We start from the raw sequence: 72,089 nt of genomic DNA on the forward strand, positions 1-72,089 counted from the left end.
GTGTGGTCTTGCACGGTTAGGTGGCTCTGTTCCATGATGCCATCCAGTGGGACCTGGTTTCCTTGTACCTTGTGGCTCCGTGTCCTTTGTGTATTGTCCTCATGTTCATGGAGGAAAGTGATCCGATTCATGGATGCAAGACCCACAAAGTTGTTCACGTCCCATGGATCAAAACCTAAGGACCTAATTATCCCGCTGTATCGAGCTACAAATCAGACCGGAAAAAGTCGTCTTTATCCTGGGGGGGGCGGGGGCATGTGTCTATAGAGCTGAAAGGATGCTGTGGGACCATCAGTAATGTGTGATGTGCAGGGATTCATAGCTCGTGCCCTCAATCCTAAAGCCTTCATCTCTAACCCTTCACAGGAGGGGCAGCGATCTGCCCGATAATATACTTATGCATCTTATCAGCCGTTTGGGGTCCCGTTACTGTGTATATTGATGTGAATTTGGATTGTTTTTCTATCTCTGTGAAATGTAAACAACTCCTGAGCCGTGGATTCTGTTGCTCCACAAACTTTTATTTATTTTATTTTTTTTATTTTTGCGGTGCGCAGGCCTCTCACCGCTGCGGCCTCTCCCGTTGCAGAGCACAGGCTCCGGATGCGCGGGCCCAGCGGCCATGGCTCACGGGCCCAGCCGCTCCGCGGCATGTGAGATCCTCCCAGACCGGGGCACGAACCCGTGTCCCCTGCATCGGCAGGCGGACCCTCAACCACTGCGCCACCAGGGAAGCCCCACACAAACTGCTATTTTTAAAGTTTTATTTATTTTTAAATTTTTTAGGCAAACTTTATTCTGTGATCACTAAAAATCATATTCACAAAAAAATATATAACATATTAAATATAAACATTTAACCATTAGGGAAATGATCACCATGCATAACCCACGGTGTACTCCAAATCGGCTCCCTAGGTTTTTAGAATTTATGCATACTTTTAAACGTGGGAAGAAGAACCCTGAGAAAGTGAATAGGAAGAAAACTGACAGCAAATGATATTCAGAGTCAATCTTAGACCCAAGTGAGCCCGAGTCCGAGGAGGCTGTGCTGACAGTTTTCTGCAAGGCACAGCCCCCGAACGTCGGCTGCCACAAACACTGTAAGTTGTTCCTAATGAGCTCTGGGGATACAATTTAACATCCAATTTGGAATCGCTGTTACAAATGGAGAAACACCTTTAGCTCCCGTACCAGTCTGGCAGATTTCTAATAGTCTCTTGGGATTATCACCATCCTCATGTTTTATATTATTGAGAATCCTAGGTAACCCTCCCCTCCTTTCCCCTCTGGTAACCATAAGTGTGTTTTCTATTTCAGTGAGTATGTTTCTGTTTTGTAAATAAGTTCATTTGTATCTTTTTTTAGATTCCACACACAAGTGATATCATAGGATATTTGTCTTTCTCTGTCTGACTTCCTTCACTTAGCATGATGATCTCTAGGTCCTCAATTTGGGTTTTCAGTTCCATTTTGTAGGTATCACATTAAAGAAATCACAAACCTAATTAATTTATTTTCCTGCAGCCTTAGGAAGATAAGCCGATTATTATTTAGGGGATTGTTAGCTGCAAGTGACACTGTTAGTCAAGGTGGCTTTGTAAGAGCTAAAAGGTCTGCATGCAGAAAGCTACAAGATTTTGATAAAAAGAAATTGAAGAAGACAAGAACAAATTGAAAGGTATTCCATGTTCATGAATCATTAGAATTAATGTTTTTAAAATTCCATACTACCAAAACCCATCTACAGATTCAGTGCAATCCCTATCAAATTTCCAATGACTTTTTTTCACAGAAATAGTAAAAACAATCCTAACTTCCATTTGGAACCACAAAAGAGTCCAGAATCGCCAAAGCAATCAGGAGGAAGACGAATAAAGCAGGACATAGCACACTTCCTGATGTCAAACTATCTTACAAAGCTATTATTAAAGTGACTTAATTGAAGTCGGTGACTTAACAGTGACTGAATTAAAGTTATTTAATTGTCTCACATCATAAAAAACTCTGGAGACCATTTAGGGTTCTTTTGGCCACTCAGTGATGACAGGGCCCTGGGTCAGCATCTCTGAATTCTCTAGGACTTTTCCTCATGGTGGCAAGATAGCTGCCACTACTCCATAACCACTCCTCACATGATAGCATCTGAAGAGGAAAGAGCTATCTTTTACCCTCACTACTTTCGAATTAGAGCGTAAAGCTTGAGCAACAACTCTAAAATCTGTAGCTGACTTCCCCTTATATATCTTTGGTTAGAATTGTGTCACATGGTCCCCTAGCTACAAGGGAGGGAAGGAAAGTGAGTATCTGGCAAAGGAGGGTGATATTGCTATGAGTGTTTTAGAACAACTATGATTCACTCCCTGAGGCCCTGGCACATTTGAATCAAAGCAGCACCCTGGAAGACAAAAGGGAGGATGGCTTTTGGGAAGATAACCAACAATTTCGGCCACAGTAAATACTCCAGATAAGCAAAGGCAAAGGGAAAGGATGTGTTGAGCATGTTCATTACAAGACCCCCTTCTATTTCTCTTTATTATGAACAAATTTTATTGTAAATATTCAAGTATACTGAAAGTTAAGATTATAATCAACAACCATTTACCTATCACCTAGATCCAGTAGTTAGCATTTTGTTATGTTTATTTTCTGTGTGTACCTAATAGCCATTGGGCCGTAAGTTGCAGACATCATGACACTTGAACCCTATATACTTTAGCACTTATCCCCAAAACATGAAGTCGTGCAACTGGTAAGCATAACACATTTGTTACCCTTAACAAAAATTTAAAATCTTCAGTATAATCTAAAACTCAGTCTATGTATGTCTCAAATTACTTTTGTAGCTGTTTTTAACTGAACCAAGTTCAAGTTTCAAGTGGCGATCACGTGCAATTCCCTTTCCTTTGGCCTTTTTGTTGTTTCTCTCCCTCCCTCCCCTCTGCTCTTAGTTCAAACTCCTTTCAAACTGCAGCCCAATTAGTCTTTAAAAGTTTCTATTCAGATTCTTCTCCTTGTTCCGAAACCTCTACACTTTCCCGCTGTCAAAAAAATTAAGTGTCTCCCACTAGCTTTCAAGAACCCAGCTTAGGTTCTTCCCTGGTGGCGCAGTGGTTGAGAGTCCGCCTGCCGATGCAGGGGACACGGGTTCGTGCCCCGGTCCGGGAAGATCCCACATGCCGCGGAGCGGCTGGGCCCGTGAGCCGTGGCCGCTGAGCCTGCGCGTCCGGAGCCTGTGCTCCGCAATGGGAGAGGCCACAGCAGTGAGAGGCCCGCGTACCGCAAAAAAAAAAAAAAAAAAAAGAACCCAGCTTAGCCTTGCGGGTCGTCCATACACATGCTGCAGGGAGTCTGGCTGTAGGTGTTGACCTCCTCCGTGCTTTCCTGGTGCCATGTTGTTCCTGCTGCATGGACTGTTTATCCCCACCTGATACCTCAAACACAGTTAAACCCATCTTCAGGTCTAGCTCAGATGCTGTCTTCCCAGTAGAGCTGATCCCACAGGTAGCCCTCCTCACTGCTACACCGGAGGTTTTACTGGTGCACTGCCACCTGCAGGTAATTGGCTGGGAAGATGTTCCCAGAAGAAACAGGACGGAGGGAGCAGGAAGCGGGAGGCCGAGAAAAGCCAATGTGACGGTGCATTTTCAACGTTGCTGCTCTACACAGTGGAGGCTCCGCCCTGCCGGGCCCTCTGAGAGGCAGTGAATGGGCCCATGAGAATGATAGGAAGGCGGAGTGTTTATCCAACCAAGCCCTGCTGGAGGAGGTTGCTCCTGGGGGTAGGAATTCTCCATTCTTCCAGGCTGCACTCTGCCCTGGCAGATGTGCTCCTGGGGCTTTGAGGAAGGCTCAGCTGACTCATGGAAGCGTGAGCTTGCGTGGAAGCGTCCCTCACAGTGGCACCTGAAATCGGAATTGTGCCGAGGAGACGTGTTTGTGCTTTTTTAGCTCTGTGTCTGTACGCATCAGTTTGGCTTCTCCTAAACGCACACTTACTGCATCTTTAAAAAAATTCCACTGTAGTCAGCGTCCTGAGTACAAAACCTGATGGCCTGGTGAGGGCGTACAACGTATCCTTCAGGGTAATTGCTAGACTCTTACGTTTGCAAATAACACAGACTAACTCTTAGTGGCTTAAGCAAACGCTGGAAATTGGTTGCTTCTTGTGACGCTGTGGTGATCGCTGGATGCAGACAGGGCTGGAGAAAAAGGCGCAAGGTCTTCGGGACTTGGACTTTAGCTGGTGGTTCTCCCCGGGGTAGCTTCTTTGGGCTCCGTGTCACAGCAAGATTCTTCCCAAGTTCAAGTCCTAGGAACATCTGATTTTCACCCCTAACAGTAGCAGCAAAAGATGAGAGATTGGCCCTCCTTGGTTCCGTCTGGTCCTGTATCACTAGAAGTGGGCCGTCCTATGTGCTTAGTCTGGGGAGCATAGTCAGTTTTCTTTGCTTGGCTCTGAGTTGTAAGCAAAGGCAAAAATAGGGAAGCTGGCGGTTGCGGACCAAGTTCTGAATGTTCTGGGCTGACTGTAGCTGCAGAGGTGCGGGTTTGGCCTCCTGGCCTGGTTGCCACGGAGGTGGTGGCTCAGAGCTCTGTTGTCATCTCTGATCTGGTCATTGTGTTTGTATATTCAGTCCCTCCAAGGTAACACCTATCCGCTCTGGGTGCTCACCTGAATACAGTGGGAAGAATACAATTTCCTTCTGGAAATTAAGTATGTAGTGTGTACTAGGTGCTCTGGATATGAATTTTGCTTTGTCCCCTTTCCAACGGTTGTCCTGTCTGCCCTGAGCGGGTCCTTTAGTTGGTTGCATGCTTCATGACCGAGTATCCCAGCCTCCCCCATGTGCTCTTAACCAGAAAGCTTCCACTTGCTCAGGCAAACGGATACCTACCTCCCATCAGCTTGCCTTGGACAAACAGTATGGTCCAGGAGCCAACGTGGAGCTGTTATGTGCTTGTGATCAGGAAAACATGGGCCAGTTCAGTATGAGTGAGTCCCAGAGGACTGGAGGGCAGTGTTAACCGGAGCCCTGGGACACCCAGTTCCTGTTCCCATAGGAGGGACCATTTTCCACAAACCTACCTGACTTGGGGCCAGGCCTGCCAGGGGGCAGCCACATATTCAGCACACGAGTTTTGACCTGATGTGACTCCCACCTGGGCCAGTCCAGCCCCCCTTAGGCAACCTGCTGGACTCTGCTCCTAGGATGCTGACCTTACAGAGAACACCCCACCAGCACAGCACCCGCAGCCCCAAACTCCTGGACTCAGGGGTCCTCCTGCGTAATCAGGCCTGCAGGCACACCCCAGACTTCCCGGCACGGCCACCTGAATGAGACCCATAGCTCTGCAGCGTGTTTCTCTTCTGCAACCATTTGTACGCGTTCACCTCCAAAGACACGGTCACTCAGAAGTGAGCCGCTGCCGTAGCGTACGTTGGCAAGTTGTTTCTGAAGCAGCAGAAACCCCTTCAATGCTGTCTGCTTCCCTCCTCTCTCCCTCCCACCCACACTTTAATTTTAAAGTACTTGCTTCCATCCCAGCCAGGTTTCTGGGCCAAGGAAGGCAGCTCCATTTGGGGGCCGCTGAGAGCCCTGTAAGATAGAGCAGGGGAGGCCAGAGGAAAGACCTGAGGGTCTCATGTTTGCTGAGAGGAGACTCACAGCCTCTGGAAAACTTTTAACTACTTACATCATCTATTTGAACAGAGAGTTCAGGAGACCATGCGGCAGAATGTAGGGCTGCACGCGACTCCCTAATAAAACTTCTAGGAGCAATGCGTGTGGCAAATAAAGCCCTCTGGGCAATCGCTCTCAAGCGCCATCACAAATGTCATCATTCCCAGCAGCAGTTTCCCTCCAGCTTTTACAAGTGAGGTGATTTTCTTGTGTTTGATCAAAATAAATTGAAATGTGGTTTCCAATGAAGGCATCACACGTGCGGAAAAGGGGCTTGCAGGCAAGACCTGGGCACGGGTTCCTTCTGAGACATCCTCTCGAGATCGTCTCATAGGACAGAACCAGGCTAATGAGGGCTGGGCCTTGGGAATGTAATAGGGAAGAACAAATCTGACTCCATGTTGGATCTGTTTCTTTTACTTTAACCTTTGTATTCTATTGCTTTTGCTTCAGGTTAAGAATGTTGCCTGTAGCCTGAAATATACAGGATAGCCTGTTCTAAAGGCTCTGACCTTTATGAGTGTAACAATTTTCCATTCATATAGAGATAAAAAGTTGCAGAACAGAGAATAACATTTGTCATGTTGGAGGTTTGTAGGAACATGGTGACCTGACCTACCGTGCACAGCCACAAGAACAAAGGATTCCTGCACCGAGAAGTTAGCAACGACCAAGCCCACCCCTCCCTCACCTGGCCTTTAAAAATGCTTTGCTGAAACCCTCTGGAGAGTTTGGGGCTTTGGGGGCACAAGTCACCCGTCTCCTTGCATGGCTCTGCAATAAACTTGTCTCTGTTCCAAACTCCCAGGTTTCAATTTGTTTGGCCTCACTGTATGTTGGGCACATGAACTGGTGATCGATGACAGGAATAAGAAACTAAGAGGAAAAAACCTAAATTTTGCAGAGAGGAAAAAAAAAAGCATACAAAAAACCCAGAAAAATAAATGTACAAACAAAAAACATACAAAAAACGAATATACAAGCAAACACACACATTACATAGACCCAGCAGCCAGGAGAGGGATAGAATCTACACCGTATGTGTCCAGCCGGGCTGGGTTTGTAGTCCACGCAGAATCCCTAGCAACAGCGCTCTGCTCGCCCCAACCCACTGCTACATTGGAAAATCTACCAGGAACACCAGGGAGAGCCTTACTTCTCTGTTTTCTCTCTGGCTTTTATTCTGCCACATTCCTGAGCTGAAGAAATAAGGCTGTATTCACTTGGGCCGCTTTCCTGCAACAAGGTGGTTGCAGATAAGGCACACTTCCTCCAGATAGCAACTCTCTGGGGTCAGCCGTCTTTCTGCCTGAAGCAAAGTGCTTTACAATTTATTATTACGCAGCAGTGGATTAAAAACAAATAATTCAGCTAATCTGTATTATGTTTTTCTTTGAGGGGGGGATCTTAAATACAGGTAAAGCTCAAACAATCAAAGAAAACCCAGAGAAATACTGCAGAACTAAGACAAGACTCTTGAACAGAAGGTCATTACATAAGGGGAAGTTTGCAGATAATTCCAGGCAGAGTTGGAGTACTGGCTACTCGGGTTTGCTCCTGTGAAGCTGGTGTCTAGTTTTTACACGTAACATTTAATTGTTTTTCTTTAAGAAAGGATCAACATGTTCTTAGAGTAATATGAAAAAAAAAAAACCCAGAAAAGATTACATCTAAAAATTAAAATGCTCCTTGCGACTTTATACAGAGAAATATCTGTTAGAGAATGTACTTTTAGGAAGGCATCTCTTAAAACTGCTTTCTAAAAGCCCTCACTACCTTATCAGCACTTCATTAGTCTAACATTTATAGGCAATATAACATATTATTTGAAATAGGCAATATTTCAAAATTGTAGAACATAAAATAGGTTCAGGCATCTGACATTTGCATATAAATAGAAAAGACCTCAGATTCATACTAGTAGGGAAAAATGATTTTCCACATTTTTCACATAATTTTCGCTAAATTAGTCCTTAAAAATGTCCTTGTTATGTAACTTGATTTTTTTACTTCCTATTTAAACAATGAAAAAAAGGGTTTTTTTCCCCAAAGAAATAGCTGCATGAGGCAATTGAACTCAACGAAAAGCTTCATTTCTCAACCCTAGACCGGTATAGAGAAGCCCATGGAATGAAGGTTTTCCTGGCCTATACTCACTGATTCACGCCCATCCTCTCTAACAGAGTCTAGTGGTCCAACAGGGACCCCTGCTTCCCCCAGGATAGCTCAGTGCTTTCTGGAAAGTTCCCTGCAGGTCCAGCATCTATGGGTTGAAACAACTTGAAGTCCAAGAAATGTTTCCCAGTTTACCCCATGCTGTCTTGGGAGGATTCAGCCTGCTCTTGGTCAGTTTGTTTGTGTTTTTTTAATTGAAGTACCATTGATTTACAATGTTGTGTTAGTTTCAGGTGTACAGCAAAGTGATTCAGATCTATATCTATATATAGATATATAAATATAGATCTTTTCTTTTCGGATTCTTTACCCTTATAGGTTATTACAAAATATTGAGTACAGCTCCCTGTGCTACACTGTAGGTCCTTGTTGTTTATCTATTTTATATATAGTAGTGTGTCTATGTTAATCCCAAACTCCTAATTTATCCCTCCCTTTGGTAACCATAAGTTTGTTTTTTATGTCTGTGGGTCGGTTTCTGCTTTGTATATGAGTTCATTTGTATCATTTTTTTAGATTCTCACAGATATAGAGAACAGACTTGTGGCTGCCAAGCGGGAGGGGGCTGGAGGAGGGATGGATTGGGAGGGTGGGGTCAGCAGATGTAGGCTATTATATATGGAATGCATAAACAGCGAGAGCCTACTGTATAGTGCAGAGAACTATATTCAATATCCTGTGATAAACCATCATGGAAATGAATATATATAGGTATAACTGAATCACTTTTCTGTACAGGAGAAATTAACGCAACATTGAAAATCAACTCAACTTCAATAAAAAAATTTTAAACAATATCTCGTTCCCTCAGTCAAGTCACCTCAGCACACAGAAATGGATTTCTCTCTTGAAAGTGGTTCTCAAGCACTTTACAGTAATAGGGGAACTTATGACCGCTGCCCTGTCTCCACCCCAGACGTGGTTGAGAATCCGCAGATGGAGCCTGGGGGCTTCAAAAGACGGGAAAGCTTTGCCTGGTGATTCTCAGGGTTTAATAATCAAGTCTTTGTGGCTGTAAATGGCAAAACAGTGAATCTGGATATGGGGTTTAGAGCGATGCTTGCAGGGCAGAAACTGCCTCTGTGCTTTTTAAAAACTAGATTTGATATAATTATTATCAAAGACTGATTTCGTTTAATGATACTAAAGGCCTACGGCTCTTAAAATCAGCTTTATTATGGAAGCTGGAAAAAACCACTTTGCTATTTTGAGAGTAAAACTCCGTATCTTACCTCTGCAGTTGAGCCAGGCTTCTGGATTTTTGCAGCACGAGAACCACAGGAAGAGAGGACCCTGGGCACCCAGCAAGGTAGCAGGGCCCATGCGAAGCCAGGGAGTGTTTTGGCTTTGGGTCCCAGATGACATCAGGGTCTTTGCTAGAGGCCGTCTAGGTTAAGCTGTGAGCCAGGTCACAGCTTTGCTAATGCATCCATCACGTGACTTACTATTCCAAAAACATTACTTTGCTAAACGTGTATGTCCACATATGAAGACAGTGGAGGGTTGGAAGATACCGCGGTGGTTAATGGAATTGTGCACATTGTTTTATATTCATTTTGGGCAGCTTTTTCCAAAATAATACTGTTATGATACTTATTTACATTGAAAAAAATAATTCCTCAAATCAACATTTCAAAGATAGTCTCGTAGTGTAGAAAATGCTTGCGATGCAATTTTGGTGGGAAAAGAAGGATACAGATTCTATTTAAGGCATCCCTCTATATAAATCAACTACTAGCAGAAAATAGGCCATGATTTCCAATTGCGGTTTTCTCTGGGAGACTAAAAGTAAGTATGCTATGTCTCTTTGTTTATTCCTTCCTGGATTCCACTCCCCCCAAACACAACGGATGTGTATCATTTTCTAATTAGAAATCTAGATACAGCCTTCATCTGTTTTTTTTAAAGGTAGAGAACCCCAAGGGTGTCATTCATTTCAGATTTTTTTATTTTCATTTTTTATTTTAATTCTTGTTTTTTTAATTGAAGTACAGTGGATTTACAATGTTGTCTTAGTTTCAGGTGTACAGCAAGGTGATTCAGTTATACATCTATATCTATATCTTTATCTATATCTATTCTTTCTCAGATTGTTTTCCCTCAGAGGTTATTGCATTTCAGGGTGTTACAGGGAGGATGACACTTGGACCTGCAGAAGATCGCCATTCCCTCTGACAGGTGTGTTTCCTTCTCCTACTGAATCCACTCTTCTTTCTCTGCTGAGAGACATGGCTTTCCTATCAGACGGGGAAGAAGAATTAGGAAGGCAAAGATACACCATGGCCCCCCAAACACCAAGTCCTTTTTCCCCTGAAAAAAAAGCCTTAAACACATGCCTGTGTGTCTGTCCAAGTATCATAAATTCAGTTTGCCAAAGCCTCTGGGTTCGGCAGGCTGGACCTCTTAGAAGTACCAGCCGGGGATTTGCTGACACATTTCCGGTGTTGGTGGAAGTCTTCCCAACTTGGGGCCTTGCTGAACATTTGATTTTATTATTTCAGCTTTACTGAGATATGACTGACAGATAAAACTGTACATGCTTTTTTTTAATTGAAGTGTAGTTGATTTACAATGTCATGCCAATCTCTGCTGTACAGCAAAGTGACTCAGTTATACACAAAGAGGCACTCTTTTTGTAATATTCTTTTCCATTATGGCACAAATGAACCTATCTACAAAACAGAACTTGCACATTCTTGAAGTGTACAACGGGATGATCTGAGTTAACGTGTACTTTGGGAAAGGATTACCCCTCGGGTTACTTAACATACCCATCGCATCCTTAGACACTTTTTTGGTTTTGCAAACACTGACTAATTTCACTTAGCGTAATACCCTCGGGACTTCCCTGGTGGCACAGTGGTTAAGAATCCGCCTGCCAGTGCAGGGGACAGGGGTCCGAGCCCTGGTCCGGGAGGATCCCACATGCTGCGGAGCAACTAAGCCCGTGTGCCACAACTACTGAGCCTGCGCTATAGAGCTCGCGAGCCACAACTACTGAGCCTGCACTCTAGAGCCCACGAGCCACAACTACTGAGCCCGAGTGCCACAACTACTGAAGCCCACGTGCCTAGAGCCCGTGCTCCTCAACAAGAGGAGCCACCGCAACGAGAAGCCCTCGCACCGCAACAAAGAGCAGCCCCCGCTCACCGCAACTAGAGAAAGCTGCGCGCAGCAACGAAGACCCAACGCAGCCAAAACTAACTAACTAAATAATACCCTCAAGGTTCATCCATGTTGTTGCATATGGCAGGATCGTCTCATTTTTTTTAAGGCAGAATAATATTCCATTGTATGTATACACTGCACCTTCTTTATCCATTCATCTACTGATGAACCCTTGGGTTGTTTCCACATCTTGGCTATTGTGAATAACTCTGCAATAAATATGGGGGTGCAGATGGGGGCAAGGCAGTAGAAAATGCCTCTTCCGCCATTTTGTTGACCTCACTTGTTAAACATTTGAGTGTTTGAGCTGGTCACGTACACCTAGTGTTCCATTACAAAGACTGTCATTATAGAAAGAAAACAGAAGTTACATTTTTATGCTATGTGTAGCATAGACATTTCAGTACATGGGAAAGCTCCCTAGTTCATTTTTTCTTATCTCTGACCCTGCCAACATCTAACTTTGCTTATGACTCATGAGTAATGATTTATTTCAAAAGATATAAATCAAGACACTCATAAAACAAGAGAAATTCCATCTGAAGACTCAAGAAGACCAAAGTGAAATATTGACTCAAGCTTTCTCGGGCTCTTACACACATCCACACCCCAGCCCCGCCTCCACATGTCTTGTCATATGTGTGTTTAAAGTTGTATTGGAAGGGGATGAACTAAATTAGTTTTTTGTTTAGCCAAATGGCTTCTGGCATGAATTATGCATCATCCATGTAATGTACAAAACCTAAAAGCACAAATGAGTAAATGTCAGTCCTGAGTTTCCCTCAGACAGCACTGATTCCAAGCATACTATGGACACAAACACTGCAACTGTTCTTTTAAATGTCAAAGAATGCAAAATTTATTCTCCGTACATAGAAATTTGTCTCTCTCTGTCTGTCTCTTTCACTCTCTGGGATTTCCATGAAATATTCATGAGGATTAGCATTAGTAAATGAGTTTAGAAAATTCAGTAATTTTTGTCCTATGATGGCTAAATGTAAGTAATCAGTTTGGTGGAGTGACTTATGAACTAAATTATAACGCACCAGCATTGTAGAAAAAGGTAATGTGTTGGGCTTCCCTGGTGGCGCAGTGGTTGGGAGTCCGCCTGCCGATGCAGGGGACACGGGTTCGTGCCCCGGTCCGGGAAGATCCCACATGCCGCGGAGCGGCTGGGCCCGTGAGCCATGGCCGCTGAGCCTGCACGTCCAGAGTCTGTGCTCCGCAACGGGAGAGGCCACAGCAGTGAGAGGCCCACGTACCGCAAAAAAAAAAAAAAAAAAAAAATGTAATGTGTTCACTACTTCTATAAGGATCATCACTATCTAGCAAAATAATTACATTAAACCAGGTTTATATGAGACAGGACTTAAATGGGAACTCTAAGTCCTTGGTTTTGCTGAGAGTACTGAAATGAAAAAAATCCCGACAACTGGGAGATGTTTATTATCATAGGTTTAAGAGTCAAAATGTCAGGCAGTGACTTATTATTTTTTTTCCTTAAGGATTTTGATTGTTCTGAGTTCCATTCCCTTGGGACGGTGATCTCTGAGAAAATGGTATCAACAGGCAAGATAGCTGGTGTATTTAACAGGGCAAATGCATTTTGGAAAACAGGTTCAGTTGCAGTGATGCATATCCCTAGGAAGGAAATCATGATGAGAACCCAGACCAACAAGTGCCCCAGAAACTAGTTATGGACAGAGGCTGGTTTTTTTTGTTTGTTTGTTTGTTTGTTTTGCGGTACGCGAGCCTCTCACTGTTGTGGCCTCTCCCGTTGCGGAGCACAGGCTCCGGACGCGCAGGCTCAGTGGCCATGGCTCACGGGCCCAGCCGCTCCGCGGCATGTGGGATCTTCCCGGACCAGGACACGAACCTGCGTCGCCTACATCGGCAGGCGGACTCTCAACCACTGCGCCACCAGGGAAGCCCTAAGACAGAGGCTGTTTTTAGCAGCAAAGCCTTTTTTAAAGGAATTACGTCCACCTGAACATTTGTAAGGGCAGGGATTAGACCATGCCCTGGGCATGAACCTCAAAAGTCAACATCATCCTTTGCTTTTCCATCCAATGAACTACTGCTCCTTCTTACAAATCAGTTATTGCTCTTGTTTTTTGGCCAAGAAGGGAGTGATGGAGCAAACCGTGTATATGTATGTGTTTGCGGGGAGGGAGGTGTTGGTCCATGTTTTCTGTTTTCTTTTTTTTTTTTTTTTAAGGGGATTGGGAATCAAGGAGCAGGGTTGTTTGTTTGTTTGCTCGTGTTTTTTAGACGCGTGGCTTTCGGGATCTTAGTTCCCTGACCAGGGATTGAACCCGTGCCCTCAGCAGTGAAACACAGAGTCCTAACCACTGCACCGCCAGGGAAGTCCCCAAGTCCATGTTTTCTTAATCCTGTGCTTTTCACACATGACTATCCTAAGTAGCGAAACTCAACAGAGTAAGAATCAGTATGGATCAAATTCTCTTTCTTGCAATGTCCTTTCCTGTTGTTCCTGCCTATGTCCTTGCTCTCAGCATCTTAAGTCCCAGCCCAGCGTTTACACAAGCCCACTCTGATTCCTGGCTCTCCCCTTTCCCCTGAAGTCTTCGAGTACTTTCAGTTTGTACTACATCATTTAGGAATCAAGTACGTGCATTCGCTGGTTCAGTGTGAGTCTTGTTTTCCAGATGCCGTTACGACTGACCTCAGTGAGGGGAACACTTCCTATATTCCTTGACTTCATATCTATCTGGGTAGGTAGGAGACACTGGAAAAATGGTGTTTATTGACTGGTTAGAACTTGATATACTAATCAGACTGACTTGCAACTGGTTTTCATTAGCTGGAAAGGATCTGATAACTCAAATCTACCCAAAGACACACACCTTCAGGACTGTGGCCAGGCTGAAAGCCAAGACACTGAGCTGGGGATGAGTGGTGGGGCATGGACAGAGCCCACAGCCCCTTCTGACTGTGACCCACCAGGACGCTGTGGGTTCTTCGATGAGCAAAGGTGTCCACCTGAGCCAGGGTCTGTGTGGTGGTTATATTATTAGTATTAACAATTCGAAAGGACAGTTAAAAGTCAGAAAATCAATGAGACACATTGTGAGTGTAGGGTCCAGTGTTTCAGTACCTGAAATGGTGACAAATTTAGACATTATTAATGGGATAGAAAATAAAAGCAATCAAAACTCTGCCCATTGGCAGAGATCCGGCAGGGTTACAGAGGCTTGCCAGGGTAGCTCAAGATTCTGGATTCAGGGAAAACAACTTCGAGCATAGCCTTAAGTTTTAGGACGTTGTCTGGTGATGCCAATGATGGTGTTACATCAAGAACCACAAAATGTCGCAGATCATTCTCGTCCTCTGTTAACCCTCGACTCTCTTTTCTCCTCCCTCCCCCTCCCTCCTTTTCTCTCTTCCCCACCCCCTCTCATTCGATAAATACACTATGTTCCTTCTTCTTACTTCTTAATCTTCCCCCCCTTCCTAAAGTCCATCTCCTTATCTCTTTTTTGGAGGTGATATTGAATTTGTTTTTTGTAGTTTTATTTATACTCAGGAAGAGTCACCCTTTTTAGTGCACTCTTCTGAGTTTTGATAAATGTCTATAGTTGTGTAACCACTATCACAATCCAGAAATAGAAAAATTCCATCACTCGCTCCAAATTCCTTTAGATCACTCTGTACTTGACCTCTAACCCTGGCAACCACAGAGGTTTTTGTCCTTTCAGTTGTCCCTTAGTCAGAAAGTCGTATCAATGGAATCCTATAGTATGGAGGCTCGAGTCTAGTTTTTCTCAAACATCAGAAAGCATCTGATCTATGTTTTTACATGTATTCCTTTTTATGGCTGAGTAGTATTCCATTGTCTGCATACAGCATGGTCGGTCCATTTAGTGAATGAAGAACATTTGGGTGGTTTCCAGTCTTGTGTGATGGAGAATAAAGCTGCTACAAATCTGAATCTAGAGGGTTTTGTGTGATCACAGTTTTCATTGCACTTGGGTAAATATCTGAAGTGCGATTTGGGAGCTGTAGGGTATGTGCATGTTTAAATGTATAGGGAAATGCCAAGTTATTCTCCAAAGTGGCTGCACTCTTTTGTGTGCACTTCGTATTGTTATTAAAAACAGCATTCTAATACGTGTGTAGTACTTTTCGCATTTTCTTCCTTCTTTCCTCCCTCCCTCACTCCCTCCCTCTCTTCTTTCTTTCTATTTTTAAAAAAATTTTTTATTGAAGTATAGTTGATTTATAATGTGTTAGTTTCAGGTGTACAGCAAAGTGATTCAGATATATATATATATTTTTTTTTCAGATTCTTTTCCCTTATAGGTTATTACATATTACTGAGTAGAGTTCCCTGTGCTGTACAGTAGGACCTTGCTGTTTATCTATTCTATATACAGTAGTGTGTATACATTAATTCCAAACTGCTTATTTAATTTATCCCTCCCCTTCTTTCCTTTTTGGTAACCGTAAGTTTGTTTTCTATGTCTGTCGGTCTATTTCTGTTTTGTATATAAGTTCATTTGTATCATTTTTTTTTTAGATTCCACATATAATCGATATCATATGATATTTGCCTTTCTCTATCTGGCCTACTTCTCTTAGCTTGATAATTTCTAGGTCCATCCATGTTCTTTCGAATGGCATGATTTCATTCTTTTTTATGGCTGAGTAATATTCCACTGTATATATCTACCACATCGTCTTTATCTGTTCTTCTGTCAATGGACACTTAGGCTGCTTCCATGGCCTGGCTATTGTGAACAGTGCTGCTCTGAACATTGGGGTGCGTGTATCTTTTCGAACTAGAGTTCTGTCTGGATATATGCCCAGAAGTGGGATTACTGGATCATATGGCAACTCTATTTTCAGTTTTTTTAAAGGAACCTCCATACTGTTCTCAATAGTGGCTGCACCAATTTACATTCCCAATAGTGTGTGGTATTATCTCACTGTGCTTTCAGCTTGCTTTTTTCTAATGACTAATAGCGATGAAGACTTTTTTCATGTGCATCTTCTTGATTGGTCTCCAAACATTTTGGTCATTTTTATTAGGCTTTTTTTGCTTTCCTCTGATTAAAATTTGAGAGGGTTTTATTAGAATTTATTTATTTATGGCTGTGTTGGGTCTTCACTGCGGTGCACGGGCTTCTCATTATGGTGCCTTCTCTTGCTGCGGAGCACGGGCTCTAGGCGCATGGACTTCAGTAGTTGTGGTGTGCGGGCTCAGTAGTTGTGGCTCGCAGGCTTTAGAGCACAGGTTCAGTAGTTGTGTCGTGCGGGCTTAGTAGTTGTGGCGCACGGGCTTAGTTGCTCTATGTCATGTGGGATCTTCCTGGACCAGGGCTCGAACCCGTGTCCCCTGCATTGGCAGGTGCATTCTTAACCACTGTGCCCCCAGGGAAACCCCTGGCCTCGTGATTTTTAAAGGGTCCCAGGGACACGTCTGTGCAGCAGGCTGTGGCCCCTCGTTGGCTTACCGAACCCTCCCCACACCTGTCTCCCTTCTACTAACCCCATCCTGAATCGCAACCTCACCCTAACCCTAAAGTAAAATTCACCTCTTTCCCTTTGCAGGGATGGTGACTCCTTTCCCCTCTGCTACTCTGCAGTTCAGCTCACACCACGCCCTGAGCCTTGACCCACAGGATCCAAGTTTGGAAAAACCTTCTTGCAAGTTCTGGTTAAATTCCTAAACAAAAATATGATTTTTCTCCAATCTCTCCCCAGGGTAGGGAGCAGAGATGGTTTTCCTTTTCTTTCTTTCTTTCTTGTTTTTCCCCAAATACATTTGTAAAATGTGCAAAAGAAACAGAAACAAACATCTGACTATTTCCTAAATCGGGGTCAGCAAACTACAGTCCTCGTGTAGAATCCAGTCACCTGATGTTTTGTAAGTCAAGTGTGTTGGACACAGTCACACCCGTTTGCCGATGTGCTGTCTGGGGCTGTTTTCCTGCTGTACCTGCAGAATGAAGTAGTTGTGACAGTCTGGCCTGAAAAGCCTTACATATTTACTCTCTGGTCCTTTCTAGAATAAGTTTGTTGACCCTCCTCTAAACTAGGGATCTCAGGATCTCCTGGGTTGTTGATTCTGGAAGACCAGGGTGTTAGGGCTCATGTAAAACAAAGGATTAACCTACAGGCTGAAATTTACTCCTTGTGAAATTGATTTTGATCAATTCCAGTTTAAATGCTTTCATGTCTTTGACCTATATAGATGCTAAATGTCAACCTCAAGAACTGGATAAACTAGGCAGATCACACTCAAGAATCTCAGGATATTGTTTTGGAAGAGATTCCTCCACCCCCCGGTCCTTAGCTCTCCCCAGGACACATGCAGGCTCACATCATCAACATTAATATTCTTCCACCCACTGATCTTATCCTAACAACTGGCTTAGCAAACAATACTTTTCTTGACGAGCGTCTCACAAATGAACTTGGCTATATCAGCTCTTAGCAGCACATAAAATTGTGCATGTATATTTACTCAAAAATGTGTTCACAATGGCTTTAAAATGATTATTACTACGGCCTCAATCTCAAATGCCACCCTTTTACCTCATTTTACCCTATTTATAACTGCCTGGAAAGATTTTTTTAGAGGACTTGCACGTTTATTGGGCCAGAAAAAAAAAAAACCTGGTACCGCATACATGTCATGTATCACCTTGCGTTTATTTCTGTTGTGAATGCAAATCGTATCAGAGTAATTTAAGCTCCTGCTGCAGTGGTAAAGTCGAAAGAGAGAAATAGGATTGTTGTCTTTTCTGTTCTGCCTGAAGAGATGCAAACACATCTGGTGAAATTTAAGGATACAAATGAGAAAGTACGAGGGAAAGACACAAGAAGATGTAATATTAAATAGCAAAGTAGGTAAGATGAAGAATATGAAAGAGGGTAAACCCAATCAGGGTTCCTAGATGGCCAGGTATGCAAGGCGCTGCAGTAATTCCTGAGCTAGAAAATCCCAGCTGGTCCAGTCTTCAAGGGCAGGATGGTGTGAGCAAGTGGGGGTCACCCGCAACCTGCTTCGGGGGCTCAGGAACAGGGGATGTGGAGGTCCCTGCTTTGACTTCTCTCAACCTCAGAGAACAGAGGAGGATTCTGGCTGTTGGCTACCTTTCCCCCAACATCCAGGTAATGAAACCGACATCACTATGTACTTCCCATTAAATACTCACTCCGAGGAGGTGACACATCAATCCTCATGTTTTCATTTCCAGACACTGAAACCCACAGAGCTGAAAGAACTCACCCAAGATCACAGCACTTGTAAGGGAGCTTGGATTTTAATTTTGGGGAGGGGTAAAAACAAAAAAAGGAGTTTGCCCTAGGGGCTCATCTTTCACTTGTGGGAGCCTGATGGGTGTAGCAAGAACAGGGATCATAGGGGGTCTGTTTGAGGATCATCTCTGCCTCTTCCCAGCCCTGTGATCTTGGGCCAGGTACTTTGTGTGTGTGCCCGTCCCTCATTGGTAACATGGGTGCAGGGGAAGCTTCGTTCCATAGGTGCGTGTGGATTAATTTAAATGAGGTGCTATGCACACAGGTCTGCTTGGTGGTCTCAACCCCTAAATAAAGGGGCTGTGACTCTCCCCTGGATGTAAACGTCACTGCACTCAAGCTTGTATCCCTCCCAGGGCTTGTTAAGTCACGGGTGCCTCTGTACTCCGGGCTCTGCCACGTCACTGATCGTCCCAATACGGTACGTCCCCAAACGTAGTTCGAAGTTGCGAACTTTCAAAGATGTGAACGTGCGTTCCCGTGTCCAATCACGTAAGTTAGTTCACCTGTTGGGTGTATATTGTCACGTGCGTGCATCCTCTACAAGTGGTTGTGCTTTTGTGTACTTTACTGTACAGTACTGTATACAATAGCACAGTATCTTTATTTCCAGCTAGATTTGCAAGAGGATGACTTCATTGAACTCCTTGCTGTGCAACACGAGAAGCTTACTGATGAAGACCTGATGGAATTGGAGGCCCAGAGAAAGGATGAAGAGGGACAAGAGGAAGAAAAAGTAACTGAAGAACTGAAGAGATTCACGACGCAGGAGGTGGCAGGGGATTTTCTTTATCTGAGGAGGCACTGTTAGATTTTGAGACACAGGACCCGAACGTAGAACGGTACACGAAGGTTGCAGCTGCCGTTCAGAATGCAATCCAGTGCTACCGTGTCATCTACAACAAGAAAAAAAGAGCTACTACCCAGATATCACTGGATCGTTTTTTCAAGAGGGTGGATGGACTTGAATCCAGCAAGGAACCAGCACCTGAGCCATCAGCATCAGGCGTGAGTGCAATTGCAGCTCGCCCTCCGTCCCCTATTGCTGACGGTCCTTCAGCTCTACCATCTCCCACCCCCCTCCCTCCTCCAGTCAGTAACTCTTCCTGCCTGTTCACTCGATGCCAGCCCCTGTGTGCCAGCTGTTGTACGGCACTACTGTACTTTTCAAGGGACTGCACTGTAAGATTAAAAATGTTTAATTTTTGTGTTTATTTGGCTTTTATGCAGTATTTGTATGAAAAGTATTATAAACTTATAACAGTGCAGTAGTATAAAGCCAATTGTGTTAGTTGGGTACCTAGGCTAACTGTGTTGGCCTTAAGAACAAACTCTCGGTATGGAACTTGTTCGTATGTAGGGGAATTACTGTAATTCAAGGAGGCAGATGTCATGCGACCCTCTACTGAGAGTGGATGTGAGATGGGGAAGAGGAAACCAGAGGTGAAGATGCTCAGGGCTGTACCTCTGCAGGTAGAGCTGGGGTTGCAACTCAGCCCTTCTGACTCCATGCCCCAAACAAGCTCCCAGCTGCCAGGTCGTAGTGCCTTTTAGACACGGGAAACACATGCACCCAGATGCATGGATACACACACCATGCACACCCGCCACGCACACACATGCCACACACATATACACTCGCAGGAATAGACACATTCACACGTACACATACACCACACACTCCCAAACATACACACACACCCTGCGCCTGCATATACAGCTCACACACACACACGCACATCATATATGCTTGCAGACATACACACACACATGCACAGATTTACACACATAAATACAACATACACTCACGAGCATACTCACTATACATTATACACACACAGAAACTCGTACACACGTGAAACACATACACATAGAGGCACGCACGCGTGCGCACACACACACACACACACACACACTCCTAAAATGGCAATGCACTCCTCTCTGGATATGTGAACATAGCGTCCCATTTTGTACACTGATTCACACCCAGGGTCGAGGGACGGCTCCATCAGGCACGAACATCTCGTGGAATTGATGGGAAACTGAATCGGGGCTTCCTGTCACCACCGTGCCTCTGACCCCTTCTGCACTTCCAAGGGCAAGTAACCCCGTGTCAGCGCCGGTTCCAGCGAAGCCCTGTGACCACAGGACAACGCAGCAGTTCCTCCAACTCTTTTGAGACCTGACAAGGCACCTGCCTGTCACCTCTGTCCAAACCTCCCATGACAACCGTTGGTGATGATGGTGACAGTTCACAGGAAGGCAGCCCACTCTCAGGCACAGGGCGACGTTCCTCACACGTCTTCTTCTCCTCCAGCAGGTATGTGTAGCCCCTGTTTCAGAGGTGAGTACCTTAAGGCTCAGCGTCGTCAAATATTTGGCCCAAATCCGTAGCTGGTCAGCAGCAGATTCCTGATTTGCAAACAGTTCTCGGTCTGCCCCTGAACGTGTGCTCTTCCCTTTCACCTGGCACTTGGGATGCATTTGCATCCCTCCCCGGGGCTCCGGGCTGGCCTCAGGGACTTAGGGACCTCAGAGTGTCGTGCGGGTGACATTCTGGTGCTTCCAACTCTCGGTCCTAAGATATCACTCAGCTTCCACCTCTGGGGCAGCTTGCTCTGTGCTCACTTGCCTGGAGAAATAAGATCTATTTCATCTCCTGAGCGTCGATTGCTTCCTGTCCAAAGGCAGAATAAGCCTCAGTGAGGTAGTGAGCAAACCGCCTCTGGAGGAGAGCAAGGGCAGACCAGAGCCTCAGAAAGTGTGTGATGGGGGAAGAGCTGACAAAGGCCATTTGGCCTGAGTCTCATAATTGCAAAAGACTTCAGATGAAAACATCGGTGATTCAGCAACGTGACACAGACCCTGACATGATTGAAAGATAGAAGTTCTTCAGGCATGTGGCCCATTCCTGGACCTCATCGCGTGCAGAGGCAACATAATCCCACCATATTAAGGCTATTGCAGGCGTATCACTACGTACTTTGTGTGAGGGCGGCCCCATGTCAGCTTGTTAAAAGAAAATACGTAACTATATACTGCATTCTATTAAAACCTGTTTGGGAATTCTTTCCTTAAAGAGAAAAATCATTTTCTTGGAGCTTTACAAAGTCGGGAGGTGATCCGGCAATCACACGCCTTGGTATTTACCGAAAGGAGTGGGTAACTCGTATCCACACAAAAACCTGCGCACAGATGTTGACAGCACCTTTATTCATAATGGCTGTCCTTCAGGAGGTGAATGGGTGGGTAAACTGGGCTCCATCCAGACAATGGAATGGTGTTCGGGGCTACAAAGAACTTGGCTCTCAAGCCATGAAAAGATGTGGAGGAACCTTCTTGCCAAGTGAAAGAAGCCAGTCTGAGAAGACTACGTACTGTATGATTCCAACTCTATGACATTCTGGAAAAGGAAAAGACAATAAAAAGATCAGTGGTGGCCAGGGGTTGGGGGAGGGGTATGAACAGGCAGAGCACAGGGGACTTTTAGGGCAGCGAATCCATGGTTGGAGACCATAGTGACGGCTCCATGTCATTATACGTTTGTCCACACCCACAGGGTGTACCGCGTAAGGGTGAAACCTAATGTAACCCATGCATTTGGAAGCCCCGTGTTTCCTGCAGCCTCTGAGAGGCCACGGGTGGATGACCACATAGTGTGGCAGTGGGGGAGGGGACTTCAGTGTTGAACGAGGGGGTGGGTGGCTCGTGTCCCTTCCTGCTCTCAGCCTCTGTGGCCCCTGGAGATGAACTGATGGTGGAGCCACAGTGATGGTCCAGGTTCTGTCTTCATCAAGGGATGCTTTGCTCCATCACCCAGAGTGACTTTAGGCAGAAGGCGGGCCATACCTCAGCCTGCCTCCAGTGGCCAGCAGCAACTACACTGGTTTTCTCGCTGTGGTCCAGAACAGTCCTTTTATACCTTCCGTTAGAGAGACGCTTAAAACAAGCGTCAACTGAAAAACAATGCACAACCTAAAAGTTGAGAATGATGTTTTACTGGGAGGACTTTCTGAGGACGTCAAGCCCCAGAGGTAGCCTCTCGAATAGCTCTGAACACCTGCTCTGAAGAGGTCAGCAGGGAGCCAGGGTACACAAGGGTTGTTGCAACAAAGACCAGGTAGTGAGGACATCAAAATATTGCTGTTAACTAAAGAAAACCAGACATCGCAAGTTACTGAATTTAGCACTTTTCTATGTTTGGGAAGATGCAAAAGCCTGGGCTCATTGAGACCATTCAAGGCATGGTGGAAATGATTCATTAACACCAAAACTGCATTTACAGCTCAAATTAGAGCCACCTTCAGCTTCCTGATATACAAATACATGAAAAAAAAATCGGGTAAGAGAGAAAAATTAAAGGCAGTTGTGAATACCTGTGTTTGGGTCACTCAGTAACATCTCCTACTTTCCAGTAAAGATGGCTCAAATTCCCGTGACGACCCAGCCTGTCTCCCTCCCAGCCTGTCTGGCAGGGGCATGTGGGATGCTCACCCAACCCCTCTCTTGGCCCCAGAGCTGCTCCTATTTCTCAGGACTTCCCTTCTTGTGCGTTCCCTCTCCTGCTCTCAGCTCTGAGTTTGGGATGAACAGAGTCCTGGGCTTCCTGCTGTACCTGCTGACAAGGAGCAGCTTTCTCCGGGGGCCACTGGGCTGGAAGGCTACAAGCCCAGAGCTTGAGGCTGCCTGAGATTGGAGCCAACCTAGCCAAGGCTTGTTGAGATGTGGGGGCAGAAAGATCTGAGAACAGAGTTTCAGCGTTTCCTGGATCTCCAGGACCCAGAAACCACATGTACCTTTTTCCTCTGACCTTGAGCCCACTTGATTTGGTAATTAGAAGTCATTTATTCACCACATTCTACAATCAGGAACATTGCAAGGCAACGTTACCAACAAAAGAGACTCCAAAGAATATTTTGTAATATTTCTGCGCAAAAGACTTCAGGATATATTTATACTCAGCATTGCCCATCTTGGTTATATGGGTTCTTTAGTTCCCAGAAGCTGCTAAGCAGAAATTAGGACAAGCTGCTGGAGGAGGTCTCAGGGAGAATAAAGAGAAGGCTGGTTAGAAGAAAGCCTTTGAAGAACAATAAAAACAAAGCCAAATGCATGGCAGGCGAGGATGCCGTTCAGTGTAGGGCTGCACCATCTCACACACCTGAAAAGTTCCCCAATGTGTGACTTGCGCACCCACAAACTGAAGTGAAACCATGCAGGACCCTTTGGGGCCCTCCCAGGGACAAAAGCCCCTCTGTGTCCCCTGTTTCTCGTTTGTAGGAAAAAGGCTTCATCTTCCTAGATCTTTCCCGCATACCAAAGGGCAGATTCAAACAGTTGCTAATCAGGGGAGGGAGGGGATGCAGAAACAAAGGAGGACCAGTCAGGAGACAATAGTGCAGCCTTGGGGCAGGTCCTGTTTCCTCCTCAATGGGCCCACAGAACAATATGATACATCTCTGAGTTCTTCTACAGAAACCAAGGCCCCCACCCAGGTGGAGGATGGTAACTTCAGGCTGAGCCTGAATCACGTGGACCCCAGACTGGTTTGAACCAGAAGGCTGATGATTGAGGTTCCCAGAGGACCACCCCATTACCTCCCCACCAACCAGTCAGAGGAAGGGCACACACCCTGCATCCCTGCCCCCAAACTTTGCCTATGAAACTCTTCCTCCAAACCCATCAGAGAGTTCTGGTCTTTCGAGCAGGAGCTACCCATTCCCCTTACTTGGCCCTGGAATAAACCTTTCTCTGCTCCAAACTCCAACGTTTCTGTTTGTTTGGCCTCACTGTGCATGGGGCGCATGAACTTGAGTTCAACAACAGAATGATTAGGGGCTGGAGTAAACAGCCTTCCTGATTCCCTGAGTTTCATGTACCTTTCCTTTTTAGCAGCCCGCTGTATTCACAGCTAGGTCCATACACCTAGTGAGATGCATTTGAGGGGCTCATGAAATATTCACGTTTTAAAAAAGACACTTAATGACTTGTGGTTTTTTTAGAAACCTTAACTCTCTGGAATGCCTTTTCGCTTAGGAACCCCATTCTGTCAGGAAAAGCATTATTTTTTTATTCAAGGGTTTCTCGTAACAAGCATAAGAGATGGTAAGATTCAAGAATCATTCCTTCCACTTTTTGAAATTCCAGGCAATTCTCCTTTGCGTGATGTACAGGAAATCTGACTTTACAGAAACCTTCTTAATTCTACCAGGGCGTGATTCCGTCTCCTACTCCTTATATTAGGGAATATACTAATGTACAGAATTGCATCCGCGGTTCCCTTCTCCGTCTGTATTTTGGCTGTGACTGCTTTGAGCAGCTTGGGGATTAATTATGCAGCTGCACATTTTATTTTATTTTTTGTGCTGTCTTCTGGAGGCATTGCTGGAGGGGACTTGTCTGTGGGGAGTCTGGCTTGCCCTGGGATAAATGACAGAGAGCATTTATAAATGATAAATTTATGATAAATGAATGATCGCAGCCAGCAGTTTCTCCTAAACCAAATGATGTCCCCAAGGAGAGAGCACATGGGTCACCATCCACACACGTGGCAGGTTTGCATTTTCCTCCACTCTGTGCTGCCTGACAGTTGCCACCTCGGGTCCCCTGGTGTTCCTTCCTGAGCAAACTGACCCCCAGCCAATGGCATCTTCCTCTGCACACTGACGAGCCCAGGAGGAGCATCACAGCCCTTGAAACCCACACGATTCTGGGGCTGGGGCAGGGGAACCACGCAAAGTCACTTGAGACACTCATGGTTTCTCTCTGCCTGTAGAGGAGTGTTCCAGTGAGATGGTGAAGCAGAATTGAAAACGGAAATCAAAACCAGCAGATTTCAACTTCCCAGAGTCCATCTCCTTTGGAGGATGGATGTGGCTGTTCCAGCCCCCAGGGTGGTCCCTGCACTCTGTGAGTGCTGGTGGCTGCAGGTGTCCTGAGAGACAGAAAATCCATGAACTGCTGGGAGGAAAAGCCCTGGCATCCATCTATTCCTGGACGAGCATCCCCTGGGAAGGAGGGAGCTCCTTCATGAATTCCTGCCGCAGCGGGTGCCTGATCACCCCGTCTGGAGAAGGGGACACCTCCAGGATGGTTCCTGCCCCCACGGAAGGTACAGACAAAGGATCATCACAGGTGGGGTGTGGGCTCCAAAAGAACATAGGCACAGGGGGCCACAGGGTGCTCAGTGCTCTGTGGAGGGAAGGTTAGCAACAGCGGGGAATCCAAGGGGGCGGGAATGGAGGCGGGGGAGAGGGAGAAAAGGAAGGGAGGAAAGGAAATGGGGAAGGGAGGGAAGACAGGGTGAACACTGAAGAGTTTGGTCTTAATGTGATCCATTTTTTAAAAAATGATTAAGCTTTTTTTTTTATTATTGCGGCAAAATATACATAACAGAAACTGTACAATTTTAATCGTTTTTAAGCACACAGTTCCGTGGCATGAAGCACATTCGCACTGCTGTGCAACCATCCCCAGCATTCCTTTCCAGAACGTTTACATCTTCCCGGACTGCAGCTCTGTCCCCATTAAGAGCCAGCCCCATTCCCCCTCCCCCAGCCCCTGTCCACTCCCCGCTTCTCTTTGTCTCTGAGAATCTGAGTCCTCTAGGGGTAGATAAGGGGGATCATTCAGTATCTGTCCTTCTGTGTCTGGCTTCTGTCACTCAGCATCACGTCGTCGAGGTTCATTCATGTTAGAACACGTGTCAGCTTCCTTTTTAAAACTCACTCCTATCCCAGTGTAGGTATCAACTACAATACACCTTCAGTTTTTAAAATCAATTATAGGTTTACAGAAATATCGAGCAGATAGAAGAGAGTTTTCATATATTCCCCCCCATCCCAGTTTGCCCCTTTAACATCTTGCCCTGGTGTGGTCCATGTTACAATTGATGCACGAACCAATATTTATACAGTATTACTGACTCAAGTCCGTAGGTTACATTAGGGCTCACTCCTTGCGTTGTATATATTATGGATTCTACCAAACGTCACATAACGTCACATGAGGTCACATATCCACTCTTACAGTGTCACCCAGAAGAGTTTCACTGCCCTGAAGATCCCCTGTGCTCCGTCTCTTCATCTATCTTCTCCCTTCCCTCCCCGCCTCTGACAACTACGAGTATTCATCTTTTTTTTTTTTTTTTTTTTTGCGGTACGCGGGCCTCTCACTGCTGTGGCCTCTCCCGTTGCGGAGCAGAGGCTCCGGACGCGCAGGCTCAGCAGCCATGGCTCACGGGCCCAGCCGCTCCGCGGCACGTGGGATCTTCCCGGACCGGGGCACGAACCCGTGTCCCCTGCATCGGCAGGCGGACTCCCAACCACTACGCTACCAGGGAAGCCCAAGCCCAGGTATACTTTGATGATAACGTCCAGGACCAGCTACACAATTTTCCAGACCTCAAGCAAAATGAAAATGCTGGGCCCCATGTTTTATAATGGCGAAGAATTTCAAGACGGCAGCCACAGAGAGTAAAACCCCTTCTTAGTGAGAAGCCCTTTGTGACTGCGCAGGCCACGTGCCCAGGAAGCTGGACCTGGTCCCGGATTGCAGACTATGTGAGAGTAAAAGAGGTCTTGGCCCGATGAATTCCACTGATGGAGTTGGCATTGACTGAGATGCAGAGGCTGGTGGAGCAGATTGGCTGGGGGAATAGCAATGAGGAACAGGGAAAAGGTAGAAAATCTTTTAGTTCTTGAACAATTCAGATCACGGAAAATTAGTCATCCCAGTTACACAGAAATTTTAATTTTAGTGCTTATCAGCAATGTATCCTCACAAATGCCTTTCAAAGTGGAGACAAGATATAAGCGTTGGGCAGAACTGCACGTGAGTGAAAGATGGACACAGAACACTGTCAAAGAAACGTGCTTTGTCATTTTCTGGGCATGACACGAGTTTTAAAAATAATATTGTAGGGCTTCCCTGGTGGCGCAGTGGTTGAGAGTCCGCCTGCCGATGCAGGGGACACGGGTTCGTGCCCCGGTCCGGGAAGATCCCACATGCCGCGGAGCGGCTGGGCCCGTGAGCCATGGCCGCTGAGCCTGCGCGTCCGGAGCCTGTGCTCCACAGCGGGAGAGGCCACGGCAGTGAGAGGCCCGCGTACCGCAAACAAACAAAATATATATATATACTAAAAGCTCTTATTAGGCAAAATACTATAAATTGATAAGAACAATTAGAATTTATAGATTCAAATAATGCCTGAACTTTTGTTCAGGTGATTTTTCTGAAATAAAGTTTATGATTTAGAGTAGGCTTTTATGTAAAAAAAAATTATAAATTCCTTTCCCTATAAAAATGATTTTTAAGGTGAAATAATTGTTTTATAGAAAGCTAATAATTTTTAATTGTTTTATTGTTTTTAATGCTATGTTATAGCAGAATCTCTTGGGTTGTCCTACAAAGAATTATATTGCCGGTAAAGAAGAAAAAGTTTGCTTTCTCTCAGCCAATATTTATGCCTCTTCTTTTGTTTCACAGGAAAGTATAATGGGAAAAACATTCACCATAGCAACAAAAATCCTAAAGTACACATAAATAAATAAGGATAAACTAAATGAGTGCGTGAATTATATGAAGAAAACTGTAGAACTTTAAGGAACCTTGATGCCTAGTACCTTTCCATGGGATGATTCTACATCACAAAGAAATCCTTTCTTCCCACATTAATCTATATATTCAAAACAACTCTTGTAGGATTCTAATACGGATCTATTGAATTTTGACACATCATTTTTTTTTTTTTTTTTTTTGCGGTATGCGGGCCTCTCCCTGTTGTGGCCTCTCCCGTTGCAGAACACAGGCTCCGGACGTGCAGGCTCAGCGGCCATGGCTCACGGGCCCAGCCGCTCCACGGCACGTGGGATCCTCCCAGACCGGGGCACAAACCCGTGTCCCTTGCATCGGCAGGCGGACTCTCAACCACTGCGCCACCAGGGGAGCCCTTGACACATCATTTTAAAAGTTCATTTGGTATGAAATAAAATCCCAGAAAAATTTAAAGAAAACTTATTAGAAGGGTCAGCCTTATTAGCCACTCAAATAGGAAGTAAATTTAAAGTAATTTAAACAGAATTGTACTGATAGAGATAGGGGCAGCTTCATCAAAAAGAGTATAGTCATGATACAACTCCAAGTATACAGTTAACCCATGGATGACACGGGTTTGAAAAGCGAGGGTCTACTTATATGCAGATTTTTACAATAGTAAATACTACAGTCCTGCACAACCTGCACTTGGTTGAATCTGAAGGTGCGAAACCATGGATACAAAGCAACTGCATCTACAGAAGGCCAACTGTAAGTTATACACAAATTTTCGACTTTGGCACCTGTAACCCTCACATGGTTCAAGGGTCAACTGTATGTTGAAAGTGAAACAGGATAGAAATGAAATCACTGGGCAGAAAAGGATTGTTGTTCAACTATCAACTAGGTCGTTAGAGAATTAAAAGCTGGCTTCTTATCCATTTCACCAAGTACAAATCAGGTTGACTAAATTACTATGAATGAAATTGTTAGCATAGAAAAATATTAGAATAAGACTTTTCTGAACAAGACAAGAGAACAAGAATCTTATGGATGAAACAATGGGGAAACAACCCAACTGGAAACCCGATGCTAATGGAGTTCAAGGGTCAGCCTCTGAGAGTGGGAACCCAGCAGAGAAGGGCAGAGGATGGGTCAGGCGGTGGAGAGGGTGGCACAAGAAGAGTGACCAGGCAAGCTTTGCATGTCAGGGGTGGTGGAGTTGGCCTGAAGACCTGCTCACCTGTTCATGCTGCCATTTTCTGGTTGAATATCTATAGTCAATGTGTGAAACCTTTCTGAGTTTGCCTTCCTCACCTGAATCATAGAGGTCATTGTTTTTGCTTTGTCCACCACACCAGTCTTTTCACTATTAAATTGGTAGATGTGAAAACGCTATACAAACTGTAAAGGGCTGTAGGTCCCAAGGACAGGACCCAGTGTCCCCATGGAGAGACCTCCTTCACCCGGATCCAAGGCAGTCACAGAGCTCTACAGCTTGCACCAGATGCTGATGTTACCTCTCTAATTTCTTACATGTGTTTTAATGAATGGATTTAACGTTAACTGGACATTTATATAAATGTATTTGCTCTAAGTAAATATAAACATGAGTATCACACAGCACAGGGGAAGGAAGAGGCTGATGTGGAATCTGGTCTCTGTACCCCAGCACTGAATTAAATCTCAGAGACAGAGTTCTGGGTGAAGTAGAAAAGAATCGCTTTATTGCTTTGCCAGGCAAAGGGGGCCACAGCAGGCTCATGCCCTCAAGAGTGTGTGTCCTGACCTGGAGTGGGTAGTGAGGAGTTTTATAGCAATAGTTCCAGGAGCAGGGCGTGGTCAGCTTGTGGACCTTCTTCCGATTGGTTGGTGGTGAGGTAAGTGGGAGTCAGCATCATCAACCCTCTGGTTCCAATCGGTCTGGGGTCTCCGTGCTTGTGGGCACCATGCAGTTAACTTCTCCCACCTGTTGGGGGTTTCAGTATCTGCAAAACAGCTCAAAGATATTGTTCTGTGTATCCCTCGAGGGGGAAGCAGGACCTGCCCCAAGGCTGCACTCTTGTCTCCTGACTGGTCCTCCCTGGTCTCCGCATCCCCTCCCTCCCCTGATTAGCAACTGTTTGAACCTGCCCTTTGGAACTCAGGGAAGGTCTAATAGGCTGAATGAAGCCTATTTCCTAGAAACCAGAAATGGGGGACATGGAAAGGATTTGTACCCAGGAGGGGCCCACAGGGTCCTTCTAGGTTTCACAATCACTGAATACGCATTATTATTCAACTTTTACTTGATCATCTCCTCAGATTCACTGTGGGATCCATGAAGACAGGGGCCAATGCTTTATTTTTGCTTCTAAATCAACCAGCTCTCTGCCTGGTACTCAGTCTATAGTTCTTGAATGAAATACATGGGAAAAGATGCAATGTAGAGAAGTCACCACAGTGAGTGTCAGAGCACCATGAGCTCTTGGGGTAGACTATCTCCTTTCAAATAATGCTCAGAGTGGAATAGGCTCTACGTTTAAAATAAGGTTGAAAGGCATTTCACAAGATTTTCCAAATCCCATCCTCCTACCTGGATGGGAAAGACAGCTTATTCAGACATAATGTAGTGGAATCATTCAGAATGTTGAGAATCCGATCCAGAGGCAGAGAGAGAACTCCATGCTCAGTGGTTAACCAGAGTTTCATAGCAAGCAAATAAAATCCAGTTCCTTTGGAGGGATGCCCTCCAGAGCAAAGAGCACAGGCTGTTTTGTCCTCACAGTTACAGCTACAAGGAAAATTGGCTTGTTTTTTTTTTACAGAAGGAGCCCCATTGTGGTCAGGGTCATGGAGGAAGCCATGGTGGGCAGTCTTCAATCAACAGCATTATTTGTGAATGAAAGGTCATGATCCCTTTGTTGTGAAAACAGTCTTTTCCATCACTGAACATAAAATCCTCTTCACCCCATCCCAGTTACCTTGTGACTCCACAAGGGACCTTTGTCAGGCAGTAATGATTCCAAGTTGATTTAATAAGGTGGAGACAAGGTGCATAATTCAACCTTTGTCCCATCCATTTACAGGTACTTTGATAGCTGTCACCACCCTTAAAGATTGTAAAAGGGAAAGACAGTCTTCTCAGGCTCCTAGACATTACCTAAGAAAAGGTTTTGTGACATATTTGGTACAGAGTTTCTCTTCCTGAATCACTCCCATATGTTCTGGGATGCAGAGTCCACCAATGGCATTCCTGGCCGGTGAGGAGAATGGAAAAGTAGGGTTAACTCTTTGAATTTTGGGGATGAGTTGAAGCAATTCTGGAAGAAAAATGAACCAAAGGAAGCAGGTCTGAGATTTGAATTAAAGCAGCGGGCCGCATGGGGGCTGAGCTGCCTCACGCCTGCACCAGTGTGTCTGGGGCAGTCCGGGACACCCAGAAGCCCAGAAGGGCAGTGGGCCAGGACCTGGGCTCAGACTGGTGGCACATGGACACTCAGTGGGCAACCAGCTTGCCTGTCAGTCCCCGGAGCCTAATTCTCTGACATCTGTGCAAAGATTGAAACTTGTCAGTAAATTGTTACCGAATGAAAGCAGGCACATGGACATTTCAATAAACATAGTAGGGAGTTAGAGAGTTCTCCTGGATTTAGAATCTCTGGTTCTGAAAACTGCTGCAACATGGCAAACAAAATACTCACAAGCTTACATATAGATACGAAATTTAAAGATCATTGCATTCAGTGGGAAAATGTATTTTCATATGATGCTTCTGATGAATTATTAACAAGAGGTCATTTTAAATTGTTCCTTTTAATAGAAGATAGAACATACAATATATTTTGAATTATAAACAAGTTGTGAAGCCACTTTCGGTTTCTTTTAAGGTCTCCATAGATTACAGATGGCTGAGGAAACGTTAAAATGCCTTTGCGTAAATTCGCGTTTAAAATTAAATTCAGACGTACCAAAATGATTTGTATAAAGAGTTAAATATTTTTCGAAAAATTGGTTTGCAAGAATGATCACCTCATGATGTACTGAAACATATATCACCATAGTTTACCAGAAATTTATGCCAATTTGTCACAATCTATAAAATATTTTCTTTTCCCCCAGCTTTACTAAGATATAATTGACATATAAAATTGTGTAAGTTTCAGGTGTACAACGTGATGAGTTGATACACGTATGCATTGCAAAATGATGACCAAATTAAGGTTAGTTAACATATCCATCATCTTGCATACCTACTCTTTTTGTGTGTGTGGTGGGACCATTTAAGATCTCTCAGCAACTTTCAAGAATACAATACAGTATTGTTACCCTGTTCACCATTCTCAATAGTTCCAGTAACAGTTGCATCAGCAGAAATATCATTCTCAAAAGTAAAAATTATCCCAAATCTTCTGTATTTGCCAAGAGCCACTGAAAATGAAATTACTAAAAGTATAAATTTTTATTATCTAATAAATGAATTTGCAGAAAAGCAAGCCAGAAAAAAATCTTATGATCAATCAAGATATCACATTAAAAAGTATCATTGTCCATTGTATAATATTATGCTACCAAACATATCTTTCACAGATAATAACGTATTTTTAAAGGAAAGCCTTTATATCTTAGTACATTTTTTAAAAAAATAAATTTATTTATTTTGGGCTGTGTTGGGTCTTTGTTGCTGTGCGTGGGCTTTCTCTAGTTGCGGTGAGCAGGGGCTACTCTGTGCTGTGGTGCGTAGGCTTCTCATTGCGGAGCACAGGCTCTAGGCACGTGGGCTTCCATAGTTGCGGCACGCGGGCTCAGTAGTTGTGGCTCGTGGGCTCTAGAGCGCAGGCTCAGTAGTTGTGGTGCACAGGCTTAGTTGCTCCGTGGTGTTAGACCTGCGCGGTCTCCTAGGAGTTTCGACTCGCCCAGGAAACAACAAGAGTCGGAAGTCGATGCAAAACGCAAGAGGTTTATTGAAGGCCGGTGCACCGGGGTTCCTTGGTCCTCACCAGGAGGTCGAAGAAGGAACCCTTTCGGGCGCGAATATGTCAGTTTTATAGGTTCCCACTTCCCCGTATGTAAATTATAGATTTGGTTGTGTTCTCCTGCTGATTGGTCCCGGCTTAGGCTCGGACCAGAGAGGGAACTTGTCCCCAGCTGCCTGATTGGTCTTTGACAGACACCTTTTTTACATTTTGTTATCTCCCTCCTTCTCCCCGGCTGCCTGATTGGTCTTTGACAGACACCTTTTTTACATTTTGTTATCTCCCTCCTTCTCGGAAGGGGGCCGGACATCCTGGAAATTCACCCATTGTCTAAGAAGCCCCTATTGTCTGGAGAGTTCTTAATCATTAGCTGGAACAATGTCCCTCGAGTCCCACATTCCCCCCTTTTTCTTGTGACTATTGATTCCAATCATGGAATCTCAACCTTCTGTTCGTAAACTTTGGTACTGTTGTCTTAACATTAGAACTTGTACAGTACTGATACGTTCTCTAATAAATGCTATCAAGCGATTTAGAACACATGGTCCAAAAGTTAAAATCAACAATAAAACAATAAGAGGTCCCAACAGAGTAGAGATTAAGGTGGTAAACCAGGGGGACTTATCAAACCATGATTGAAACCATCCTTTTTCGTTCTCTCTCTCCCTTTGCCTTTTATCTAAGCGTTCCCTTAGTTTATCCATGGTTTTGGTAATGGTTCCTGAATGCTCAATATAAAAGCAACATTATTCATTTAGAGCGGCGCATAATCCCCCTTCCTTAAGAAACAGCAAATCTAGGCTGCAACACCATTTCTGAAAGTGAGGTGAGTGATTCCTTTAGTTGAGTTATGGAACTTTCTAATGCTCGAAGGTCGATGTCTACAGCCTGTCTTAAACTTGCATAATACTGGGGTTGTTGTATGAGGGCTGTGGTTCCTGTTCCTATCCCGGCAGATATTCCTAGTCCTAGAAGGACAGCCAATGTGAGGGTTACAGGTTCTCTTTTGTTTTTTGTTTTTTCTACATATTCATCTAAAAAGGATGAGTCTGAATGGTAGATAAGTCTAGGGACTAATTGCACTAACACACAAAAGTCAGCTGAAGTATTAAGAACCTCTAAAGAGACACAAGGGGTGAGCCCCGTGTTACATGTCCACCATCCATCTTGAGGAGGTACAAGATATCCTGAGCCTGAAGGGAGGCTAAAATCATGACAAAGGTGTCTATGGGACTGGGGAGGTGTTCCTATACAAGTACCATTTCCAAAAACCGAGGACAGGGTTAATTTACTGTTCCCTTCTTGCTTCCATCGACATTGGTCTGAGGAGGTAGAATTAGTATAGTTGGAGCTATATCTTATAGCATCATAATAAGGGGGAGGGGCAGCATAGCAAAGCCAACATGATTTTGTAGCCTCTGGGTTTGTAGCATTGGGAACCGTAAAGGCTGCCTGCACCAAAGAAAGCATCCTATCCTGAGGAGTCCCAGGCTTAACTGTGGGTTCTTTGGATCCAGGTTTCATTAGTCTCATTCTTTGTTGACGTAGTTGAAGGGGCCGGGGGAAGCAAAGGGGGGCCAAGTATGGGATTTGGGCCTATTGATATAGGAGCAGGAGTCTCAATCTTTAGCTTAAGGGTCATTAATATTCCTAAATCATATCCCCTCACGTAAAATCTAACGCCCCAAGAATGACCATTTATCCATTTTTTATCTCTTTTTCCGGGATTACTAAAGGAAATTTTAAGGGGATGACACCATCCTGAACATTTACTCCGGTGTCCGGTATCCTCATTATGAGAATAATTAGCCGTTACAGTAATAAAATCCCAAGTTGAGGTGGGTTTCCAATTAGTATCCCCGGTAGTTTCACATCCCCAGCTTTTGCAGTAAAAGTTTTCAGTTCCACCACATTTATAATTCAGAGATCAAGGGCGGTGGAACCCGGGGCATACGTAGAAAGTGAGGATACCAAGCATCATTCTTTTGCCTGCATTTTTGCAACCCGGCCCAAACCAATCAGTTTCCGAAACTTTGGAAGGGGCAGTGTTCATATCATGAGAATCTTCTGTATCCCAATAAGGTGCTCCTATAGCCAATTTACAAACATCAGGAAAAAGATCTGGCCACCAGGTCCAGGGGGGTGCAGTATGACTAATGGACCAGGTTACATCTCCAGTCTGAGAAATTACCTGCCAAGTTAAACGTTGGGGGAGGTGAGGGCTAAAATCACTTACAGTCAGTAAAGGCAGTAAAACCAAAATTATAAGTCTTAGGTTCGTAGAAGCTTGAGTTTGAGCGGGTTGTCGGTTCTTTGGGCCCGCCATCCTGATGATGCCGTCGCTGGTGCAGCCTTCACATGTGAAGCATGGATCCAGGCAGCGATGCCGTCCACTTTTATGGCCGTTGGGGTGGTGAGGAGGACGGTGTATGGTCCTTTCCATCGAGGTTCCAACGTCTGGGTTCGATGCCGACGGACGTATACAGAGTCTCCGACTTGGAAAGGATGAGTTTCTCCCGGTGTTCCCGGTTGGTAGGCCTTGGCCAGTTGGGACCATATTTCTTTCTGGACCAATTGGAGTCCCAGTAGCCTAGCATATAAGTCAGTGTTATTTTGACAATCAGGTTTTATTTCTTTTCCTAAAGTGAGGAGGGGAGGCGGGGCACCATATAATATTTCAAAAGGAGTAAGATGGTATCAGGAAGGTGTATTTCTAACCCGGAATAGGGCCAAAGGAAGGAGCACCGTCCAATCGGTACCGCCAGTCTCCAAGGACAATTTAGTTAGGGTCTCTTTTAGAGTCCTATTCATTCTTTCTACCTGACCTAAACTTTGGGGTCTATAGGCACAATGTAATTTCCAATCAGTCCCCAAATATCTGGCCACATCCTGACTTACCTGGGCGACGAAGGCTGGACCATTATCAGACCCTATTACCTTTGATGCTCCAAATCGAGGAAAAATTTCTTCTAAAATCTTCTTGGCTACTACAGCAGCTGTTTCTTTCTTTGTTGGGAAAGCCTCTATCCATCCTGAAAAAGTGTCTACAAAAACTAAAAGGTATTTATTACCGTACCTTCCAGGACGCACTTCGGTAAAGTCGACTTCCCAGTAAGTTCCTGGGCGGTCCCCCCTGAGTCTCTTTCCAGTTTCAAGTTTCCCTTTGTGAGCATTTACCTGTTGACATGGGACGCATTCCTGCACAATTTGTTCAGCTAATTTTGTCATTCCAGGGGTTTCGTACCCGGCTTTTTGTAACAAGGCTACCATCTTTTTAGTCCCCAAATGTGTCCATCTGTGCATCTGTTGTAACATGGATTCTGCTTGCTGAGGGGACAAAGTTCCTTTTGTTGTGGCCGGGATGATTTCTTCATCGCGGCCTGGTTTTTCAGGAACTTTATCTGACAGTCCTAAAATGACTTCTCCCGATGCTATTTCTCGGGCCACTTGGTCAGCCATATTATTTCCCCTAATTATTGGGGTATTTCCTTTTTGATGTCCAGGGCAGTGGATGATACTGACTTTAGTAGGAAGCATGAGTGCAGTCAACAAAGCCACGATTTCGTCTTTGTTTTTAATTTCTTTGCCACCTGAAGTTAGTAGCCCTCTGTTGGTAAATGGCACCGTGGATATGAGCGGTAGCAAACGCATATCTACTGTCTGTGTAGATGTTTACTTTTTTATTCTCTGCCATCTCTAATGCCCTTGTCAGGGCAATTAATTCAGCTCGTTGGGCTGAGGTCCCTTGTGGTAGTGCCGCTGCCCATATGACTTGTTTTCCGTCTACCACGGCTGCCCCAGTTCGACGCTTACCTTCCTCCAGGAAACTGCTCCCATCCGTGAACCAGGTGAAATCAGCATCAGGGAGGGGCAGGTCCATCAGATCTGGCCTACTGCCATGTGCTGCGGCTAGTACTTCCTGACAATCATGTATGATGGTGGAGCCTTCCAAGTCAGGATCAGGTAGCAAGGTGGCTGGATTGAGTCCTGTGGCTGGAGCAAACTTGATGCGATCTGAGTTTAGCAACAGGGTTTGGTAATGGGTCATCCTGGCATTAGTTAGCCACCTATCCGGTGGTTGACGGACTACATTTTCCAGGGCATGAGGAGCTGTTATCGTTAGATTTTGTCCTAAAGTTAGTTTGTCAGCATCTTTGACTAGAACGGCCACTGCAGCGATTATCTTTAAACAGGTGGGCCATCCTGATGCCACAGGGTCCAATTTTTTTGACAAATAAACAACTGGGCGATTCCAGGGACCCAATTTCTGAGTCAATACTCCTTTTGCAATGCCCTTATTTTCGGCCACATATAAATGAAAAGGTTTGGTTACATCTGGCAGTCCTAGGGCTGGAGCTGAAAGTAAAGCTCGTTTGATTTGGTCAAAAGCCCGTTGTTCCTTATCGCCCCAAACGAAAGGAGTGCTGTTTTTGGCTAGGGGGTACAATGGGGCTGCCAGCTCAGCAAACCCTGGAATCCATAGTCTACAGAATCCGGCCGTCCCCAAAAATTCTCTAACCTGCCTGGCGTTTTTGGGAGCCGGAATTTGGGCCACCGTATCCTTTCTGCTCTCCGTGAGCCATCTTTGCCCCCCTTTTAATAGATACCCCAGGTAACTAACCTGTTGTTGGCATATTTGTGCTTTCTTGGCTGAGGCTCTATATCCCAGGGTTCCAAGTTCCGTTAACAGTTTTTCAGTACCCTTGATACAATCTTCTTGGGTCTCAGCAGCTAATAAAATATCATCAACATATTGGAGTAATGTTACCTGGGGATTTGATTCTCTATATAATGCCAAATCCTGATGGAGGGCTTCATCAAAGATGGTCGGGGAGTTCTTAAATCCCTGAGGTAGCCGTGTCCATGTCAGCTGACCAGACATTCCCGATGTTGGATCTTTCCATTCGAAGGCAAAGTAGGGTTGGCTCAGGGGAGAGAGTCTTAAACAGAAAAAAGCATCTTTAAGGTCCAAAACAGTATACCACGTATGTTGAGGTGGAAGAGTGCTCAGGAGGTTGTAAGGGTTTGGAACTGTGGGGTGGAGGTCTGCCACCCGTTTGTTTACCTCTCGTAGATCCTGCACCGGCCGATAATCATTTGTTCCTGGTTTCTTTACCGGCAGGAGAGGGGTGTTCCATGCTGATTGACATCTTATTAAGATGCCCAAGTCTAGTAACCTCTGTATATGGGGACGGATACCGTCTTTGGCTTCTCTACTCATGAGGTATTGACGGACCGTTATTGGGGTGGCAGTTGCCTTGAGTTCCACTAGCACCGGGGGCCGATTTTTGGCCATCCCCATTCCGGCAGTTTCTGCCCAGGCTTGAGGGAACCGAGTTACCCAATTAGTAACATTAACTCGTGAGGATGAAGGCTGCTCGTATAATTTATATTCATCTTCTAATTTCATAGTCAATATCTGAAGTAACCTTCCCTTATTATCAGTTATGGTGGGACCTTCTGGCTGAAAGTGGATTTGAGCCCCTACTTTGGAGAGTAAATCTCTTCCCAGCAAAGGATAGGGGCATTCCGGAATAATCAAAAATGAATGGGTTACTCGTCCAATCCCAAGATCTACTGTCCTTCGTGTGGTCCATGAATATTGTTTATTCCCAGTGGCTCCTTGTACCCATGACCTTTTAGCTGAGATAGGACCTTTTGAGTGGAGAAGGACGGAGTGCTGGGCTCCGGTATCTACCAAAAATTGAACAGGTTCCCCCTCCACTTTAAGAGTTACCCGGGGCTCGGGGAGAGGGTTCGAGCCCTGACTTTCCTAGTCTTCTTCTTCCAATGTTAAGATTTTGTTTTTGGTTGGCCTTCCTCCATTCTTTTTCTTAGGGCATTCTCTCGCCCAATGTCCTTTTTCTTTACAGTAGGCACATTGGTCCTTGTCTAATGGCCGCCTTCTGTCTGCCGTTCGCCCTTCCTGCCTATTTCTATCCCCTATATTTCTTCCTCCAACCACAGTGGCCAGTATCTTACTTAAATTCCTCTCCTGTCTCTTATCCCGTCTTATTTCACGGGCTTCCTGCTCTTTCTGCTTTCTTTCTTCCTTCTCTTCCTCTGTTTCTCTTTTGTTACATACTTTATCTGCCTCTTTTACTAACTCCTGAAGCGAAAATCCCTGCAAGCCATCTAGCCTCTGTAATTTCTTCTTAATATCAGGGGCCGCTTGATTTATGAAAGCCATTGCTATAGTAGCCCTATGTCCCTCCGAAGTTGGATCATAAGGGGTAAAGCGTCTAAAGGCTTCCATTAAACGTTCCAGGAACACAGTTGGCGATTCCTGGGGCCCCTGAGTTACTTCCCTTACCTTAGCCAAATTAGTGGGCCGTCTGGCCGCTCCATGGAGACCCGCCACCAGAGCCTGGCGATACATTTTCAGGCGCTCCCTACCTTCCGGGGCATTGAAATCCCAGTTTGGCCTGACGAGTGGGAAACCAGCATCAATCTCGTTAGGCAGCTGGGTAGGTTGCCCATTGGCGCCTAATACATTTTTTTTCTGGCTTCTAAAAGAACCCGTTGCCTCTCCTCAGTCGTTAGGAGAGTCTGGAGCAGCTGCTGACAATCATCCCATGTGGGCTGGTGGGAGAAAACAAGAGATTCTATTAAAGCGGTAAGGGCCTGTGGATTTTCGGAAAAAGTTGGGTTATGCATTTTTCAATTATAAAGATCTGCAGAGGAAAAGGGCCAATATTGGAGAGGTCCCTTGGCCATCGGGGGGGCCATATTCTCTAAGAGGTAGGGCAGTGGAGTCCGGGGAGATTGCCCTCCGGCTCCTAGTGCCCACTGAGGGACCCCTTTCTTCTTCCATCATGGATGGTTCCCTTGGTGCCGAGGGCAGTGGAGCTGGGGGTCCTCTAGGTGGTAGGGGATTCGGGGCCGGAGGATAAGGGGGTGGGGAATCCAAAAGAAGCAAATCGGACTGCGGGTCAGGATAAATCGCCTTCGGTAGATCCGGGGCGTCGTGTAGCTTCTCCGTGTTGGGGTTTTTCTTTAAGGCTAATATCTCCGACGCTGCTGATGTATGCGCGGACGTACCTGTTGAGGAAACAAAGGGCCGGACCCACGGAGGTGGGGAGAGAATTAAATCTTCCCAGACCAAGACATATGGTACTTGGTCTGGATGTCCGTGGGGATCTATATTAAATATCTTAGACTTCAGCAGCTTAATCTTGTCTAATAAAAAGGATCCTTCGGGGGGCCATCCTATCTGAAATGTTGGCCATTCAGAGGCACACAAAGTCTGCCGCTTTCCTTTCTTTACCTCTACCGAAAAATTATGGGCTCTGGCCCGAACTTCGGTCCAATAGCTTAGGGTAAGGGAAAGAGGAGTCGTCATAGTTTGTCCCATTGTCGTCCGTCAGAGAAGAAGAATAGACCACAATACAGAAACAGTTAAAACTCCACGAAACACATATACGTATGGGCCACCGCGAGCTCGCTTCAAAACCGAAACTTCTTCAGATGGCAGTTATCACCAAGGGAACTGCCGAAACCGAGTGAAGGGGAGACAGAGTTTGCCTCTCCTTCCAGATGAGCCACCAGGGCGTCCCCTAGGGCTCATGGACGCCGGCTATTAGCACGTCTGCCTAGCCAGAGGTCCGATACAGATTCCATAATAAGCCGATTCTTACGGCTTTCCTCCGATAATGGCCCACAAAGAACAAGGGACAAACAGACAATCAAGCTCGAGCTTACCTGGTACCTCCAATTCGCGATGTTCTTGTGGTCCGGGGCGAGTGGAATCCCGGACGAGCCCCCAAATGTTAGACCTGCGCGGTCTCCTAGGAGTTTCGACTCGCCCAGGAAACAACAAGAGTCGGAAGTCGATGCAAAACGCAAGAGGTTTATTGAAGGCCGGTGCACCGGGGTTCCTTGGTCCTCACCAGGAGGTCGAAGAAGGAACCCTTTCGGGCGCGAATATGTCAGTTTTATAGGTTCCCACTTCCCCGTATGTAAATTATAGATTTGGTTGTGTTCTCCTGCTGATTGGTCCCGGCTTAGGCTCGGACCAGAGAGGGAACTTGTCCCCAGCTGCCTGATTGGTCTTTGACAGACACCTTTTTTACATTTTGTTATCTCCCTCCTTCTCCCCAGCTGCCTGATTGGTCTTTGACAGACACCTTTTTTACATTTTGTTATCTCCCTCCTTCTCGGAAGGGGGCCGGACATCCTGGAAATTCACCCATTGTCTAAGAAGCCCCTATTGTCTGGAGAGTTCTTAATCATTAGCTGGAACAATGTCCCTCGAGTCCCACAGTGGCATGTGGGATCTTCCCAGATCAGGGTTCGAACCCGTCTCCCCTGCATTGGCAGGAGGATTCTTAACCACTGCACCACCAGGGAAGTCCCAATATATCTTCGTACCTTTGACTTCACTCTTCTTTCTGCTTTCTGTACAAGGGAATGTGTATTTTCATTTTGCAATTGTCCTTGAAAATTATGTAGCTGGCCCTAATATGTGTTGGTAAAGAAGACATACAACAAAATTAGCATCACAAATACTGACATTCATTGTATGTTACAAGTGATGTGTCATGAAAAATAAGCAGAGGAAAGTAAGCAGATTCTGAAATGCACAGGTGCAGAGAGATGCACATTTGATAGGATGTCAGGATACACCTCATGGAAAACCTATGGGATTTTTTTTGTTTTTGTTTTTGTTTTGCGGTACGCGGGCCTCTCACTGTTGTGGCTCCTCCCGTTGTGGAGCACAGGCTCCGGACGCGCAGGCTCAGCGGCCATCGGCTCACGGGCCCAGCCGCTCCGCGGCATGTGGGATCTTCCCGGACCGGGGCACGAACCCGTGTCCCCTGCATCGGCAGGCGGACCCTCAACCACTGCGCCACCAGGGAAGCCCCCTATGAGATTGTTGACTTATTTTATTGCACATTCATATATATCCGGTGTTTAGAAAAACAAAAGGGAAGCAATTGTTAACTGTTACATTACAGGCTAGTGTGATGATAGACAAGTGTTGCTGCCTATCAATAACTGAAGTTTGACAGGTAGAAAATATTTACTAAATTATGGAGAAACACTAAATGTGCTTAAAACAGTGATTGTTAACAGATGAGAACACCGAGGCACATGAAGAGAAGGAAAGTTTGGAGACAGAGTGAAACATCCTTAATAACGAGGAGGTCAGTTTCTGCTGAGGGCTGAGTGTGTCATGCACGAGGTAAGCACTTTATTCTCATAATTAAATTTAGTGCACACACACACACACACACCCTTTTAGGAAAGAACTATTACTTCCCAGTTTTATAAAGGAGAAAAAGAATGCTAAAAATGTTAGTTAGCCTAAAGTTACCGAGTTGATAAATGGCAGATGGGATTTGAACACAGATAGGTTCATCTGACTCCAAAGCCCTTGGTTTTAACAATAATTCTGTGCAGGGGCACCAGCACATGCCACTCAGCCCTTAACTCTGATCAGCACAGCATGCCGTCTTGGAAATGGAGACTCATCGCAGATGTTGGATGGTGCTTGAACCTGGGCTTCCAAAATTCAACCAGAGGCGCTCTCAGCATGGAGGGGGCATCTCTGGCATAGGTGGATGGTGACTCTTGGCCACAGAAAGACGCCCAAATCCTCTGGGAGAAGCACCCCAGTGCTCTGCCTTGGTTCCTCAAGGGGTGTGAGAATATCCATCCTTCTGTGGCAGAATCCCTGACCTTGAGCCAAACCTGAAAGGACCAACCAGGAAGTAGGGATAAAACAATAGAGGAGTTGACATGGAGCTGACAGACTTGTACACAGAAAAACTAAAAACAAATTTTATTAGAGGAAAAAATAGAGTAAAAGAAATTAAAGAAGACATAAATAAATGGAAAGTGTTCATGGACTGGAAGACTTAATATCGTTTAGATGACAATACTAACTAAAGTGTAGCGGACGTACATGGGTAATGATTGCAAAACAATGTGAATGTACTTAACGCCACTTAATGCCACTGAGCTATAAACTTAAAAATTATTTAAATGGTAAATCTTACATATTTTTTTTACTATATAAAGAAAGTGTACCAGTAAAAAAAAAAAAAAAAAATTTTGTGCAAGGTCACAGAGTAAATGCTGGACCCCAGATTAGAAAGTAATTGTATGTTTTTCAGAGATGGAGCTGTTAAGATTTTGCCTTTCTGTTTATTGTAATGGTCTCTTAACTGAAAAAAAAACAAAAATAAAGGAGTTGACTAAGTGTCCATCAATGGATGAATGGATAGAAAAGATGTTGCAGGTATATATTCTGTGCATTCTATTATATATATAATAGAATACTACTCTCTCTATATATTATATATATAAAATAGAATACTACGCAGCTGTAAAAAAGAATGAAATCTTGCCATTTGCAGCAACATGGATGGACCAGAGGGCATTATGCTAATTGAAAAAAGTCAGATAGAGAAAGACAAATACTATATGATTTCACTTACACATGGAATCTCAAAGCAAAACAAAACTATAGATACAGAAAACAGATTGGCGGTTGCCGGAGCATAGCAGAGTTGCGGGGATGGCCAAAATGCATGAAGGGAATCAAAATGTACCCACTTCCAGTTATAAAGAAAATAAGTCCTGGGGAATGTAATGAATAGCATAGTGACTATAGTCAATAATATTGTACTGCATATTCAAAAGGTGCTAAGAGAGTGAATCTTAAAAGTTCTCCTCACACACACACAAATTATACGTAATAGACTTACTGGGGTGATCATTTTGCAGCGTATGCAAAGATCTAATTATTATGTGGTGCCTCTGAGACTAATATAATGTTGTACGTCACTTATATCTCAAAAAAAAAAAAGAGAGAAAGAGAATTTCACAGTCACCGACCAAGCCCTGGCTATTCCAGGATGATCACTACAGCGGTGGTGGTTTGGTTTCTTTGGCTGGTGGTTACAGGGATGGAGGGTCAGGGTTTACTGTCATATATGGTCTTACCATCGTCCATTTTAAAATTCAGGCTCTCGCTTATCATCCCCGTGTTTCAGAAGATAGAGCAGAGGTGAGATAAAGAAACATGTTCACGTCTAGTAGCTACTGTGAATGAAAACTGTTGCTACGTATCAGTAAACAAAGGATGTTACAGTCATCAAGCCACTACCTCCCGCCCCTGAAGGTGAGCCCTGAGGGACCTCAGGATGGAGACAAACAGGCTGCCCACTGCCCAGCCCTCAGCCACTGCAGCCCCCCTCCAGCAGTGCACCCTAAGGGGACCCAGGACGGGGAAAGAACTGGATACCAGTCCCAGATAACTGAGGTGCATATCAAAGGAATGATTTCAATGAGCCCAGACCCTTGTATCTTCCCATCCACAGAAAAGGGCTAAATTCCTTAACTTGCGATGTCTGGTTCTCTTTAATGCACAGTAATCTTTTGACGTTCTACTACCTGGTCTTTGTTGCAAAAACCCTGTCTGTCCTGTCTGTCTCTCCATTCTGAGGGCATAAGAGCTCCGTCTGTGCTTTTTCTAAATAAGCAGCCTCCACCCTTCCTCAGCCCCAATTTACATACCTTAAAATTCAACAGGGCAACATACATAAGCATTAGAAACCTCAACAAACGTAGCCTTCAGGCTTTTGTCAAACTCAGCCACATGTTGATAATGGTGCTTTCCCTAAAGGCACCATTTTAGCAGCATGTCTTCAAGTTTGTTCGCATCCAAGTAGTTTTAAGGGCAATTCTTAATATTCTTTGACTTCCCTTATTTATTTTTTTCAAGCCCATCTTCCCACCGCATCAGTAAACATCTAAACCTTCTGTCAAGGCCACTTAATTAGCAGCTGCACCGACTGGAAAGTCTCCCCTTATCAGCACAGAGGCTGCTTTCTTTGTGGCGACAGGGAGGGTCCCCAAGAAGACTCCTGCTCCTGCGTTAATTACCATTCAGAGCCAGCTCTTCGCGCACAAAGACTTCAGCCCTTCCGAAGATTTGCTTGTCATTGTGACTGGATTCTCTTGGCATTGAATTGCTGTCCCCTCCACCTGCCAATCCTCCAAAGATACTGCGCTTGAAACTCAAGAGATAAGCAAACAAGTGAGTGTCTGTGAGTGTCTGCAAGCCGGCTCCATCGAGGCTCCTGGGACACTGGAGAATTCCGCTGGGCTGTTGTTAATCCAGAGAACAGCCCCCGGCGCCCTCTGTGCCTGTAACCACCGGAAATCGTGCAAGAGGCCGGCCGCTGAAGCTAAGCTTTGGGGGTTAGTTAGCATCGGCGGCTTTTCTAATTTGGGAACGGGAGGGCTGAAGGGGACAGCAGAGAGAGGCTGAAACTAAACGCGGTCCCTGGTTCCTGCTAGGGAAGGGGATGAGTCAGAAGTGAAATCTCAAGGTTCAAGAGCGAAAGAAAGAAAAACGTCAATGTCGTGAGATTCTAAGTGATGAATTGTTTTATTTTTCCATTTGCATTAGTTAATGGTTAAGCAGTGAACATGAGTTGTTTGTCTGGTTTTTAAAAGAGAAAAGATGGGGCTTCCCTGGTGGCGCAGTGGCTGAGAGTCCACCTGCCGATGCAGGGGACACGGGTTCGTGCCACGGTCCGGGAAGATCCCACATGTCGCGGAGCTGCTGGGCCCGTGAGCCGTGGCCGCTGAGCCTGCGTGTCCGGAGCTTGTGCTCCGCAACGGGAGGGGCCACGGCAGTGAGAGGCCCGCGAACCGAAAAAAAAAAAAAAAAAAAAAGAAAAGAAAAGATGGAAAGAATAAACATCCCACCTGTACCATCCCCACCAACCTGTCTCCCTTTTCATCCACCATCTCACGGCCCCCATCATGTTGATTGTCATCCTCGGGGCCATTGCCTATGGTCACAAGTGAGTAGAAGAAGCCCCAAGCAGTAGGTCTCAATAACTGTGCCACAAACAGAAAGGAAATGGGAAAGAAAAAGTAGGCTTTTAGAAAATTATTGGGAGTTTTTTCCCAAAGCCTCTCAGCAGAAAGTCGAGTTCATCCTTGTAGGTGCTATGCCCATCCTAGCTGCAAAGGAAGCCAGGAAAATGAGGGTCTGACAAGGGAGGGCGTCTGGAGGGTGGCGATTAGCCGTCAGAGCTTATCCAGGGCGGCCAGGCATGGGATCAGGAAGAAGGACATTGACTGTGGTTGAGGGACTTAGCAAACGTTGGCCACTGCCTTCAACCTCCCCTTGTCCAGAGTCCCCCGGAAAACCAGGTTCCCCCCACTCTAGTGTGGACTCCCTACTCCATTCTGTGTCTGCATCCTTTTTCACATCCTTGTCTATATCCAGCTTTTTGCTGCCGATTCCATTCCCTCAGCACTGGGGATGTAGCTGAGCTGGACCCTACGAGGCCTTCCCAGAATAGACCTCCACCCATGTCCTCCACCTGCCTTTTGTCTGTAGAAAAACTTTAGTCAAAGAAGAAATTTAATCAGAGAAGTGACAGAATGTAGAGGGAAAGGAAAACAGTCAAGCAAGACAAAATAGTAATACTTTAGCCATTAAACAAAGTCAAGGACCTTTAGTTCTTCCTCAAGGACTATAGATACTATCTGAGCCGTGTCCTTCGAGCTGCTTTGCAGATACTGAAACCCCCTCCAGGTGGGAGAAGTTAACTGCGTGCTGCCCACCAGCACGGAGACCCCAGACGGGTTGGTACCAGAAGGTTGATGATGCCGACTCCCAATTACCTCATCACCAACCAATCAGAAGAAGGGCCATGGGCTGACCACGCCCTCCTCTTTGAACCATTGCTATAAAACTCCTCACTACCCGCTCTAGGGTGGGACACACAGTCTTGAGGGCCTTAGCCCGCTCTGGCCCCCTTTGCCTGGAAAGCAGTAAAGCTATTTATTTCTACTTCACCCAAAACTCTTGCTCCAAGATTTAATCTGACACTGGTGTACAGAGGCCGAAATCTAGGCATCAGGGACCCACTCAAATCCACAGACCCACGTCCACTGACTCAGGTGGGTTGGCCATCGGCTGTGAGTCTGAGTTTATATCGTGTTGAACGATTTGTTTTTCCTGAGCCAGGAAAGGACCCTTCAGTGGACCTTTGGGTTTTAGACCAGATTTTCTTTTTTTTACACTGGCAACACTTCCCTGGAACAACGGACACACTTAGCTAATTCTTCAGGAAGTTTGTGGCTTTCCAGGGACCTCAGGAAAAAGAGGAAACATTATCACTGTTTGATCCACCAGCCAAAGCCGTCGTCTGCAGCTGGCCGTCACAAGGGGCCACCTCCATCCCGCTGATGGTCCACTACCAACACCCCTTGACCCTGAACATGGCCTTTTCTTGTTTTCTCCTTCAGAAGCAAACACAGCACTTCCAGGAGGTGGGTCCGAAAGTGACACAGGAGATGCTGACATGCCTCAAGACATCCAGAAGACCACTTCATCCTCATGGAGTGAATGAACAGCGAATTCTGCACACAGTGGAAGGGTCCCAGGGGTCTGTGTTTTCGCTGGGCTTGGGTTCTAAAATCAGCATGGAGGGAGAAACCAAGAGTGGTGAAAAGAACTGAATAAACCCAACAGAGCAGTTTCCTTCTAAGGGGGGGACACAGCAGGGGCCGTAGTCGGCAGGCATCTAGAGACCACGTGGTATGAAACATACACGTCAGCTACATATCAGGATGACGCTTGGTGCCGGGAGATGCTCCCACCAGGAGAGGCCCTGGAACTGAAGCCGGTTCCCTCCCCTCACTGCTGGGGCAACAGATACTGCTGGGAATGTGGGCAGAGCACCACTGAAATGGTTTCTCATTGGCTTTGTGTCTCTGTAGCTGAGCATGTCTCTAGCTGTGTTATGTTGAGTTAACTATGTGTGACGCTTCTCCAGGGGATGGACCGGGAAGAAGTTTAACTATTAAACAAAACAAAACAAAAAACTGGGCAGGACTGTGGGGGGGGGGTGGGTAGCAGAAAACCCCAACTAGAGTTCAGTGAAATCACAGAGCAACAGACCCAAAGTTGGCACGGGGTCTGTCTCCCTCTGCTCCCTCCTCGACCTGCTTCTGCCCCCCCACCAACCCTCTCCAGAGCGTGACGACGTTTTTAGAGTATCTGAGCCTTCAGGACAGAGAACTGTACAAAATCACTTGGTGATAAAGATAGACGGTGGCTGCAATAACTTCACTGCTGTTAAGGCAGAAGCAAACGCTTGCTTTTTATTTCTCCAAGAAGTCTGTCTCCATCTGACTTATTTCATTCAGCGTAATACCCTCCGGGTCCATCCATGTTGTCCAAAATGGCAAGATTTCACCTTTTTTATGGCTGAGTAGTATTCCTTTTTATATATACATGACAGCTCTTTATCCATTCATCTATGGATGGGTACTTAGGTTGTTTCTGTATCTTGGCTCGTGTAAATAATGCTGTGATGTGCATAGGGGTGCAGCCATCTCTTCAAATTCATGTTTTCATATTCTTTGGATAAATACCCAGAAGTAGGATTGCTGGCTCCTGCAGTTCTATTCTTAATTTGTTGAGGCACCCGCATACCGTTCTCCATAGTGGCTGCACCAACTTCCATTCCCACCAACAGTGCATAAGGCTTGCTTTTACAAACAAAATGTACAGAACGAATGGATAAACCAAACCAAACAGAAACAAACACAGAGGTACAGAGAACAGAGCAGTAGTTACCGGAGGGGAAGGGGCGGGGGGAAGGGCAACGTGGGTAAAGGGGTCAAGTGTATCGTGACGGGTGGAAATGAAATTTTTGGCGGTGGGTACACTGTAGTATATGCAGAAGTAAAAATGTAATATTGCACACCTGAAACATATAAAATGTTAGAGACCAGTGTTACGTCAATTTAAAAAAAAGAAAAGTCTGCATTTCATTGGATCCTGGGAGGGAGGACAGGAGACAGAGGAGGAGTGAGGCTGAGAGGGACTTTGCTCACAGCTGTGCAGTCACCCCAGCGCCCTGCACTGCTGCCCACAGTGCTGTTTGAAATGCTAACTGACACTTGTTTTCTCCTCCGGGTGCCCCTTCATCCCACCTCACGTGGCCCTGCTCTCAGCCTGGGGGCTGACTGTGTGCTGTTTTAGGCCCCAGGGATGGAATGTTACGCCCGAGAAAGGAATCTCTTTGTGAAAATTCCTGAGAAGGATGGGGAATCTTCAGGGTGCAAGAGAAATGCTTACTGAGAGTTGAGTTTCCTGCCTCCAAAGGACACTGAAGGGTTTCTTCTAGGGGGGTAAAGGGGAGGGTGGGAAGTGGAGTGAACATGATGGGAGAGGTTAGGGGGCACACGTCCTAAAGGACCCTATTGAAAGGGTCCTTGCTTGATTACAAGGTCAGGGAGGGCTCTTCAGTGGGAGGGTTGGAGGGGTCTCTGGGGACTTATCCTCACTGGTGAGTGCCAACTTTCTGGAACTTTACAGATTGCCCGGCTGCAAAGCCTAGATTGATTGATTGACTGATTGACGTTTGCTAACTTCAGTGCACCTTTTCTACATTTTCCAGAAGTGTCAGTGATCATCACCAAGTCCCTTCCCACTAACACAACTGCTGGAATAATCTAGCCACTGAAAATTAAACACAAATCAAAAATAATGTACCCGGATGCCAAAGAAGAGACCTCCCCTCTTCTTTCAGTGTTTCCTTTAGGAAGATTCTATTTGTAAGTCCCTGCCCTGTCTCTTGGAGACGTATGTACATCTTTTAAAAAGTTTGAGGAGCACATCTTCTAAATAAGCCTCTTGCTGGCTTTGCATCCAAGGATGTCTTTCCTGTAGTCACCTCCTTAGAATGTGTTGAGTAAAAAAGAACTGCGCAACCTAAACGTTGAGAGTTACGTTTTATTCCGCAGACATTCTGAGGACTTCAAGCCTGGGACACAACATCTCAGGTAATGCTGAGAAACTGCTCCGAAGAGGCAAGGGGGGCGGGTAGTCAGGATACAGATGAGTTTTTGCAACAAAAGACCAGGTGTCGCAACATCAAAAGTTTACTGTGAATCAAAGAAAACCAGACATCTCAAGTTAATGACTTTAGCGCTTTTCTTTGTATGGGAAGATGCAAAGTCTGAGCTCACTGACATCCTTCCTTTGATGTGCACCTCAGCTATCTGGGGCCGGTATTCTGTGATTTCTCATCCTGTGTCTCCTCCGGGTGTACCACTGGGGGTGGCTGCAGCAGTTGACTGCTAGATGGGGGGCATCCTGTTTCCGTCCTGAGTTCCCTCAGGGCTCACCATCAGGGCGGCTGTAATGTGATGGATGGATGGCTGCAACATCCTTTGTTTACTGACGTGGCCGCAATATTTTTCATCCACAAATGTAAACCTCCAGGAGGTGTTCACCCTGTCACCCTGTCTCTGTGGGAGTTTGTAGGTGCTTTGCATAAAACAGAAGCGATAATGTAACAAATTCAATGAAGACAAAAGAAAAATGGTCCACAGCAAAAAAAAAAAAAAAAAATATTAGGTTGGCCTGTTTCTTTTTACTGCTACTAAATGTAGTCACATTTAATGTAGAACAATTACAATTCCATAGGCGGCTGGAATTTTATTTCTTTTGGATAGTGAGGAATTCGAGAATTAAAGAAAACAGGTGTTAGGGGTTGGAGGGGAGGGAATACGAGATTTTCTGGAGAGGTCCTTCTAGAAGGTGCATGAACGCACTTTGGGAAAATCTTAGGGATGTCAGGTGGAAGGCTGGAGCCATCCTTTGAATGACTGACCCTGCGTTTGTTCTGGTTCAGGCTCAGATTCCAGGCATATTCCCCGTTCTCCCGGGTGACAGACACAGACCTGCCTCTACCTCGGGGAAGGTGTTATTGGGATGTAAGGACAGGTAAGTGAGCTCTGAACTTGGGGTGCCTTCTTCAGCTTCTAGGGTGGCTCCCACTCCTGGCTCATGGCCCCCTTCCTCCGTCTGCAAAGCCAGCCATGTTGCCTCTCTCCTGTGTTACCTCTTCCCTGATCTCTCCCTCATCTTGATGACACCTGTGGACCTAGCAGGGCTGCCCCAGGATCGTCTCCTTCAGGCAAAGTCGGCCATCCACAACCTTAAGAACTTTAACGCCCCTCTGCCACAAAACCTAACATATTCAGAGGTTTCAGGGGTTAGGATGTGGGCATGGCTGTGTCCAGGAGGGGAGAGCATCGGTCTACCTACCGCAGGCTCTGCCAGTAACGAAGACAATATTTCTTCTCCTATCTTGAATCTTTTGTCTCAACTTGTTCCGAACTCAGGTTAAAAAGGGAAGTGCCTCTTATTAGGGGAACATCTTAGAGGCCCCAACAGAGGCGAATCATCCCATGGCAGCCATACCCTGATGGACCCCGAGCTTCGCTCTAAGGGCTCTGAGCGTCACACCTCCCTGGGCTCTCCCACGGTGTCTTCCACAGGGCAAGACGTTAACAAGTATTTCTAGTAGTTAAGGATGGTGGTGAAGTCTTACAGGGCAAGGGTCCCAAAGGGTGGACCTGCAGAGTGAACTTAGGACAGGACTCCGAGAGTCCGGGAATCTGTGTCCCTCCTCTCATCGTTCAGAGGATGCCGCCGACATCTGAATCTGGAATCTTGCAAAGGGAAGGAGTGAGAGAACTGCCTGATTGAGTAAATAAAACAAACATGCTTCTCGTTCTGCTGGAGACAATGGCGCACATGAGGGAAACAAAGCACGATGCCAATCACGGCTTATTTCCCCCAAGCAGAACTTTGCTTTTAGCTTGAGTCAAAAATAGATTCCCATTTACAAGTACTTTCCTGTCAATAAAAATCCATTTTCGGCATGCGTTTGCCTCTCGCCTCACGCCACATATGGATTCTGAAGAGAAAAGAATGTTCTGCTTACAAATAGCGGCGTCTTCCTCTGTGTTTCTCTCTTCTCCCCGCACTGCCTCATTTTCCATTCACAGACGTGCCTTTTCTGTGAGCAAAGCTCATTGGCTGGGGAGGGGGCTTTGTTCAGGGTAATGATAGGCTCCCAGACTCCGCAGGAGCTGCTGGAAGTACCAAATATTTTGGATGTTTTAGAGGCTGAACAAAACAAAGATGCCCAGCGGGATAGTGATGGATGGGTACCCTGGGGTCTCCAAGCAGGACGGAGCCCCCGGAAATGCCAGTGCCAGGAACAGCAGCAAGGAAAGCCAGCTGCGAGGCCAAGAAGGGGGACACGCGCTCGCGGAGTTTCCACCAGGACAGAAGGGACGCTACCTTCTGGAAGTTTCACGTATTTCCCGATCTGTTCAAAGGAAAGAATGGGTCCTGGCCCGCTTCACAGGTGAAAGAGATCTGGCCTCTTTCTCCTTCCGGGTCTCGGGTGGCTTCCTTGAGAGCCTCGGACTTTGGAGTGTTCAGCTCTCACTTATGCGGCACATCGAGCGTTATTAAATTGATTAGGGGAATGAGTCAAATCCCCAGATTTGCTTTCGCTACCCGGAAGTGGTCACGTCCATTTTCACTGAGCTACTGGCCTCCTCCTGTGTTATGTCTCTGGCCCTCGAATGGTATTCAGGACGGTCATTGGTAAATGGTCTTGTGGATCTGGGGTCTCGCTTAGAATATTGTTTTTACGTGTCTTTAGTAGTGGGTTTGATAATGATCTGTATTACTTCCAAATTGTTAACGGCCATATAGGCAAGCAAAGACTTACTTATGCAAACCAACAATTGCAGAGGCAACAAGAAATGTGTTTTTTGAGGGTGAATTGAAGGAAATCTGTATTAGTTGGGACTCTTGGTTTCAGGAAATGGGAATTGCTAATTAATATTGTCTAAGCACGTAAAGGTCTCCGTTGGCTCTCATACCGGTTTTTCTTCCTCAGGGTCAACTCTGCTTTTCTATCTCTGGGTTCCTTTCTTGCCCAGCCACTCCCCTTGAAGTTATTCATAAAAACTTCAGGGCTACACCATCAGCAAGCCCAGACGGAAGATGTCTTTATTTTCTTCCATACTACCAGTTCCACAAAAGCCTTGGAATTGAATTTCTTTGGCTGTGACTGGGACGTGTGTCTGTCCCTGAATCAATCCATGTGGCCAGGAAGTGAGGTACGCTGTACTCTGATGGTGTTATGGGTGGGGAAGTCAGGTCCATCCAGACCAAATGTGCTGAGAAATATATACTTGGATGGACAGCACAGCACACAAATACAGAAAGAAATGAGCATAAAACCAGATGGCTTCTTAGACGTCAATATGACAGCCTCTACTCTCAGAAACTTTAAAGTCTCTGAGGGGATATGTGAAAGTGCAAGGCTCCCTGCGATAAGATGCATACCAAGAGCTAAAAGAGAGGGTGAAGAGTATTTGGGTACGTTTCAGGTAGGATGATTTCGAAAGCAAGTAATGAAATACTCAAGTAAAAGTGTCATAACCAATAGGGCTTGCTTTTATTTCATTTGGTAAGAAGCCAGGAGGGAGGCAGTTCCAGAGATGGTTTGATGGCCCAAGAGCATCATTGAGGACCCAGACTATTTCCATCCTTTTGCTCAATACTTACCATCGTGTTTTGTTTTGCTTTTTTCCATTCGGAGGTCTCTTTCCTCATGGTTGCAAGATGGCTGCTTCAGCCCCAGGCATTGTGCCTTCTCAAAGTATCATCTAAAAACAGGAAGAACAAGGGGCGGACAAAAGCACTTCTTATACATCTCTTTCTTTACATCAGGGAAGAAAACCTTTCTCAGAAGTAATATGAAGCTGTTCCATTATATCTCCTTGACCAGCATGGGTCTTATGGACCGATACTTACAGAGAAAGCTGGGAAAGTGTATCTCTAACATTTCAGTCTCTATAATGGATGGCAGCTTTGCCCAGAAGGAGAAAGGGAAATGGTAAAGTCATGGATGAGAGAAAAACTCCAGAAAAGGGAGAGTTTCATAGACGTGTGACTTGAGAGCTCGCTATTAAAAAGTACTCAGGAAATTTTTAAAAGAGATATACCAAGAAGGGAAAACGACAGTACAAGAAGGCGATCAGAGGGTACAAGGGTCCCTAAGGGAAGACCAAACTCTGGGAACAAAATTCTGTCCACTAACAACAGAAAGATATTGGAGCAGAAGACTGTAAGGTTGGAGAAGCCAGTCTGAGTAAGATCAAGTTCAACCTGAAGGACTAGAATCTAGGATTTCAGTTTTTAAGCGAGAGGTGAATGGGTCCCATGTAGAATCGCCGCATATGAAGTCTGGCCCTTACCTGTGTTTTATTTGTCTTGTATTCTGGGAGGGGGGAAATATACCATTGTCAACATTTAACAATCGAGAGCCAGGGTCTTAGCTTCTGTAGAAAAACTGGAAGATCTGCCAACACTGGGCTCATGCCCTTCCTGAGAGCAGCCACCCTCCGTCCCCATTAGACGGGGCACGCCCACCCCAGTCTCCCAGAGTCTCCCTCAGCCAGCTTCACTCCTCTGTGGTTCCTGCCTGGAGGCACTAGGGGTGTGACCCCAAGATGAGGCAAAGGGGGCAGGTGTCCGCCACCTGCAGGTAAAGTTCCAGGAGCAGACCACGTGTCTCAAGGTAGGTTAGGGGTCACACCTGCAGGTGCCAACGTGGCGCCAGGAAAACTGGGAGTCACACACCTGTCAGGCATCTTCTCACTTTGTTCCGTGCTGTGATGCAGGCTCTGCCCCAACGGGAGTCCAGAGGTTGGATTCCAGTGTAACTCAGTACCAGTCCGAACCATGAGGGTTGCATTGTTCTTAGACCCTGCTGCTTTCATTTATTTGCATAACTGTAAATTTGCCCTAATGTCTTTGGGTTAATACCTTGATGACATGGGTAGGTGTTACTTCCTGCCTCCCCCACAAAAACAGTGAATTCAACCCAATGTTTCAGCCATCAGCCCAGGCTGCTGCCCATGACGGGAATGAAGACACTTCCGGGCTCAGAGACCTGCCTGTGTTCAGGGTGTACATGGGATGCCGTTTTACCTTGAATCTCAGATTCTGCTGAGGATGTACATGTCCTGCGTGGTTGGTACGCTTTGCTCCTGAATTACATTTATAAATTGTTTGCCATGATTATCAGCTGTCTCTGTTTAATGGGAATCCCCTTATCAATGCAGTAATTCAGCATCTATAAATGTCAGCAGTGCACATGGTCAGCCCATTTTGAAATTAACTTCTACTAAGTCATTATTTAGTCCCGATTCTCCACTCCTATCAGATCCTACGAATATTCTGAGCATGGACTTTCTTTGCTATATGCCATGGTCTCCGTGGCAACTGAGATAATCCATATATACTGGGTTATCCGTTTAGAACAGAACTGGCACAACCTTAAGGGCTCAGCGAATATCAGGTATTGATATCATTAATAGTAAATTCTTCATTATTTCACTCAACAAATGTTTATTAGACATTTACCCTGCTGTCATGCCCTATAAGTAAGAGGGGATGGAAAAGGCAATTTATTTAGACTTACGTTGACTATCCCAGGTTTCACCTCCTACAGGGACGTGGAGGGATGCTTTAGGGAAGGGTAAGGTACATTCCCTCCTCGAAGTCTTCTGAGCAGCACCTAGTCTGAGCACCAGGACTTTCATACTTTCACACTTTCAATTGTGAAATTCAATAGCGATTAATTGCTTCTCATTGTTTTTCAGTTGCTAATTGGAGATGAGCCACGATGAGGCTGGTTCACCTTGGAGAGAACGCAGATCCGCGCTACCGTATGCTGCCACCAGGTGGCGACCCGTGCCTTCACCAAGCTCAAACCACCGGCCCTCCTCCGGATTCCTTCTCTTACGATTAGGAATAGCAATCATCTTAGGACTCTTTTGTTAATAATATTGGAAATAGCAGGGCTCTTTTACTGCAGTTTTCCATGTCACAGATGTTCTTAAACAGATTACCCTCATTTCATCTTCACGACAGCCGCGTGAACCTGTCTTGTTAGCCCCATTTTGCAGGCAAGCAGAGGGAGGTTCCGAGAGGTGGATTGATTGGCCTGAGACTCCAGGAATTAAATAGGGGACTTAGGGGCTGAACTATCTCGAGTCAATCAGATCCTCTTTTTCCACACATTTAGAGTGCTAGGAGTGCTCCTCACTTCCAAGTTTTTAATTATTAATGAATTAATGATCCTTTATTTAAGTAGCAAAACTTAATGCCCTGAACATGTATGTTTAAGATTATAGAGACAGGGCTTCCCTGGTGGCGCAGCGGTTGAGAGTCCGCCTGCCGATGCAGGGGACGCGGGTTCGTGCCCTGGTCCGGGAAGATCCCACGTGCCGCGGAGCGGCTGGGCCCGTGAGCCATGGCCGCTGAGCCTGCGCGTCCGGAGCCTGTGCTCCGCAACGGGAGAGGCCACAACAGTGAGAGGCCCGCGTACCGCAAAAAAAAAAAGGTTATAGAGACAGAAATCTTTGCAGAAAACAAAATAGACCTTGTAGAGTTTTGGACCTGTTATCGGTTGGATTGTGTGCCCCAGAAAGGGGCCCCAGCACCTCTGAATGGGACCTTGTTTGGAAACAGGGTCAGTGCAGATCAAGTTAAAATGAGGTCATGAGCGTGGGCCCAGCCCAATATGACTGGCGTCCTTATAAAAAGGGAAATCTGGATGCAGACAGACATACACAAGGAAGAAGGCCACGTGAATATTGGGTTTATGCTGCCACAGGCAAAGGATTTACTAGAAGAGCAGCCTGGGGCACACCCTTCCCCAGAGCCTTCAGAGCGAGAGGAAGCACGGCCCTGCGGACGCCTTGATTTTCAAGAATCAACACCTGTTGTTCTAAGCCGCCTTTGTTACAGCAGCTCTGGGAAGCGAATACAGACCCTTTCTCTTTAATTTCTGTTCTTGCTTTCTGTTATGGCTTCAATGAGGGAAGATATTATTTCCCCCATTCTCTTTTTTTTTTTTTTGTGGTACGTGGGCCTCTCACCGTCGTGGCCTCTCGCGTCGCGGAGCACAGGCTCCAGACGCGCAGGCTCAGCGGCCACCGCTCCCGGGCCCAGCCGCTCCGAGACACGTGGGATCTTCCCGGACCGGGGCACAAACTCGTGTCCCCTGCATCGGCTGGTGGACTCCCAACCACCGCGCCACCAGGGAAGCTCCACCCCCTTTCTCTTGTGCTTCCTGGTTCTGGTGGCCTCCCCACCTGTGTACACCAGGTCCACCCACAGCTTGGGCCGTCATGTCAACACGGTCCCCACAGATCCAGGGAGCGCGGCCGCTACTGCTTCCACAGGCAGAGCAGGGCCCACCCTTCCCGGGAGCTTTCATGGGTTGAAGAATTGCTGGGGGCAAAGCAAAGGGAAGCCTGGCTTTCTGCAGCCCTGCTCTGGCCTCCTGTTTCTCTTCGTCACAGATGAGGTGACAGACAGAGAAAGAGGGCTTCAAGATGGACCTACGCCCAAAAGACACATGCTGCTCCGGGGTCTACGTTTCCCATGCAGGAGGAGGGCGATTTCCCTCTATTCTTAGAAAAGAAAGGACTTTTCTCCTCCCGATCAGTGTCCAAGGGCTTAACTATTGGACATCCCCAGACGCTTACAGGTGAGGTCCCCACTTCCGACATTCTATCAGGGCCTCTGCTTCTCCAGAAACTTCTACATGACCTGATTGCATTAGCTTCATATGGCTCCTGTCACAAATCACCACACACTGGGTGGCTTAAGACAACGTAAATTTATTTCCTCACCCTTCTGGAGGCCTGATGTTTGCAGTCAAGACATTGGCAGGCCACGCTCCCTCTGAAGGACTTAGGAAAGAATCCTTCCTGCCTCTCCCAGCTGCTGGCGGCTCCTGGCGCTCCTTGGCTTGTGGCCTCATCTCTCCCATAGCTGCCTCTGTCATCACGTGGCCGTCTCTCTGGGTCTGTGCCTCTGTGTGTCTTCTCTTCTTATACATAGACACACCAGGGGCTGGATCCAGGACCCATCCTGGTCCAGTATGACCTCATGTTTACTAATCACATCTCGGAAGACCCTATTTCCCAATAAGATCACATCCTGGTGTGACCAATTGGTAACGCTGATTACGTAACGCAGGGTCACAGAGTTAGCCCCAGGAAAAGGCTGCTGTGGAATTTCCAGCGTAACATCCTCGGAACAGAAAGTATCAGAGAAGCTTTTATGAAATACCTTTAAAGTAATTTCATTTCAAGTGATTTAAATTTCCCGGCTATTATCTGCGTATATATCTAAATTCCTCCTGAGTCTATTTCTAATTTTAGTGGCATCGATGAAAGACAGTGAGATCCGTATAATTTCTGTACCTAGGAGAAAACTGTTCTTTGTTTTTATCTTTGCTCCCTGTGAAAGGCACTAAGATATTTCCTTAATAGATCATCCCTAGAATTTTCCTTCCTCCATCCTTCCATCCCTTTCCCTCCCCTCCCCCCTCTCCTCCCTCCCTCCCTCCCTCCCTTTAAGCTTTTCTTCTTTCTTCTTAGCTTTGTTTAAGCAACCAGAAAAAAACCAGGTAGCTTTTTACAGCCAGATGGCCTTCCTGTCTTCACAGCCTTTTCATTCCCGTTCTGTGTTCCCTTTGGGTTTTGTACAAACAAATAATTTCTTTCAAGTTGCTATTTTGCCTATTTGGAAGGAAAGCACGGAACATATTTTTCTACTTGTCAAAAGTACATTTTAAATGTCTAGGCAGCTAGAGAATAAAAATCACTTGGTATGAATAACTAATCATGTCTTAAAAGAGAACCTCATCTAACTTGCTGAATCAGTTCTGAATCCTAAACGCCGAGTGCCCTCATATATGAAAATACTTTTTTTGTTTGTTTGTAAATGTAAAGTCGCTTTTTCTTTTCCTTGGTATCTTCTTTGACCTAATCACACAATTTGCTTAAAGGCTAGCTATGGATGGGAGCTTTTATCCAAGAACACAACTTTTTCTCCCACGCTCTATATCTAGCTAACGATGCTACTCTTTTGAGGTCTACTAAGGAGGATATTTTGATTTGCATGCTTTCGTCTAAGACCCCAGTTGTCCCTCTTCAGAGTAGATACAGATTTATTGGGTGTGTATTCTGTGCCACGTACTATAGCAGATGAAGGCTCAGAGGTGAACTAGATTCAACCAATCCTTACCCCCTGGGACTCCATCTCCAGATGTGGATTCGAGCAAAGGCAGTGACTGGGGCTGGGGTGGGTGGGAATTCCAGGGAGTGGGCGAGAGAGTGGGCAACAAGGAACGTTATCCTTTGCGGAGGACACACAATGTAACTATACGAGTTCATATCCATGCCAGTTTCCAGGCTGGTAGTCCCAGAGTTATGGCAAACGAAACCACGGGGTGACATGTCACTTGTCTGTACTTCCTGTCAATCTATAATCATCTCAAAATTCAAAAATAGGAATGAGATTGGCACCTATTAGCATAATGACTGACATCTAAGACCGTGGGTGACCTTGGTGATTTGCTTATAACCAATAGTCTGAAGACCCAATTACTACTTAGACTTCAACTCACTCTGAAACTTCTGCTCAGTGGAGTGAATTCATTTCATCATTATTTCTGAACTTGACTTTAAGAATATAGCTCTCACAGAAGAAATGAAATATTTGCCTACAAACACCCACTACGTATGCAAACAAGTAAAACATTATACGTAGTTTCCCTTTTACGTCCACTTTTCTCTATGGAATAGCACCGTCAACGCCCCATCTTTTAAGAACTTCACATGTCAATAAACCACAATTGTCGTAATTACCATTGTTATTTTGCTGTTGTTCAAGAGTATCACCACCGTGTCAGTGGAAGCTGTGGAGACTTTTAGAAAGAACCACAAATCTTTGGACACTCATTCCTCCCATCTAGAGGCGGTGCCGACATTGAAGAATAACAAATAAAGTTTAGGACTTCCCTGGTGGCGCAGTGGTTAAGAATCCTCCTGCTAATGGAGGGGACACAGGTTCGAGCCCTGGTCCGGGAAGATCCCACATACTGCGGAGCAACTAAGCCCGTGAGCCACAACTACTGAGCCCACGTACCACAACTACTGAAGCCCATGCGCCTAGAGCCCGTGCTCCACAGCAAGAGAAGCCACCACAATGAGAAGCCCGTGCACCACAAAGAAGGGTAGCCCCCGCTCGCCACAACTAAAGAAAAGCCCGCGTGCAGCAACGAAGACCCAACGCAGCCAAAAAAAAAAAATTTTTTTTAAAGGAGGACAGTGGAGATTGTAATAAGAGCATCTCATTCCTTGGAGAGGTGGAGGTGGGTGGAAGAAGCCACAGATGCACTTGTCTTTGGTAATATCTCAGACATTTAAGGATCAGGTAAGCTAAGCATGAGAGAAGAAGCGAATCCAAGTGGAGGCCGTCCCAGTATCTGAAGGCATGTTGGCCCTGTCAGGCAGGAGGAACACGGCAAGAATTCAGAACAGATAGAGTAGTCCATAGATCAATTGAATCCAATCGGGGTGAAGCAACCTGGAAGATAAGGTTCAGACTCCAGTTGGAATTAGCTAATAGATGGGTTGCGGAAGACCTCCACTTGGAAAGTGTGGAATATTCTAGAAAAATCCTGAACAAGGTTGTCTGAGTGGTAAGATCCATCACCTGGGTGTTTGAAGGCTCCAGATCACTTGTTCTAGTCAAAAAAAAAAAAAAAATGTTGTCAACAAGCCATCTCAGCCCACTGAGAAGAAAATCCTAATTACTATGAGATGATGAAGCCGTTTACTTGAGTCTGTGACCTCAATTTGCTGGAAAGGGTAGAATTATTTCCTTAGTAAGTCTAAAGTCCAGAAAGGGTAATAATTAAAACTAGTGCTGATAAAGTAAATCAAACCTGTTTACTAATATTTTTGTGTTACGCTTAAGTATTGTTGGGAAATATTTTGTATGCAGCCTGCTTATAATATTTAAGATAATCTGTCACATTAGGAAGAGATTAGATTTGTGATTCCAGCTGAAACAGAGAAGTTCGCAATTAATTTTAGTTTGCAATTTTAAGTTGGAAAGTATATGATAATTTCCCTAAGTGTAAACAAGACTGGGATGTTTACAAGAACTTGAGAGTCCTCTATAAGTTTATTTATGAGAGTTACAGGGCTGTTTAAGTATATGAGAGCTTTCCATGTTAATGAGGCATATACGTTGCTTAAAAAGAAGACAGATACGTGAAATTTATGAATGTGTGTTGAAGTATTTCAAGGAATCTAATTTACTAACTTATTAAAACTGCCTTTTAATTTATTTCTTTTTAAATTCTTGGCTGCATCCCACAGCACGTGGGATCTGAATTCCCCCACCAGGGATCGAACACGCGCCCCCTACCTTGGCAGTCAGAATCTTAACCACTGGATCGCTGGGGAAGTCCCCAAATTGCCTTTTAAGATGTTATAAAATAGTAGATTTATACATAGAATATTAAAAGTATTCAGTTGAACTTCAAAGCTTCTGTAAAATCATCATTTTTGCCATGTTTAATAAGTAGAATACTGAAAAGAACAAAAACAAAACAAGTAGCTGTGAATAGTCTTTGCTTGGATGACACCTTTTTAAAAATTATTTTTATTTTTATTTATGTATTTATTTATTTTGGCTGCACCGGGTCTTAGTTGCGGCATGCGGGATCTAGTCCCCCGACCAGGGATGGAACCCAGCTTCCCTGCACTGGGAGCGTGGAGTCTTAGCCACTGGACCACCAGGGAAGTCCTGGATGACACCTTTATGGCATCAAAAATTCAGAGAACTGAGCAGTCACCAGGAGGCAAGATTGTCTAGATGGGGGCAGGATTGGTGAGCCAACTCCATCAGCGGCAACTGGCAGAAGAAGTCAACTAGAGGAGCTGACAGCAGCCTGGGAGCTTTTCAGAACACAGTTCTGAGTGTAAAGACTAAAACACAGCACGACCTTGAATGAATAATGTTTGTGTAACTTTAAAACGCACATATCCACACATCATCACTGTGCTCTTTCAAAGTTAAGGGTGGAGGGCATATCTGAAATGCATCAGAAAGGGAGATCTGAAAAAAAAAAAAAAAAGAAAGGGGGCTCTGGTGGGCCAAGTGTCATAATGACGGGGATGATGATAAGGGATTATGGGAAAGCATCGCGAGACAGGGGCCTTGGGGGGGGTCCTATAATGATGATGTGAAGTGAGGTGTGTGCCCACCTAAACCCCTTCTGACCTGATGATAAACGAAAACAAAACAGGCTCAACAAATGAACAAACACTTGCCAGGTGTGTGATTCTAATCTGAGTCTTCTCAGCCAGGGCCCTCCGTGCAGGTCTCCTGTTTGCAAACGGCAAACCAGTTGGTGGGAAGACCTCAGGATCATCTAGTTCAAAGGGAGGTGGGTTAAGTTTCTGGGTGGCTGTGATTGTAAAGGTAACTACTTTTTCACGCTCGTCCTATGTTTACCTATCTGGTAAACACGGAGCCATACTGATAATTACGAGAACAGTAGAGTTTTTACGTTGAGATCTACAAGTATAGATTAGACTTCATTTTCTATTTAAAAAGTCTTGTTGCTTCTTCCTGAATAGAGGTCTAATTACATTTCCCAGTCTTCCCGGGGTTAGACCACATTTCCCAGCCTCCCTTGGGATTAGACTACATTTCCCAGCCTCCCTTGCGGTCAGACCGTATTTCAGTGTTGCAGGAGCTCTCCATGTTGTTCAGGAAGCCGTACAAACCCCCAAGCGCAGTACCTCGGGGTGCCTCCCCCATCTGTGGACGCCAGAGTCACAGGACTATAAATTGCTCCTGGAGCCACTTTCCATGAGTCCTGACACAAATCGAGACCTGAGTCATCAAATAGTGACAGCTGTTTGACACTGAGCCGTTGTGGGACAGGGATTTGCTGTTTCTTTTCTTATTGCTATGAAATCCGTCCTCCTGATAGGAAGCACTGGGGAGGGAGTTGCTTATTCAGGGCGTGAGAGACCCGAATCTCACCATGGAGGCTGCCGCTTACTTCTTACACCTCTGCTGGAAACAGAATTCCACAAGGACCAGCGGCCCTCAGCAGGACAGTGGGTTTCCGAAGCCGTCTGTCCTCCCTGGGTCCGTCATGCCCCATCCCTCACTGCTCCACGATCATTTAGAGGATAAACCTACAGACAGTAACGGCCTGGGAAAGTGTGGGAGGGACCCATCTGTCCCGGAGAACTTGAACTGTGCCCAAGTTAATTGGCTAGAAATAATGCCCTCAACTGGGAAAATTCACAGTCTTTAGAACTCTCTTTCCCAGGGAGCAAAGCATTTCCGATTAAAATATTTCAACCTCAACTGCTGTAATTCAGACTCCTGAATCGGTGCTTCATAAAAAGAGTGACTTCTTCATGAAACAAATCAATTTCGAGCAGATTTTTCATTATGTGTTATGTGCGCCTGTGCATACATGTGTTTGCTTTTTTTTTTTTTTTTAAATATATTGAAAGAGTCACTTTCTTTGGGAATACAATTTTAGAACAAAAGCCCCCAATTCTTTCACTGCTTTGGTTCCTGTGATTTTTTGCAGTAAAGTGTCCAGAATGAGGGTGGTCCCCTAACCTCCAAACAGATCAATGATCCTCTGCATCTGCATCTTCAGTGGAACACGTTAGGTGGAGAAACGATAGTTCCCGTCCTGTTACAGCCTTCACGCTGGGAGACAATACCCTTTTGATACCAGTGGCTGTTAGAGGGGCTCTTCGTGAGAAAGGATCCCCTACTGTCCCCTTCACAAGCATCCCCTCTGTCCTTCATGGGACTTGGAACCAGCACAGATCCTGTCCGAGATGGAGCGCTAGACTGTCCCATGCCTGATGGGCAGGCTCGGCACCTGCAGGAGGCTGGCTGCTGCTGGCCAAACCTGGCTGTCCATGTCTCCTCCAGGCTGCCCAGCCAGTCACCTGCCTCTGGATCTAGCCTGGAACACTCTCGCCAGCAGGGGGTGAGTGTACGTGATGAAGTTGAGTTTCTCCTGTTTTTTTAAAAAAATATTTATTTGGTTGCACTGGGTCCTAGTTGTGGCTTGAAGCCTCCTTATTTGCAGCACGTGGGCTCCTTAGTTGCAGCATGTAAACTCTTAGTTGTAGCATGCGTGTGGGATCTAGTTCCCTGACCCGGGATCGAACCCTGGCCCCCTGCAGTGGGAGCGCAGAGTCTTCTCTGCTGCACCACCAGGGAAGTCCCAAGTTGAGTATCTTCAGCTGAAGCAAGGTGATGCCTTGGCAGGTTCTCTCTCCACTTGTACCTGGGGTAGATGGGAATCATTTCTAACGTGGAGATTCAGTGCTATGTCTGTACCTGGTGTGAAGTGCTTGCTATATATGTGTGTATAAATATAATTACGTGTGTGTGTGTGTGTGTGTATATATAGTCACTATATTATATATTATATTAAATGTATTATATATTGTTATATAATATATATGGCTACTTATAGATATATAATATGTATGTATATATATATATAGAGAGAGAGAGACAGAGAGTGCAATTATTATAATTCTTATGTTTCTGCTTCATTGCTTCCTTTGGTGGATAAAATAACTCTTATGAGGTAAATGGAATACAATTCTTTAATAACATAGAATAAGTTGTGAGCAGTTCTATGATTAAGTTTTCAGAGCAAACGTTACTGCAGTACTTTCAAATATTTCAAACTATTTCATTTTGAAATAAAAGTTTTCTCCAAGAAAATGTGGGAACCGATGACAGATGTGTTAACAGTCTAACCAATTCAGTAACCTTGGCAGCCAACAACAAGGCTAGTTTTTATTCAACTTACTGAAGACCTGTGAAATTAAGTGGGTCTTACTGAACGCATCTTGGAATTAGCAGCTAAACCTGCCTTTCAGTCCTACCTGATTTCATGACATTCGGGCACCACTGATTGTTATATAGATTAGTGTACATTTTCGGTTTGGCTGAAAGTACAAGGTGACGGCAAATGGATTTATTTGACAGAGGAACAGGGAAACGATAGGGAAATCGTATTAGCCTAACCTATGTGGAACAGAAGAAGGCAGTTATTAAAGAAACGGGTGCAATTCTGGGCAGAAGGGATTCAAAAGAAGTGTTGATTTGGGGAAATGTTGCTAATGAGGAAGAGTGTGCGGAAGACAGTCGTGGAGTCACACATTTCACTGCTGCCACCCACCAGAATCTGAGTCTGATGATTCAGCCGATCATTAGCCAGGAATGAGGGTGACAACAACTCCAGGTGCCCAAGGGAGCAGAGGGCCAGCAACGGCTTCCTTCCCACCTTGCCCTTCCTCTGGGTCTCAAAGTCAACGTCAGTCCGGGGACCTAGTGGAGAACGGCCGAGCTGGAGAGCATGCGTACCTCCCCAAGTGGGGAGAGGGCTCCTGCTCAGTCCCAGGCGGGTCACGTGGCCCCAGTGGGGTCAGTTCTTCCAATTTCAAGAGGATGCAGAAATTTGGATCTTTATCTGAAAATTTCCAATGTTTAGATTTTGGCAGCCAATCTAAAACATTAAAAAAAAAAAAAAAATGGGGCTTCCCTGGTGGCGCAGTGGTTGAGAGTCTGCCTGCCGATGCAGGGGACGCAGGTTCGTGCCCCGGTCCGGGAAGATTCCACGTGCCGCGGAGCGGCTGGGCCCGTGAGCCATGGCCACTGAGCCTGCGCGTCCGGAGCCGGCGCTCCGCAACGGGAGAGGCCACAACAGTGAGAGGCCCGCGTACCACAAAAAAAACCACAAACCAAAAACCAATGCAGGACTTCCCCGGTTGTCCAGTGGATAAGACTCTGCGCTTCCACTGCAGGGGTTGTGGATTCGGTCCCTGGTCGGATATCTAAGATCCCACGTGCCCCTCGGCTAAAAAAAAAAAAAAAAGCAGTGAGCCAAGAAAACAAGGCTGCAGGTTGCATCCAGCCTTGAACCATCAATTTGTCCACTCTTCCATCTCATGGCAGAAGGCTTTGTGTTTTCCTTAAGATTTGAGGCTGTGCATGCAGCTGTTGAAGACGTTGGGGAACTGGAGTTTCTCTGTTTGCCTCACATGAACCGTGCGTCCTTTTTTACGGGCAGACTAAGATTCTTGGGCCCGATCTTGACCTTGAGGCTGCCTTTTCCTCTGTGTCAGTAAAGTAAGTGGATATCAAACATCAGTGACGTCAGTAGTAGGCGTGTCCGCCAGGGTCTCCACCAGAACACGCAAATGAGGATGAATTGAGGGAAGCATATTCCCAAAGGGACTAATGACAACCTTCTGGGCAAAGGGAGTTGCTTGGGACAATGAGGGAATTTGGAGCTAATATTAGCATCCCTGAGATCCCCTCTGGGCCCAGAGGGTCAAGGGCAGTAGAGTCGCCATAACTTGGAAGAAAGGAATGATGGAAGGCAGCCGTCTTTAGAGAAGCGGCCGACTTTGACAAGACAGAGCCAGCCTGGGGTGATGAACTCACCGGTCATGCTCCACTCTCGCAGGGGCTCACGACCAAACCCAGCAGGCAACCAGGGACCACGGAGCCCACTGGTGGTGTCCACACAGGTCAGACCTCTGTGAGCAGAGGGAGAAAGATGGAGGCTGGATCCGGGGGAGGACCAACAGCTCAGAGGATAACCCTGAAAATCAAGGTTATAGAAACAAACTGTTGCTCACCTCTACCTAGAGACTCCTACCTGGTGAAGGGTCACAGCTGGAAGCTGCTGTCTTTGTGTGTAAAGGGAGATTCACAAGGGTTAAGGTGGTTCAAGACGCGTGAATCCCCATGGGGACTCTCAGTATAATCCGAAAGACTCAAAAGAATTGAAATGGCAACAGCATCCTCACCACGTGAGGCAACTCATATCCGAGCATCACCCACGTCTTCCCGCCATCCCTTGGGTTGGGGAATGGCTGGACTCAGGGATCCCAAGTCCCTGTTAGGAGTCTGGGATGCCCGCGCTGCCCTGGGCATCGACTGACCCCAGCTCTGCATGGATGAAGTAATAACTCTAGGCTACACCTCTTCTTACGTCACAAATTGTTGTGTTTCATTTCAGAAGAATGAGATGTTTTACGTAAAAGCCATTCTGCGCTCAAGTCACAGAAGAACCAAATATGTCTGATGCTTCTCAGAGAATTCTATTTCAGAAAAATATGCTTTATTCCACAAATGCTTATGGATCTTTTTGTCTGCATAGCTCTTCAGGTTAAAACAATTCTAATCGATAACTAGTCTTACACATTTTGCATTGCCCTATAGCAAGTATGAGTACATCGTAACTGCATAGAAGGAATGACTAAGTGTATTACGGTTGATCAAATGTGTGATGAATGGCTTTTACGTGTAAATTCATTCTACAAATATTTATTGCATACATATATGTGTTTAATATATGCTATTGCTCTACCAAGATTTTTTTTAAGGAAACCATGCATGCATGTATTAGGATTAATTAGATATACAAAAGAATACCTTTGCCAGTGGTGTATTGATGTTTAACAACAGGCACTCTGAAGTTTATTCTACATGATACAGATAAGGGCCGTGTAGCCCATAATTTACAAATAACAAAATGTATAATATTCCTTATTAAAAATCCTATACAGCCAATTGATTTTTTTATTAAAACTTTATTTTTTAGAGCAGTTTTAGATTCACTGAAAAATTGAGGGGAAGGTACAGAGATGTCCATGTGCCCCCTGCCCCCACCCATGCACGGCCTCCCCGGTTATCAGCATCCCCACCAGGTGGTACATTTGTTACAACTGATGCGCCTACGCGGATACATCATCGTCACCCAAAGGCCATAGTTTCCACGAGGGCTCTCTCCGGGTGTTGTACATTCTATGTGTCTGGACAAATGTATAAGGACACGTATCCACCACGACGGTCTCATAGAGAGTATTTTCACTGCCTTAAAAATTCTCTGTGCTCCACCTAGGCATCCCTCACCTCTCCTACCGCGGGACCACTCATCTTTCTCTGTCTGCATAGCTGCGCCTTTGCCAGAATGTCACGTGTCATCAAACAGTGTGTAGCCTTTTCAGATTGGCTTCTTTCATTTCGTACTATGTATTTCAGTGTAAGGTAGCTTAAACGTAGTTAAGGTGGCTATAAAACATCTAAGAATCCCTAATTGCCTTCCCAACCACCTTTGGGAGAGCACCAATTCTAATTTTCTAAACTGACACACAGCCATTCCCAGGAGAACATCGCATCCTGCACGTCAGGAAACAGAAGAGCGTATTGTTTAAAGAGTGGGGATGCGGTACTATGAGAGCTGGCTTCAGAGTCCCAGATCCACCACTTACAAGGTAGTCACTTAGAGGCCTTGAGCCTCAATGCTCTCATCTGTCCCATGCACTCAGGAGCACACACCGCATGGACTTTTTGTGAGTGAAATGCGATAATGCTTGTCTTACACTTAGCACCGTGTCTGGCCATGGTCAAAGCTTAATGTTTGAAAAATGTCAGCAGCGATATTGTTGCAGCTTGGCTGCCTGGGAAAAGTCTCTCAGATGCCATTTAGCATGGAGGATGTTTATTAAATGATGCCCCTGGGGCTTCCCTGGTGGCGCAGTGGTTGAGAGTCCGCCTGCCGATGCAGGGGACACGGGTTCGTGCCGCGGTCCAGGAAGATCCCACATGCCGCAGAGCGGCTGGGCCCGTGAGCCATGGCCGCTGACCCTGTGCGTCCGGAGCCTGTGCTCCGCAACGGGAGAGGCCACAGCAGTGAGAGGCCCACGTACCGAAAAAAAAAAAAAAAAAATGATGCCCCTGGGACCATCTCCTGTGGAAGGGTGAAGGAAGCAGAATCGGGCAGGGGGAGATGCTGATCCCTGGGCAGGTCCAGAGACAGCCTTGCCTGACACCCCTGCCCCTCAACCCCCTCCAGCAGGCTCCGGAATAGAATGGTCCGGCAGAAGTGTCTCCATTGAGACTGAGACGGCCAGGCGTTGGTAGCCCTGCGTGGATCCATCGCTGGGTGCGGGGAAGGGCGCGCCCTTAGGAGAGGCAGCTCTGCAGGTCATTCTTGAAGGGGCTGGCGGCTGAAGACTTTTAGCTCACAGCACTCCCAGCAGCTGGGACAAAAGCACTTCCTTGAGAGGGGACCAAGGTGATACTTGGCAGTTCCAAGCACAGCAAGGGTAATGATGGTGAGGACAATGATAAAGGGGCTGAGGAAGAAGCAAAGCTGCCCCTTTATGAGTGAGGAGGACGGGTCAGAAGGAATCCACTTTCCTCCCGGCTGCTCTGCCTGTCACTTTCATGTTCGTACACCCGCCCTCACCTGCTTGCTGCAGATGTAGCGCTCATCTATTTTAAGATGTGTTTTCAACCGTGCTCTGATGGGGGCTATGTGGAGGGCTCTCGGAGACCAGTTTCAGCATCTGTACAATTTCTTTAAGTGCCACCTGCCCCCGGCCGTGTAATGGGCTTGGGTAATTACAGCTGACACTGCAATCAGCTTTCAGCTTGAAACATGCGGGGAAAAAAAGCTTCCGAAGAGCCTCGCTGAAGTTTATCTTCGAGTTCATCTTGTCTGTGGGTTTTTACCCTTCACCACCATCGCTCGCAAGTGAGCCCAGCTTGTTAATTAAGAGGAAAACCGGTCGGGCAGGGATAGAAATGTTGCTTCCTGTCTCCAGAAAGAGACCTATTAAAACTTCAAGCCTGGGTTGTAACATGGCCAGATCAAGACCCTGCTGCCTGTACTGGGTTAAATGGTGTCCCTCCTCCCCACAAACTCATGTCGACCTGGCACCTTAGAACGCGACCTCGTTTGGAAATAGGATCTTTGTGGATGTATGAAATCAACATGAGGTCTTACTGGATTGGGTGGGCTCTACCTCCAGTGGCTGGTGTCCTTATAAGATGAGAGGACACACAGGGAGAAGATGTCCAGGTGAGCACAGAAGTAGAACTTGAAGTGATGTAGTTACAAGCTAGAAGACAGGCATGGGACATAGCCTCCTTCAGAAGGAGCCTGGGGCTTCTGGCCTCCAGAACTGATGAGAGAATAAATGTCTGTCTTTTAAGCCCCTCAGTTTGTGGTACTTTGTTACAGCAGCCCTAGGTAATGAATACAGTGCCCAAGAAAACCAAGCTATCAACCATTAAATGAATAGCCAACTGAGGTCGACAGGCTACACACAGCTTTTGAAACGTACCGTCACAGAAGGCTGTCAAGTGTTGGGAAATGGTGTTGCCGATGTCAAGGGTCTGCTAGAGGTTAGATGAGAAATGGATCAGTTCATGCCAGAACATCATTACTTGATGCCAGACCGACTCTCTGATGGTATTTTATAGAATTGCTTCTGTTTTATTTTTATTTATTTTTTCCTGTCTCCTCATGAGACTGGAAGCTCCCTGAAAGCAACGGAGCCTGTCTGCACTGATCATCGTATAATTCCTAGTGCCTGGACCAGGGCCAGGGACATAGTCGGTGCTGAGTCATCCCTTTATTCATGCAGGGGTCGACGGAAACAAAATGCACAGCCTAAAAGTTGAGCATTATGTTGTTTTTTTTTTTTTTTTGCGGTACGCGGGCCTCTCACTGTTGTGGCCTCTCCCGTTGCGGAGCACAGGCTCCGGACGCACAGGCTCAGCGGCCATGGCTCACGGGCCCAGCCGCTCCGCGGCATGTGGGATCTTCCCGGACCAGGGCACAAACCCGCGTCCCCTGCATCGATAGGCGGACTCTCAACCACTACGCCACCAGGGAAGCCCGAGCATTATGTTTTATTCAGCAGACTTACTGAGGACTCAAGCCCAGGAGTCAGCCTCTCAGATGGCTCTGAGGGACCGCTCCAAAGAGGTAAGCGCGGGGGGCGCCAGGATATATAGGAGTTTTTGCTGGAAAAAAAAACAAAACTAAAAAAAGCAGGTAGTTGAACATCAAAAGATTACTGCTAATTAAAGAAAAACCAGGCATCTCAAGTTAACGAATGTAGCACTTTTCCATGGATGGGAAGATGCAAGAGTCTGGGCTCATTGAAATCATTCCTTTGGTATGAACCTTAAGTATCTAGGGCCAGTATCCTGTTTTCTCCATCCTGAATCCCCTTGTGGGCGAGTCAGCTACAGTGGCTGATTGCTTTACTAGCCAAGCCGCAACATCCTTTGTGTACTGAAATGGCAGGCGACATGCCTTGTCCACACAGGCAACACCCAGTTTTTGAGGTCCTGCCACAAGACAGGCAGGGAGGTGGGTAATGGTGTGTGTCTACGTGCAGATCAAGCCCGGTCCCTGCTTCCAGCTCGCAGACTAGAGTAACTTTCAATCCGTGACGTCCAGGACATTTCAACAAATTGTAATGAACAGAATAGAGTAGAATAGAATAGAAACTATCAGCGTGTATTGTATAGTGTATGTTGTAATGTTAGATTTTTTTTAATGTTTATGTTTATGTATATGCATTTCTCCCCATCGGTCTTAGGCAAAATGGGTTAATTGGGTTAGCAGGACAGGACAGGCAGTAAACAAATCATTGGATGAATGGCTGTGGAATATCCCTGCTAACCATGGTAAGCGCACCTCCAGGCGAGAAATTTCAGGATGCCTTCGGGTTTCATCTTCTCATTGCTTTCCTTCAATTATAAAACCTGTGGTTCATAGGCTTTTTTCTCCAGATTCCTTTGCTGACTGTTACGTCGATATGGCTTCTTGTGTTTACAGGAGACAATAAACAGAAGGGGAAAATGGGCGGCGCTCTTCCACCAAGGCGGTGAGGACGGGCGGGGAGATGGGGGTAGGGCACTCCACAGCTGCCCCGTGGCAGGGTTCTCTCCTGGCATCACTTTTAATCCTCAGGAATAAAGCACAGCAGGAACTGAGGGGGATCCCAACCCAGCTGCCTGGGCTGAATCAGGACCTTTTTGACACCCAGGCTCTTGAAATCCCTGTGAGCATTGGAATAGGTACCCGAGCCTGCACCGCCCCCCCCCCCCCCCCCCCGCCCAGAACACAGATCTCTCAGTGATGTGGAGACGATGTGTCAGATTTGGGGGTGCTCTTTCTTTCAAAGGAGCACTTCTTGTGTGTCGGCAGATGCTGGGTCCTGCTGGTAAGAAAAGGCTTTAAATCTAAAAATAAATCACGTTAACAGTGTTTGAAATACACCGTCGGGATATTCACCAGTGATTTTAGTTTTACACAGACGTTTGCTTTTTGAAAAAGGCAAAAGCTAAAGCCTTTGGCAAAACACTCCCTGTTTCAGGTGTTTCATTTGTCTGAGACTCTGTTCCTCAAGCTGGATTCGTTTGGGTCCAGCCATCCAGTTCTGCCCTGGGCAGGTCACAGCTGTTCTATCATTTGATATATTTCATTTAAACTGAGGTGCCTTCTTTACTGAACTATTTACTCCTGGTTTGTCCTAAGTCAAAATATCCATGGAATGATGCTTCTCCCCTAACATTCAATTAGAATAAAGCCAACTATTAACATAAAAACAAAGCTTGAAAGCAAACACAGCAAGATAGGAACAGAAACTTGGTGTTGCATACATGGGT

Source organism: Tursiops truncatus, chromosome 13 (genome assembly GCF_011762595.2).
Source record: "Tursiops truncatus isolate mTurTru1 chromosome 13, mTurTru1.mat.Y, whole genome shotgun sequence".
Taxonomy (NCBI): domain Eukaryota; kingdom Metazoa; phylum Chordata; class Mammalia; order Artiodactyla; family Delphinidae; genus Tursiops; species Tursiops truncatus.